This window comes from Triticum urartu, chromosome 2 (genome assembly GCF_003073215.2).
Source record: "Triticum urartu cultivar G1812 chromosome 2, Tu2.1, whole genome shotgun sequence".
Taxonomy (NCBI): domain Eukaryota; kingdom Viridiplantae; phylum Streptophyta; class Magnoliopsida; order Poales; family Poaceae; genus Triticum; species Triticum urartu.
Window position 1 is genome coordinate 24,892,616 of NC_053023.1, and position 72,089 is coordinate 24,964,704.

At 44.2% G+C, this 72,089-nt stretch overlaps 2 protein-coding genes across 2 annotated transcripts; one reads left to right on the top strand and one right to left on the bottom strand.

Moving 5' to 3' along the window:
* The first annotated feature begins 24,022 nt into the window (after window positions 1-24,022).
* On the top strand, window positions 24,023-25,173 carry LOC125540788. The gene is made up of 4 exons (XM_048704348.1): window positions 24,023-24,178; window positions 24,256-24,309; window positions 24,457-24,603; window positions 24,728-25,173. The coding sequence occupies exons 1-4, from the start codon at window positions 24,023-24,025 to the stop codon at window positions 25,100-25,102; spliced, it is 732 nt and encodes a 243-aa protein (XP_048560305.1). The 3' UTR covers window positions 25,103-25,173.
* A 9,561-nt stretch (window positions 25,174-34,734) lies between these two features.
* LOC125540789 (cation-chloride cotransporter 2) lies at window positions 34,735-41,384 on the bottom strand. The gene is made up of 12 exons (XM_048704349.1): window positions 41,262-41,384; window positions 40,990-41,068; window positions 40,686-40,777; window positions 39,771-39,885; window positions 39,165-39,265; window positions 38,566-38,627; window positions 38,053-38,289; window positions 37,871-37,985; window positions 37,553-37,747; window positions 36,499-36,899; window positions 36,029-36,190; window positions 34,735-35,940 (listed from the first exon to the last, which is right to left on the bottom strand). Exons 1-12 carry the CDS (start codon window positions 41,381-41,383, stop codon window positions 34,850-34,852), a joined length of 2,772 nt encoding a protein of 923 aa, XP_048560306.1. The 5' UTR covers window position 41,384; the 3' UTR covers window positions 34,735-34,849.
* Between the last annotated feature and the right edge of the window lie 30,705 nt (window positions 41,385-72,089).

Sequence of the window (72,089 nt, forward strand, 5' to 3'; positions counted from 1 at the left end):
GCTCACCATCGCTTCTTCATAGTTCGTAGGTTCATCATGATCTAGTAGCATGATTTCCAGAATAGGATTACCGTACCACTCTGGCGTGGATCTTACTCTGGTTGATCTATGAGGTTCAGTAGTATCTTGATCTGAAGTTTCATGACCATCATCATTAGCTTCCTCACTTATTGGTGTAGGTGTCGCAGAAACAGTTTTCTGTGATGTACTACTTTCCAATAAAGGAGCAGGTACAGTTACCTCGTCAAGTTCTACTTTCCTCCCACTCACTTCTTTCGAGAGAAACTCCTTCTCTAGAAAGGATCCATTCTTAGCAACGAATGTCTTGCCTTCGGATCTGTGATAGAAGGTGTACCCAACAGTCTCCTTTGGGTATCCTATGAAGACACATTTCTCCGATTTGGGTCCGGGCTTATCAGGTTGAAGCTTTTTCACATAAGCATCGCAGCCCCAAACTTTAAGAAACGACAACTTTGGTTTCTTGCCAAACCACAGTTCATAAGGCGTCGTCTCAACGGATTTTGATGGTGCCCTATTTAACGTGAATGCGACCGTCTCTAAAGCATAACCCCAAAACGATAGCGGTAAATCAGTAAGAGACATCATAGATCGCACCATATCTAGTAAAGTACGATTACGACGTTCGGACACACCATTACGCTGTGGTGTTCCGGGTGGCGTGAGTCGCGAAACTATTCCACAATTTTTCAAATGTACACCAAACTCGTAACTCAAATATTCTCCTCCACGATCAGATCGTAGAAACTTTATTTTCTTGTTACGATGATTTTCAACTTCACTCTGAAATTCTTTGAACTTTTCAAATGTTTCAGACTTATGTTTCATTAAGTAGATATACCCATATCTGCTTAAGTCATCTGTGAAGGTGAGAAAATAACGATATCCGCCACGAGCCTCAATATTCATCGGACCACATACATCGGTATGTATGATTTCCAACAAATCTGTTGCTCTCTCCATAGTACCGGAGAACGGCGTTTTAGTCATCTTGCCCATGAGGCACGGTTCGCAAGTACCAAGTGATTCATAATCAAGTGGTTCCAAAAGTCCATCAGTATGGAGTTTCTTCATGCGCTTTACACCGATATGACCTAAACGACAGTGCCACAAATAAGTTGCACTTTCATTATCAACTCTGCATCTTTTGGCTTCAACATTATGAATATGTGTATCACTACTATCGAGATTCATCAAAAATAGACCACTCTTCAAAGGTGCATGACCATAAAAGATATTACTCATATAAATAGAACAACCATTATTCTCTGATTTAAATGAATAACCGTCTCGCATCAAACAAGATCCAGATATAATGTTCATGCTCAACACTGGCACCAAATAACAATTATTTAGGTCTAATATTAATCCCGAAGGTAGATGTAGAGGTAGCGTGCCGACCGCGATCACATCGACTTTGGAACCGTTTCCCACGCGCATCGTCACCTCGTCCTTTGCCAGTGCCCTCTTATTCCGTAGTCCCTGTTTCGAGTTGCAAATATTATCCACAGAACCAGTATCAAATACCCAGGTGCTACTGCGAGCTCTAGTAAGGTACACATCAATAACATGTATATCACATATACCTTTGTTCACCTTGCCATCCTTCTTATCCGCCAAATACTTGGGGCAGTTCCGCTTCCAGTGACCAGTCTGCTTGCAGTAGAAGCACTCAGTTTCAGGCTTAGGTCCAGACTTGGGTTTCTTCTCCTGAGCAGCAACTTGCTTGTTGTTCTTCTTGAAGTTCCCTTTCTTCTTCCCTTTGCCCTTTTTCTTGAAACTAGTGGTCTTGTTAACCATCAACACTTGATGCTCCTTCTTGATTTCTACCTCCGCAGCTTTCAGCATTGCGAAGAGCTCGGGAATAGTCTTGTTCATCCCTTGCATATTATAGTTCATCACGAAGCTCTTGTAGCTTGGTGGCAGTGATTGGAGAATTCTGTCAATGACGCAATCATCCGGAAGATTAACTCCCAATTGAATCAAGTGATTATTATACCTAGACATTTTGAGTATATGCTCACTGACAGAACTGTTCTCCTCCATCTTGCAGCTATAGAACTTATTGGAGACTTCATATCTCTCAATCCGGGCATTTGCTTGAAATATTAACTTCAACTCCTGGAACATCTCATATGCTCCATGACGTTCAAAACGTCGTTGAAGTCCCGATTCTTAGCCGTAAAGCATGGCACACTGAACTATCGAGTAGTCATCAGCTTTGCTCTGCCAGACGTTCATAACATCTGGTGTTGCTCCAGCAGCAGGCCTGGCACCCAGCGGTGCTTCCAGGACGTAATTCTTCTGAGCAGCAATGAGGATAATCCTCAAGTTACGGACCCAGTCCGTATAATTGCTACCATCATCTTTCAACTTTGCTTTCTCAAGGAACGCATTAAAATTCAACGGAACAACAGCACGAGCCATCTATCTACAATCAACATAAACAAGCAAGATACTATCAGGTACTAAGTTCATGATAAGTTTAAGTCAATTAATCAAATTACTTAAGAACTCCCACTTAGATAGACATCCCTCTAATCTTCTAAGTGATTACGTGATCCAAATCAACTAAACCATAACCGATCATCACGTGAGATGGAGTAGTTTTCAATGGTGAACATCGTTATGTTGATCATATCTACTATATGATTCACGCTCGACCTTTCGGTCTCCGTGTTCCGAGGCCATATCTGCGTATGCTAGGCTCGTCAAGTTTAACCTGAGTATTCTGCGTGTGCAAAACTGGCTTGCACCAGTTGTAGATGGACGTAGAGCTTATCACACCCGATCATCACGTGGTGTCTGGGCACGACGAACTTTGGCAACGGTGCATACTCAGGGAGAACACTTCTTGATAATTTAGTGAGAGATCCTCTTATTATGCTACCGTCAACCAAAGCAAGATAAGATGCATAAAAGGATAAACATCTCATGCAATCAATATAAGTGATATGATATGGCCATCATCATCTTGTGCTTGTGATCTCCATCTCCGAAGCACCGTTATGATCACCATCGTCACCGGCGCGACACCTTGATCTCCATCGTAGCATCGTTGTCGTCTCGCCAATCTTATGCTTCCACGACTATCACTACCGTTTAGTAATAAAGTAAAGCATTACATCGCGATTGCATTGCATACAATAAAGCGACAACCATATGGCTCCTGCCAGTTGCCGATAACTCGGTTACAAAACATGATCTTCTCATACAATAAAATTCAGCATCATGCCTTGACCATATCACATCACAACATGCCCTGCAAAAACAAGTTAGACGTCCTCTACTTTGTTGTTGCAAGTTTTACGTGGCTGCTATGGGCTTAAGCAAGAACCAATATCACCTACGCATCAAAACCACAACGATAGTTTGTCAAATAGATTCCGTTTTAACCTTCGCAAGGACCGGGCGTAGCCACACTTGGTTCAACTAAAGTTGGAGAGACAGTCGCCCGCAAGCCACCTGTGTGCAAAGCACGTCGGGGGAACCGGTCTCGCGTAAGCGTACTAATGATGGTCCGGGTCGTCTCGTCCAACAATACCACCGAACCAAGTATGACATGCTGGTAGGCAGTATGACTTATATCGCCCACAACTCACTTGTGTTCTACTCGTGCAAATAACATCAAACCATAAAACCTAGGCTCGGATGCCACTGTTGGGGAACGTAGTAATTTCAAAAAATTTCCTACGCACACGCAAGATCATGGTGATGCAAAGCAACGAGAGGGGAGAGTGTTGTCTACGTACCAACGCAGACAGACTGCGGAAGCGATCACACAACGTAGAGGAAGTTGTCGTACGTTTTCCCGATCCGACCGATCCAAGCACCGTTACTCCGGCACCTCCGAGTTCTTAGCACACGTACAGCTCGATGACGATCCCCGGACTCCGATCCAGCAAAGCGTCGGGGAAGAGTTCCGTCAGCACGAAGGCGTGGTGACGATCTTGATGTTCTACTGTCGCAGGGCTTCGCCTAAGCACCGCTACAATATGATCGAGGTGGAATATGGTGGCAGGGGGCACCGCACACGGCTATGGAACGATCACGGGGATCAATTGTGTCTCTAGAGGTGCCCCCTGCCCCTGTATATAAAGGAGCAAGGGGGGAGAGGTGCGGTCAGCCTTGGGGCGCGCCAGGAGGAGTCCTACTCCCTCTGGGAGTAGGATTCCCCCCCCCCCAATCCTAGTTGGAATAGGAATCCTCAAGGGGGGAAAGAGAGAGAGGGGGGCCGGCCACCTCTCCTAGTCCTAATAGGACTAGGGGGGAGGCGCGCGGCCACCTAGGGCTGCCCCTTTCTCCTTTCCACTAAAGCCCACTAAGGCCCATTTAGCTCCCGGGGGGTTCCGGTAACCTCCCGGTACTCCGGTAAAATCCCGATTTCACCCGGAACACTTCCGATATCCAAACATAGGCTTCCAATATATCAATCTTTATGTCTCGACCCTTTCGAGACTCCTCGTCATGTCCGTGATCACATCCGGGACTCCGAACAACCTTCGGTACATCAAAATGCATAAACTCATAATAACTGTCATCGTAACGTTAAGCGTGCGGACCCTACGGTTCGAGAATAATGTAGACATGACTGAGACACTTCTCCGGTCAATAACCAATAGCGGGACCTAGATGCCCATATTGGCTCCTACATATTCTACGAAGATCTTTATCGGTCAGACCGCATAACAACATACGTTGTTCCCTTTGTCATCGGTATGCTACTTGCCCGAGATTCGATCGTCGGTATCCAATACCTAGTTCAATCTCGTTACCGGCAAGTCTCTTTACTCGTTCTGTAATACATCATCCCGCAACCAACTCATTAGTTGCAATGCTTGCAAGGCTTATGTGATGTGCATTACCGAGAGGGCCCCAGAGATATCTCTCCGACAATCGGAGTGACAAATCCTAATCTTGAAATACGCCAACCCAACATCTACCTTTGGAGACACCTGTAGAGCTCCTTTATAATCACCCTTTTACGTTGTGACATTTGGTAGCACACAAAGTGTTCCTCCGGTAAACGGGAGTTGCATAATCTCATAGTCATAGGAACATGTATAAGTCATGAAGAAAGCAATAGCAACATACTAAACGATCGGGTGCTAAGCTAATGGAATGGGTCATGTCAATCAGATCATTCAACTAATTATGTGACCTCGTTAATCAAATAACAACTATTTGTTCATGGTTAGGAAACATAACCATCTTTGATTAACGAGCTAGTCAAGTAGAGGCATACTAGTGACACTCTGTTTGTCTATGTATTCACACATGTATTATATTTCTGGTTAATACAATTCTAGCATGAATAATAAACATTTATCATGATATAAGGAAATAAATAATAACTTTATTATTGCCTCTAGGGCATATTTCCTTCACCATTAACATGAAAAGTGACATTGCCTTTGTTGCAGTCAATAACAGCCCCTGCAGTATTAAGAAAAGGTCTTCCAAAAATAATAGACATACTATCATCCTCATGAATATCAAGAATAACAAAGTCTGTTAAAATAGTAACGTTTGCAACCACAACAGGCACATCCTCACAAATACCGACAGGTATAGCAGTTGATTTATCAGCCATTTGCAAAGATATTTCAGTAGGTGTCAGCTTATTCAAGTCAAGTCTACGATATAAAGAGAGAGGCATAACACTAACACCGGCTCCAAGATCACATAAAGCAGTTTTAATATAATTTCTTTTAATGGAGCAAGGTATAGTAGGTACTCCGGGGTCTCCAAGTTTCTTTGGTATTCCACCCTTAAAAGTATAATTAGCAAGCATGGTGGAAATCTCAGCTTCCGGTATCTTTCTTTTATTAGTAGTGATATCCTTCATATATTTAGCATAAGGATTTGTTTTGAGCACATCAGTTAATCTCATACGCAAAAAGATAGGCCTAATCATTTCAGCAAAGCGCTCAAAATCCTCATCATCCTTTTTCTTGGATGGTTTCATAGGAAAAGGCATGGGTTTCTGAACCCAAGGTTCCCTTTCTTTACCATGTTTCCTAGCAACAAAGTCTCTTTTATCATAACGTTGATTCTTTGATTGTGGGTTATCAAGATCAACAGCAGGTTCAATTTCTACATCATTATCATTACTAGGTTGAGCATCATCATGAACATCATTATTAATATTTTCATTAGGTTCATGTTCATTAACAGATTGTGTTTTAGCATCAGACATAGAAATATCATTTGGATTATCAGGTGGTTCAGCAATAGGTTCACTAGAAATTTGCACAGTTCTATCATTTTTCTTCTTCTTCTTTTTAGAAGAACTAGGAACATCAATATTATTTCTTTGAGAATCTTGCTTGATTCTCTTAGGGTGGCCTTCGGGATACAAAGGTTCCTGAGTCATTCTACCAGTTCTAATAACAGCATAATCATTTTTCTTACTATTCATTTCATCAAGCACTTCTTTTTGAGCCTTAAGTACTTGGTTTACTTGAGTGGTAATCATAGAAGCATGTTTGCTAACAAGTTTAAGTTCACCTTTAATATTAGCCATATAATCACCCAAGCGTCTAATCATATAAGAATTTTCTTTTAATTGTCTACCAAAATAAGCATTGAAGTCGTCTTGCTTAAACATAAAGTTATCAAACTCATCCAAGCACTGACTAGCAATTTTAGTAGGAGGGACTTCAGCTTTATCATATCTATAGAGAGAATTTACCTTTACTACCTGTGTCGGGATATCAGGATCAGGAGGTTCTTCAATAAATAAAGAATTGAGATCATATGTTTCTTCAACAGGCGGTGAATTAAGACCATGTATTTCTTCAATAGGAGGTAAATTCTTAACATCTTCAGCTTTAATACATTTTTCTTTCATAGATTTCTTTGCCTCTTGCATATCTTCGGGACTGAGAAATAGAACACCTCTCTTTTTCGGAGTTGGTTTAGGAATAGGCTCTGTAATTGGAGCAGGAGCTGGCTCAGGAGGTGCCCAATTATTTTCATTTGTCAACATATTATTCAGTAGAATTTCAGCTTCATCCGGTGTTCTTTCCCTGAAAAGAGAACCAGCACAACTATCCAGGTAATCTCTGGAAGCATCGGTTAGTCCATTATAAAAGATATCAAGTATTTCAGGCTTCTTAAGAGGATGATCAGGCAAAGCATTAAGTAACTTGAGAAGCCTCCCCCAAACTTGTGGGAGACTCTGTTCTTTAATTTGCACGAAGTTGTATATTTCCCTCAAAGCAGCTTGTTTCTTATGAGCAGGGAAATATTTAGCAGAGAAGTAATAAATCATATCCTGGGGACTACGCACACAACCAGGATCAAGAGAATTAAACCATATCTTAGCATCACCCTTTAATGAGAACGGAAATATTTTGAGTATATAAAAGTAACGGGATCTCTCATCATTAGTAAACAGGGCAGCTATATCATTTAACTTAGTAAGATGTGCCACAACAGTTTCAGATTCATAGCCATAAAACGGATCAGATTCAACCAAAGTAATTATACCAGGATCAACAGAGAATTCCTAATCCTTATCAGGAACACATATAGGTGAAGTAGCAAAACCAGGGTCGGGTTTCATTTTATCTCTAAGTGATTCTTTGTTCCATTTAACTAATAACCTCTTAAGCTCATATCTATCTCTGCAAGCTAAAATAGCGGCAGAAGATTCCATATCAAAAAGATAGCCCTCAGGAATAACAGGCATATTTTCATCATCACTATCATCATCGTATTTAGATTCAATAATTTCTTTTTCTCTAGCCCTAGCAATTTGTTCATCAAGAAATTCACCAAGGGGCACAGTAGTATCAGGCATAGAAGCAGTTTCATCATAAGTATCATGCATAGCAGAAGTGGCATCATCAATAACATGCGACATATCAGAACGAATAGCAGAAGCAGGTGTAGGTGTCGCTAGCTTACTCATAACAGAAGGTGAATCAAGTGCAGAGCTAGATGGCAGTTCCTTACCTCCCCTCGTAGTTGAGGGATAGATCTTGGTTTTTGGATCTCTCAAGTTCTTCATAGTGTCCAGCAGATATAAATCCCAAGTGACTCAAAGAATAGAGCTATGCTCCCCGGCAACGGCGCCATAAATTTGTCTTGATAACCCACAAGTATAGGGGATCGCAACAGCTTTCGCGGGTAGAGTATTCAACCCAAATTTATTGATTCGACACAAGGGGAGCCAAAGAATATTCTCAAGTATTAGCAGCTGAGTTGTCAATTCAACCACACCTGGAAACTTAGTATCTGCAGCAAAGTGTTTAGTAGCAAAGTAATATGATAGTGGTGGTAGCGGCAACAAAAGTAAAGACAGCAAAAGTAATGTTTTTGGTATTTTGTAGTGATTGTAATAGTAGCAGCGGGGAAGTAAATAAGCGAGAACCAGTATATGAAAAACTCATAGGCACCGGATTAGTGATGGATAATTATGCCGGATGCGGTTCGTCATGTAACAGTCATAACATAGGGTGACACAGAACTAGCTCCAATTCATCAATGTAATGTAGGCATGTATTCCATATATAGTCATACGCGCTTATGTTAAAGAACTTGCATGACATCTTTTGTCCCACCCTCTCGTGGCAGCGGGGTCCTATTGGAAACTAAGGGATATTAAGGACTCCTTTTAATAGAGAACCGGAACAAAGCATTAGCACATAGTGAATACATGAACTCCTCAAACTATGGTCATCACCAGGAGTGGTCCCGATTATTGTCACTTCGGGGTTGCCAGATCATAACACATAGTAGGTAAATATAGACTTGCAAGATAGGATCAAGAACTCACATATATTCATGAAAACATAATAGGTTCAGATCTGAAATCATGGCACTCGGGCCCTAGTGACAAGCATTAAGCATAGCAAAGTCATAGCAACATCAATCTCAGAACATAGTGGATACTAGGGATCAAACCCTAACAAAACTAACTCGATTACATGATAAATCTCATCCAACCCATCACCGTCCAGCAAGCCTACGATGGAATTACTCACGCACGGCGGTGAGCATCATGAAATTGGTGATGGAGGATGGTTGATGATGACGACGGCGACGAATCCCCCTCTCTGGAGCCCCGAACGGACTCCAGATCAGCCCTCCCGAGAGGTTTTAGGGCTTGGCGGCGGCTCCGTATCGTAAAACGCGATGATTTCTTCTCTCTGATTTTTTCTCTCCGAAAGCAAATATATAGAGTTGGAGTTGGCGTCGGAGGGCATCCAGGGGGCCCACGAGGTAGGGGGGCGCGCCCTAGGGGGGCGCCCCCACCCACATGAGAAGGGTGTGGGCCCCCTGGTCTTCATCTTTGGCGAGGATTTTTTATTATTTTTTCTAAGATGTTCCGTGGAGTTTCAAGTCATTCCGAGAATATTTGTTTTCTGCACATAAAACAATACCATGGCAATTCTGATGAAAATAGCGTCAGTCCGGGTTAGTTCCATTCAAATCATACAAGTTAGAGTCCAAAACAAGGGCAAAAGTGTTTGGAAAAGTAGGTACGACGGAGACGTATCAATGTTTGAAGAGGCCCCAGTGCGATCGACAGCCCAAGAAATTTTCACACATTGACACAAAAGCAGCCAAATAGACTATAGTGTTTGGAGTGAACTGGTGGAGCTGAGCCCCAAAGAAGTTCAAAAATCCCCGAAAGAAAGGATGGGGAGGCAGAGAAAATCCGCGATCGACGTGAGTGGCGAGGAGAACGCGCTCACCCTCCCTTGGCTGCGGCTCGGTCTCATTCCCCGGGAGCCGCACCGATTTGTGAGGGATCAGTCCCCCCTCCACCAGGTCGTCGAGGTCGTCCTGGCTGATCGTCGAGCGGATCCAGTCGCCCTGGATCCAGCCCGGCGGCAGGCCGGATCTCGACGAGGATCCGCCCCGGCGGGTCCGCTTGCCCTTCACCTTCGCGGTAGCCTTCTTCGCGCGCTCCAGCGCCACCGTCTTCTCTTTTCCCATGGCGGCGGATCGAGTTCGAGCGAGGGTTCGGCGATGAGAGCAGAAGCGAGCGTGGCGGAGAGGTCGGAGGAAGAAGAAAAGAGAATGGGAGCGCACGGTGCGAAGACCTGGTCCGGTACCTTTTATAAGGTCATTCTCCGAGTGACTGACTGGTAGGCCCAAACGATCTAAACAAATCCGGCAACAGTCGCGCGTGCAATACGTGGCGAAAAAGGTGGCGCGGCGATCGAGGCGACCTACCTAATCCGTCCCGATTACCACGGCCTCGCCAGTCCGGCGTTCTTCCCGAAATTCGAATCCCGCGAAATCCGCGGGGAGCAGAGCAGCTTGTCAGACTAAAAACGTCCTCCGCATTATCATTCGGAATTCTACCGTGAAAATTCACTCGACAAAAACCAAGAATGGACCAAGGCGACTGAAAAAGAAGTTGATGTTGTCTCCTCAGTTCATGGCTCCACAACAAGTTATACTCACAACACGAAGAATGAGTCGGAAGTGTTCTCAACTCCTTCCCCACTCAAACCCTGATCCATTTGGAGGCTAATGACGAAGCTATGTACCTAGGGTAGGGTCATGGATCTGTCCAAGATACCCTCCACAAGGACATCTCTAAAAAAACCAGAAGCAGTTAAGGAGAAATCATCATCCACTCGACCATGAAGCTATGTTCCACTCGACAGTCTTGAAGACACTTGACTATGCAAACAACCACTCGACGATACAAGAAACCACTCAGAGTGTAGAAGGCCTAATGTCACTCAGGATGACAACGGTCGATCATTCACTCTATAACCTTAAAGATCATTTATATCTCTTTATTACTAGCGTTACCAGTAACGTCCTGCCTTAATGTACATTGAACCCTTTGTAACATGGGCTGGCTGGGGTCCTGGCGCACTCTATATAAGCCACACCCTCCTCCGGGACAAGGGTTCGCACCCCCTGTAACTCACACGCATATATCCAGTCGACCGCCTCCGGGCTCCGAGACGTAGGGCTGTTACTTCCTCCGAGAAGGGCCTAAACTCGTAAAATGCGCGTGTACAACTCCTCCATAGCTAGAATCTTGCCTCTACATTCCTACCCCCTATTCTACTGTCAGACTTAGAACCACGACAACCACCATAACGGAAGGACGTGGTGGCGATCCAGCCTCCATCGTGAATCCCGACCACGCTGTTGAGGACCTCGGGTGGGAGCGGAACGCATAAGGATACACCATCCACGGGGCAGAACACACGCATCACGCCGCCTCCGCACGATGAGAAGATGAGCCATAGGAAAGTCAGCGCCGGCCGTTGCCATGTCTTCACAACACGCCATGAGCGGCAGACTGCGATGAAGCGGACGTGGTCGATCGGAGAAACGATCCGGCCGTAGACCTCGCCGAGAAGATCAGCCGGGAGCTTTGACCATGTATCATCGGCCGCCGGCGCAGCAGACACGCTCATCTGGGCCTCCATCTTCTTCCTTCTAGATTTTCACCACAAGACGGCTTATGCATATATGCGGCTGGATTTTTTTTGAGACCGCCATCATGGCAATTTATTATTGAACAGGCGGTACAACCTCTGATTGCACAATAGCATTCAAGAAGTCAGGGATTACATCAAACGAGGAGCTAGAAGTCTCCATATTTCGTGCTTCTCTTGCACACACATGAGCTGCAAAATTAGCACTACGGTGAGAAAAAACTAAGGAAAATCCCTGGAAGTTTGGGAGATATGATCTCATCTCCCTGAAGATATGACCAGCACCAGACCGATCAGTTGCATCCCCCCATGCAGACGCCACCATCAGACAATCAGTCTCCAGCACAACTCTCTGAATTCCTTTCTCCATAGCCAGCTTCATACCATCTCTACAAGCTAACGCTTCCACGATGAATGGATCTGATACAGCATCATACTTTGTCATCATTGCAGCAGCAAACACTCCCAGGTGGTATCTCAAAATTGCACCCGTCCCAGCACAGTTTCTGACCGCCCCAACTGCACCGTCGGTATTAACTTTGATCCAGCCTTCCTCGGGAGGTTTCCACACTGGTTGAGGCTTCGGTTGTTGCGCCTCCGTCCCTGGGATATCCAGAGCTCTCATCAGCTCCTGTACCAACTGCATTGACCGCAACGGCTGGTAGACTGCTTCATTATGAGTATATCTATTTCTGTTGTTCCAAATCGCCCACATAACCGAAACGGCCACTGCTGCATCCTTCTTACTAATGAAGTTATGATCGAGCACATCCCTAGCCCATGTCACTGGATGTAATGCGGGCAGTCTAAGCTCAAAAAAATCCTTTGCCTCTTCCTAGAACAGCAGTGCATGCTCGCATGTCACTAGCGTATGAAATAACGATTCGTCGCTTCCTCCACACATGGGGTAGATAGCATCCGTTCTGATATGTCGCCTGCATAATTCCCCATGTGATGGTAACATATTCTTCAAAGCTCTCCACATAAATACTTTTATTTTTGGCTGCACTTGCAACTTCCAGAGAGCTTTCCAAGTACTCTGACCTCCATGAGACGAAGAAATCTGAGTTTGTAAGTTAAACTTGTTCTCAATGGCCATACGATAGGCAGACCTAACCGTGAATAATCCTGATTTCTCCCATGCCCAGCTCCAGAAGTCTGGGAGGCTCACTCTTGGACGCGGCATACTTAAGATAGCATCCGCATCTGGTGCTATGAACATAGTTCGTACCAATTGTACATTCCATTGTCCTATATCATCCAATAAATCAGCCACTAGCTGAACTGGTACCTCCGAGAGACGACATATGGGCTTCATGGACAATGTCCCAGCTATCCATTTGTCGTGCCAAATTTCTGTCGTCCTCCCATCTCCCACTCGCCTTATTAGGCCATCTTTTAGCATGTTTCTACCGGTGATAATTGGTCTCCATGTAGGTGATGCACTTATTGGGCAACCAGCACTCAAGAATTCACCATTAGGGTAATATCTTCCCTTCAAAACCCGTGCACATAAGCTATCTGGTCTCTCCAGTAGCCTCCATGCCTGCTTTGCCAACATTGCATCATTAAATATCTCCAAATCTCGGAATCCCATGCCACCCCTAATCTTTGAGATGGACATTTTCTCCCACGATTGCCAATGCATTCCTCTCTTATCCAGTGATCCCGCCCACCAGTACTTGGACATTACTGCCATAACTTTTTTGCACAACCCCTTTGTGAGCTTGAAATAGCTCATAGCGTAGGTTGGTAAGGCCTGAACCACTGTCTTGAGAAGAACTTCCCTCGCTGCACAAGACAACTTCTTTTCACACCATCCTTGCACTCTACACCTTGAACATTCAAGAATATGCTTAAAGTGCTTCTCCTTGAGCCTACCAGAAGGAGTTGGTAGCCCAAGATATTTCTCCGTAAGCGCTTCCCTATGAATATCCAGTGCATTCCGCACACCCACCCGAACAGATGCTCCCGAATTTGCACTGAAAAAAACTGAACTCTTTTGCTTATTAGCTCTCTATCCAGATCCATCACTGTAAATATGCAGTATCTCAGTCAGCCGAGTTGCACTCCTAACATCGGCTTTCATGAATACAAGACAATCATCCGCAAATAAGAGATGTGAGATCCACGGGGCTGTAACACCCATTCGAATACCTCTGTCAATCCATCCTGCATCATAATTTTTCACCAGGCACGACAATCCTTCTCCACACAACAGAAACAAATATGGGGAAATTGGGTCCCCTTGCCTCATCCCTCTTGAAGGCTTAAAAGATGGTAACAGCTCACCGTTTACCTTTATCTGGAAACTAACTGAAACAACACATCTCATTACAAGAGAGACCCATTCTTCTGCAAAACCTAGTTGTTGCATGATTCCCTGCAAATAGGGCCATTCAACACGGTCGTACGCCTTCATCATATCGATTTTGACTGCACACCATCCCTGCTTCCCTTTCTTTCGCTTCATGGAGTGAATACACTCATAAGCTGTCAGCACATTGTTTGTTATTAACCTCCCAGGTACAAATGCGCTCTGCTCTTCTGCTATGATCTCGTCAAGGATCTCACGGAGACGGTTAGCCAATACTTTAGAACATAATTTGTAAATTACATTGCACAAGGAGATCGGTCTATATTGGGTAATATTCCTTGGATTTTTCACTTTCGGGATTAGAACGATTACCGTTTTATTGACCGAGTCCGGCATGTGACCACCATGGAGGAAGCCCAAGACAGCACGGGTCACATCCTCCTTAATAAGATCCCAATGTCGCTGATAGAATCCGGCGTTGAAACCATCAACACCCGATGCCTTCGACGGCTTCATCGCAAACATGGCACTATTCACCTCCTCTGCCGTGAACGACCTAGTCAGTCGTGTATTCATCTGGTCTGTTACCATAGGTGGAACATGGTGCAGAACAGCTTCTACATCTAGCTCCTCTTGCGCTGTATAAAGGTCAGTATAGAACCCTTGGATTTCTGCCACGACTTCTTTCTTACTCTCGCAAAGAACACCTGCACCATCTTCAAGTGATACAATACGGTTTTGACTCTTTCGAGCAGATGCCTTCGCATGGAAAAAATCAGTGTTGCGGTCGCCCGCATGTAACCAGTCAACTCACGACTTTTGTCTGGCCATGATTTCTTCTTTATGTAATAGTTCATTCAGATTTCTGGCAAGCTCCCTCTCCCGCTGTGACGTGCCCCTGTAAAGGGAATTCGCACGCTCATGCTCGTACTCCCGACGAATCTTCTTAATCCTCTTCTTAATGTCACCAAACTTCCTGTGTTTCCAATCGGTAAGCTCATTTTGCATGTGCACTAGGGCATTATTCAACTCCTGAAGGTCATTCATTGCCCCGGCCGTACTCCAACCTGCCAAAACAGCAGCGTTGTATGATTCTTCTCTCTGCCACGCATCCTCGTACATAAATCCTCGTTGGCCTCTTCCCTGCCAAGCATCTGTCATCTTTCTGATTTTCACCTCGACCACACAGTGATCAAATCGGGGAGACCAAACATGTTTGACACTTGACGCATCATATAATTGCATGAACGTCGGGTCTGCCAACATTCTGTCCAAACGAACTTTGACGTTTGCGATACCATGCTGTTTATTATCCCATGTGAATGGGGTACCATGGTAGCCTAGGTCACGGAAATCGCAGAAATCAATCGTTTCCCTAAAGCTCTCCATCTGCCACTCAGCTCGCTCATGACAGCCAAAATACTCTGAATTATCCAGTATTTCATTAAAATCACCCCCACAAAGCCATGGGAGGTCACTTTGGGTTCTAAGCCACCTCAACAATTCCCAACTTTGTGACCGTTCAGAGCGTTTTGCCTTAGCATAAAGGCCAGTAAACCTCCACCTCTGACGTTCACCTCCTACATTTATTACATTTGCATCAATATGCTGATCAGAGACATTATTCACCTCAACATCTACCACCTTAGACCAAAATAAAGCCAAACCGCCACTTAAGCCGTTACTGCTTACGGGCATACAACCAGCGAACCCTAACCTTGAAGCTATGCCCGCTACTCTCCTTCGGTCGATCTTTGTTTCAGACACAAAGACCAAGGCGGGCGCTTCCAGCCTCACTAAGTTGTGAACCTCACGAACTGTCTCCGGGTTCCCAAGCCCGCGACAGTTCCAAGCGAAGCAACTCATTTGTCTTGGCGGGGCTGACTCGCATCCTCCGCCTCTGAGCTTGCACTATTGATCTCTTGAGCCTTCTTCTTCTTTGAGTCTCTGCTATCTCTAGAATCACTTGACACGTCCTCTCCGCCATGCCTCTTCTTGTTCAACGTATCCTGATCAACCAACATCAATGTCCCTCCAGAAGTACCCTTTGGATGTGCGTCTTTGCCATCCATGCTGACACGCCTATAAACTCCATGATTTGTCCGACCACGTCCACGGAGAGGAGGTGAACCTTCCACTCCGTTGCTTCCTCCACGTGCATTGAACTGATACACAAACCTGCTGACATTGCCTTTAGTATTTTTGTTTGGTGAGGTAACTTCCTCCCCAGCCTCCACTTCTTCTTCCACGTATTCTCCTTCTTCCTGGGTAGCCCCATAGGACTGTTTTGGGTATCTCGGTGGTGCACTCTCCCAGTTCCTCTTCGGAAACGAGAACCTCAGGGACTCCTTATATGGCAGCCGCCCCTCTACATCTCTCTCTGCGGGACAGGGACAGTATAATTCAGCATGTCCAAGTACACCACAAGAGAAACAGAAATAAGGCAGGTGCTCATACTGAATATCATAGAACATCACCTCCTTAGTTCTAGCTGATTCCAACTGCACCCAACGCATCAGGGGTTCCTTGACCCTGATCGAAATTCTAGCACGTAAGGCATCTCCCCATGCAAACCCCTTCGCATCAGTATCAACCTTGACCACATCCCTAAGCAAATCCGCAATCTTCCTCGGCCATGGGGGACAACGAAGGTTATATGGGAGCTTAGTGACCCTAGCCCAAATCTGCATCTGCTCGAACTTCCAATCATCCGGATTCGACCTGAAATCAAATATCTCAAGAACCACCGCATGCTTGCCAACAGTCCATGGACCGCCTTCCCAGATGCGATCTCGATCTCTCTTAGTCTCCAGATTGGCTACAAACATATTTTCCCCCACCGAACTGAAGTACAGCCCTTTAGGGTTCCCCCACGCAGGTCGCATCGCATCAGCAATGGTGTTGACATGTAGCACACGTCGATGCAACACCTTCCCGATGAGCGCAAAGCTTGGCACTTGCGTCTCCTCTTGGTCATCCACAGTCAGCCTCACACTTTCCTTCTCTGTAAGGTTCATCTTCTCCATCATCCTCTCCACTCCTTCACGATCCTTTCCCAGATTGTTGCTTGAACTTGCCATCCCCGCCGAAGCCGCCTAACCCTAGAAATCTACTCTCCTTGCGAGTTCCAAGGACGGGCAGGACCGCTAGGGTCCCCCTTGATGGTCCCGAGAAGCAACAACGAGGGAGGAGCAGAAACCAGGGAAGTTCGGGTGAATCGCAGGTGAATTTTCTTACGATCGAGCCTCAGGAGATGAGATCGCCTGAGCGCCGCCTCATGCCACTCGAAACCCTAAAAACGCTTCGGGGCCTATGCGGCTGGATTTGTATTTGTATTGATCAGCGTAGGACTAGTAGAAAGAGGCCTCACGTCCCTTACCAATGTATCTTTCGTCGCGGGCAATCAGGTCACGTCCCTACTCCACCAGCAATTTTTCTTTTTTTGCGGATGTCCAGGCAAGTTATTTTATAGAAGAAAAAAACAGAAAACTTATTTGATCGCCACACCAGGGTCAGCATGGAAGTTTTTGTAGTGTCCAAGATTTTTTCATCTTTATGTACTCATTTATTTATAGGTGGAAGAATTTACAAAGCTCCCAAGGGAGCAGTAAGCAACACATGGTTTTCACTTTCAATGAGATTTCAGTAATTTCAGTAGATAGTGAAATATTTACTTTTTGGCCAAAATATTTCTGCAACTTCAATAGTACACACAATTTCAAATCTTTTTAAAATCTTTTTGAAAAATTAGAATAGTTATCTGAATTCAAGTGAATATAAACAAACCGGAATCACTGAAATTCAGTGAATTTCGATGATTTAGGTTGGTGCTGAATATTTTCTGAAGCTGAAGCTGAAAACCATGAGCAACACTCAATTGTATGCATGCATTTGGCCTTTTAATAGCTAGTTCGAGTACAAAGTTTCGAGTACAATCTAGAAGACTAGAATAGAGAGCTTACACGCAAATGCTCATTATGGATAGAAATGGCAAGCTTGCGAAAATTCCAGCAGTATAAAACTATTAGTTGTCCCTGCCAAGGTTGTACTAAAGCAATGACAAGTAATATGGATCAGAGGGAGTACCAAATCTAATGGTGCAGCAAGCGAGCTAGCTCGAACCACAACACAACATGTACCCTTTTAGCTCAAATACAGAATGTTCGCCTTCTGGCTAGTTCTATAAATCCGCAATTCCTTCTTAGATATTTCTTACCTTAACTTGATCAGAAAAGCAAATATATTCCTTAAATAGGATTACATGAATGCTCAATGTTACATGAATTTATTTTGCTGGTAATATTCACAAAATATTACCCTTCAAGCCATCATATTTACAGTGAACCAACCTGTATTTGAATGGTTATAAGGACAGTGATATCCTCAGCCCACCAGGATTCCAGTCCTAGACTTGACATTGATGCTCGCATTATTCCTGAATGTATTCCAGCCTTCCGGTCGGCTAAGTCTCTCAAAGGTGCTCATAGAGATAGAGTGTGAATGCGTGCATTTATATGGGTGAGTCTATACTCGTGTATGTGAGCGATGTACTGTGTTCAAAAAAGTCATCACATTTACATTACTTATTCATGTTGTCTTTGACTGCATATTAATCAGAATTGGTCTGCCTACGATTGAACCATGTGCGATGTATCACACAGAACTGTTTTCTAGCGTGTGCGATAGGGTGGCTTAATAGCACCATTCTACACTAGTGGATTTTGTGTACAAAGATGTAACACAACTACACATGTCTTATATTTTGTTCCTCTCTACAACACGCACACTTGATATATGGTATTGTAACTGTAGTTGACAGAAACACCATTTATGTCACTATCCTAGTTCTTTTGCTAACTTTGTGGTTTAACAACATCACTCCTATAATTAATGTAGGAAAAAATGTGCATAGGTATTTTGGATCTTCCATAATTGTCGGCTTATTACCCGACAATGTGCTCCACTAAGAACTATTCTAAAAGTAAAATGATATTACTTCAATTTATCACAAGTGATCTATTATAAAACTAAATATTTCTGTGTGTAATGGCAGATTTTGAGACAACAAATGGTTAAATTTATACATGGTAAGTTGTTGCCGGAGCAATGCGCGGCCACTGTGCTATTTTGTTAAAAGCCAAATCATGCATTACCTTAGTGTTGACTACAGTCAATATATATGTTTGTTAGAACAGAATGTAACTCAAAAAATTGCTCTACGAGAGATCGACATGCTAAAATGTGGAAACACAAGGCTCATGACATGCTCCGCCCACTCAATCAAGTATATCACCTAAAATTTAGTTGGCTCTTTGCACACAGCCGAACGTTGGGGCCGCGACAAGGCATGCGATCGAGTTTCGCTAGCCCGAGTTCATGCAAGAGGCGCATCGCTGATCTTACCCCATTCTCCCGGAGCGCCTCACGTGCTCGTGTTGGTCTTTGGGTCGAGTTGGGCCTAAGGATGACCACACGAGCACGACTCATAGGATTACAGGACTAAGGACTTGGCGCATTTTTGGAATATTGATGTGTTCATTACCAAATTGCACACATATATATCGAAGACTCCTTAATCAAACACATAGCAACGGTTGCACACTTTCGTAAAGAAACATATAGTTGGACGGTGACAAATAATGTCTCCCTAAATCGAACTAAGAACTAGCACTCTCTTCTAAAAATGATGCTAACGGATCTTGACATACGGCATCTTCAGCTTCCGCACATGCATCTTGTTTCTGTAATGCTGCTATTACGTACGAGGACGATGGCTCTGCAAAGAGCAAATCAAGAGAAGTTAACGTACAATACGTAAATAAGTATACCTCACCCTAAAATAAAAAAGTATACCTAGTTGATTCAGCCATGCATGAATAAATGGGCACAAAAAATTGGTTCAATTTTATCAGGAAATAAACTGGTTACCTGACTTGCCCGATTATGGAGCAGCTTTAGGGGTAGGTGCGGCCCTCATCGGTGGCACGGGTCCTGCACTCAGATACATCAAAAAGATTCACACTAAAGACAATAAGAAATGCGCAAATGAAAAGTTTACATATGGTACCGGGAGAGGAGATCAACAAGTTACCTTCACAAGAACCAAATTCACCGGGGCTCGAGTCGCAGATGATCATCGTCCGAATGAATTTCTCTCTATCCACGGTCGCAGACATGAGCTTGTCGAGGTCGGTGCCCTCCAGTATGCGGCAGAGGCAGATGGGAGCGTCTTGGACGAGCGACCTGAGGCCGTCGCAGCACTTGCCCTGCTTCGGAGGCTCCGGCGCGGCGCTGTTGGTGAGGAAATCCTTGCATGGCATCAGCCCCATCAGCGGCGTCCGGCACTCCTTCGGCTGAGGCTTCGATGTGGGCGGGGGCGGCGGTGCCGGCGCCGGTGGTGGCGGCGTCGGTGGACAGAATATGGGTGGTATACACAATATCTGTGGTATAAACGAAAAGCAGGGGATGATGCACCATGACCATGATGATGGTTTCGCTACTAAGTCGCCGTTGGGGGAGGGAGCGGGGGCCCTGGCCGTGACGGCCGCTGAAAGCGAAGGCTCGGGCGCGGCGGCGGCGGTCAGGACGGCGACGGCGAGGAAGAAGCAGGCGAGATGGGACTTGGATGCCGCCATGGGTCGGTCTCTTTCTTGGTTTGTGCTTGCTGGCCAGATGTGAATGGTGCGACGAACGTCTTATGGTTGGTGATCAGTGAATGTATATATAGGGTGGATGCACGTGAAATGCTCCATGTGATGCGTTGGGATAAGGAGATAAGAGATGTTTTCTGTTGGGGCCGATCCATATCGTGTTTCCGTGATCTTCTCACGTACCTTTCGATGGTTTGTTAGGCGGGAGTGTTAGTGCGTGATTATGTTATTTTTTTTTGACAAGTGATTATGTTATTTTAGTTAGTGCGTGAGTACTTAGTTCGTTAGTATCTTATATAAACTTTCAACCGGTGATTATGTTAGTTTAGTTAGTGTGTGTAGTTCAGTTGAACCCATGTAACATCGGGTCGGACAGTCCATCGACGGCGCGGTCGGTGCCATGGACGGCTGGCCAAGTTCAACAGCGCAGAACCAGCATAGGCAAGACTCTTCAGGGCTTGGTCTCTTTCAGCATTCTAACGACAGTAAAAATAAAAGCAGCAAACTGCAAGCACTTCTATGCTCTAGCATAAAACTGCAAAGCTTGGAGAGATTAGAGAATGCAAAAGTTGAACCAATTACCCAAAGGTAACTTTGAACAATATGCGGCATAACACTGCAAGCACTTGAAATGGTTAAACAAGGAAACATCTGCGTTTGTACCACATTTCTAAGAAAAGGATGAAACAGTTGCACAAGGCACGGGGATCCCCTGAAGTGAGCGATGCTGCCTCCGAGTCACTGACATGTGGGTCCCACCAAGCATGGGGCCCACCTGTCAGAGACTGAAATGCAAGGATAGCTACGTCAAATGGTCCATATCCCAAGGCAAAAACCTAAGATGACGCAAGCATAAATTGAAATCCTCTAGACTGAAATTATGTCCGCTTATCATTCAAACTAGGTAATCTTTTGTCCACGGGCCACTAGTTGGGCTAGGACTAGAGTAGTGGCCCATGAAAGGGGGATTCCCTCCATCATATGAAGGTTTTTCTTCTTGGCTTGAGTTTCTTTGTTGCTTTGCCCCCGTCTTTGCCTTAATGTTTAATTTGCTCTTCTTTCTTTGACTTGTTGGCCATGAAGACTTTTGGATGATTGTTGACCAGGGTGACTTGCTTGGACCCATGGTAGCTTGCTTGGACTTTTGCTAACCTACATGACTTGTGTTGACTGCCTTTGAATTTTGTTGACCGTTGGTCCATGTGGATTGCCATGTAGAACTCAGAAGGAACCCTATAATTTTGGCTATTCTTAACACTACCCCCAAGGACATATGAATCACATATTTGGTAAGGCTTGAATTCGAACTTGCAACTTTTATTGATGATATGAGAAAAGATGAGAGATTTTGATGTCTACGTATATGAGTGAGCTGTCTGTTATGTTCACAAAAAGGCCTGGTCTTCATCATTTGGTCTACTTTCTTACCAAATTGGTACCAATGTTACCACTGGCAACAGGTAGTTTCAGCGATGAGTCCAGTAATAAATAAGTTGGATGACGATCTGATGAACCATTGCTCGGTTACAATTATTGAGCGACACGTATTGTTGAAAGTAAGTGAACATGGCATAGTTAAAGCTTTCATGGAAAAGATACTTAACCTAATGCCGTAGTATTCTACTTATGTGCATCTTGCATGTAAGACTATTTCTATTTCTGATTACAAATTTGGAATATATTTAATGAACTAAAATGGTGTGCGACATGATTGGGATATTTATGTGCTTTTGTTAAATATTGTATGACACTTGGATTAGGTAGATTATAATTGGAGTGTGCACACCCTCCATTTCCCCACCACTGCTTTGTAGTGTGTGAGAGAGTGTATGTTGGTACCTAGGTCAGTTGGTGGATCCCTATCTTTGGATATTGTAGGTTTCTCTATTTAGCTAGGTGGCACTCGTCCTAACCAATGGGTCGAAGTAAGCTGACAATGAGTTTGAAAAAAATCTATGAAATGAAATGGTTGGAATTTAAACCAATTCTATTATCAGTGAATATTGATGGAGCAACTGATACGTATCCATATAAAAACAGGCGGATCATCAGACAACCATTCATTGGATAAAATCTAGTCCATTATTAATGAAATTTCATGAATCAATCTGTATTTCCTTATCTGAAAAACCAAGAATGATTGTAAATCGAGTAACTATTAAAGAACATTGATGGAATAATTGATGTATATCCTTATCCAAAGAAAGATAAGATCATTCAATAAATGTTGAGCAAACATCTACAAGAAACGTTCTAAAGCTTTACATACAAGAACTTACCTCTACTCTATATGTATATATAGCACTGCCCAGATCAGAGAAAAGTGTAAGGAACCACACAATTTTAAGTTTTCTTGAAGGAAGACAGTTGCTTGTACCAATGGGTCGTGGTCAGGGTCATGTTATCATACCAATATTTCTCTTCTTTTCATTTGCACCTTACTACATCACTTTGGCCGAATCGATAGATCTGGGTGGCACTCTACAAACAAATGAGAAGGTATGCATTTAGCTTGTCAACACATATAACCCTTTCTAATATTTCTTATGTATCCACCACGTTCTTGTACCTACATGACCACTTGATCATGACAAGTACCAATATTTGTATTCTGGTTATTATTCATTGTTAGTTATGTGGCCCATTAGACATTAGAACAACATATGTGCAAGGAAATAACTATGTTTTATGGACTTGGTACAACAATCGTCCTAACTTTCCAGATAAAACTTTTTTCTAGGATGGTACTCTTTCAAGATCCAATCCTTTTCAGCTCAAAGGGAGAATGAAAACTGATGGAAAAGGCAACACTAAATCTCATGTATGACCCTCCCTCCCTCCCTCCCTCCGTGTTAGTTTTTCATAACAGGAGGAAATATTTGGTCAATTTAAATTACATAGATATGTTTCTCTTTAGCGCAATATACAAAATTAATGCACCACACCCAATGGATTCAGAAATAGATCTTTTTTCGCACAAAAAGTAAGAAACAGGTCTGGTTTGACAAAGGATGCAATATAGGAGTATAAAATCAATGCACCACACTCAATGGATTCAGAAACAGATCTGGTTTGACAAAGAACGCAATATACAAAATTAATGCACCACACCCAATGTATTTAGATACAGACCTAGAAAAATAATGCAATATATAAAAAATTAATACACCACACCCAATGGATTCAGAAACAGATGTAGTTCCATGCATGATCTATGTAATACTAATCCCGATGTTCAAACACTTAGCTTGGAGTGCACATCGCACTTCCTTACCAAGAAGATCCATGTATGCATGCACTATGTAATACTAATCCCGATGTGCCAACACCAAGCTAGGAGTTAACCGATGCACCAATTTCCCGTGCTACATTGGCATGACCCATACACCTTGTAGAGAAGGTAAGTTCGAGCCAAACCTACTTAGTTAAGGCATAGGAAAATCTTGATAGCATCTAAAGGATCACCTAAAAACACCACGTCATAAGTTCTAGGAAGAAGAGCGTCCTACCGCTGCCAAGAAGCTACCCAAAAATTGTAATATGCTTGTGCACAAGTACAATTTTTTTCTGACTATTCACTAATTTGAGCTACGTCTTTATATAAATAGTATGCAATGTGGCACACGGAGCCAGGAAAATTCTATGGTCTTCGAGCTGAAATGAGTATATGGGGTTCACCTAATCAAGAAAACTCTCAAGAATCCGGATCAGCCATACAGATCTACTGTCAAGAAGGGGAACACTACAGCTTAATTGAAGCTGGGTTTCATGTACATACATATCACCCATTCTAACAAACTCAAATGCTTTTCAAGAAGTGCTATTTAAATTATGGGTTGGCTTGCAGGTTTCCCCCTCTTTGTATCATAACCGAGACGTTCGATTCTTTACATACACGACGGTAAGTGTATACCATGCCATTCTGATAAAGTACATAATGTTGAGGTGTCACTAAACTTATCCTTTTTTTCCTCATTGGACTCATTTATACTAATTATAGCTATGTATACATTAACATTAATACATGTCGCCTTGTATCATTTCTCAGAGGGACACCAAATCTGCAGGCTGCTATAACTTGCAGTGCCCAGGATTTGTCCCTGCAAGAGGAGCTGCTCTAGTGCCTGGCCAAGCTATTTCTCCCCCGTCAATTTATGGCCAAGCCGATCACTACGCCAGGCTTAGCCTAAACAAGGTCCCCCCTGTTGTCCTAGTAGATATCCCTATAGGATTGCATTGGCATGTGTTCACAAGAGATTCCTTGCAAGCATGAAAAATATCATTTATGACCATCATCCCTTGTTTATTGTATACTGCAGGATCCGAACTCTGGGGATTGGGTGGTGTATCGACACGATTTAGACCGTCCATCATTCTTGGGGCATTTTCCAGGACAACTTTGCCCTGGAGAATCACGAATACAAGCCCTGACAGGATTTGTTAATTACCTAAATAATACACATGGCCCTCCAATGGGAAGTGGTCAATTCCCAGATGATGAAGATGATAAGAGATCTGCATACTTTAAGCATATTAAGATCTACGATGCCAACGGCCATGCTCGGGACCCAATTACAACTCACATGATCAAGTTAGTTGACAGGCCAGATTGCTACAAAGAAACTGACTTCACTGTTAAAATCAATAGGGGCTACATATTTTACTATGGTGGTCCAAATGGTTGTATTGGTTGAAGACACAAGTTTTTCATGCCTTTGATGATGTAACAAATCATAAACTATTATCTACAAATGGTTGTATTGGTTGAGGACACAAGTTTTTCTGGCCTTTGATAACTTAATAAATCATAAACTATTTTAAATATATTGAAGGACAAACAAGAAACCATGTTTTATAGAGAAAACCCAGTGAGCTAAATTCCATTTGGTATTATATGATGGATTACTGTAACTTCGTCCAGCCTATGAGATTAGCTCTTAGATTATTAGATATTTGGCTTCATACTTATTTTTTGATCAAGTTGTGTTCTGACAAAAGGTGGAAGGGCAACCATGGGATAACAAAAATTCTTGATATGTAATCTATAATAAGAGTAATAGAACAACCGTTAATTTTTCACCGGCAGCTTACAAAATAAGCACACTGCAACTCAGTTCAGAAAGTGCAAAGTAATTCTATATCTCTTGATAATTTAATTTTTGAAAGAAGATAATCAAAAAGAGAAGGCGAGAAAGCTTGTGAGTGATCCCTAACTAAAAATGTGAAGATGGATAAGAGTAGGCACCGCTTGGCCCCGGCTTCATGTCGACCACCGCCGCAAGTCCCTCTACAGGAGCTCCGGACGCCATGGGGCAGAAGGACACCCACGACGCCTGGGGGAGTAACCCGAGAAGGGGGAGACAGCCGATGACGAGTTTCTGATGCAGGCTCAGCTGCAACAGTCGATCGACGGGGCTGTTGGTACCATGGATGGCCGGTTCAACAGAGCAAAAAGGCAAAACTCTTCAGGGCTTGGTCTCTTTCAGCATTCTTGCGACAGTAAAAGCAGCAAACTGCAAGCACTTGAAATTCTCTAGCATAAAACCATAACGGCCTGAACAGATTATAAAATGCAAACGCTGAATCAGTTACACAAGGAAGCTCTGAACAACTATGTGGCATAACACTGGAAGCACTTGAAATAATGTAGCGCAAAACCGCAATTACTTTGAACTGATTACACAAGGAATGATTGAACTGATTGCACAAGGCAAACATTACACAAGCATAGCATTGAACTGATTCCCAGATTAAAAGTAGGCAAGTACCAAGTAGGCAACATAATTTAAAAGTAGGCAAGTAGGCCTTCAGCCTATCGAAACATGGACTTGACCCACTGACAACACGATCTGGTATATGCTTTCGTCTCGAATAATTCAGCAGATGCACTACTTGGTATGTTCATCTTCAGCGATCAGGCTTAAATAGGAGGCTGGCGCTCACGGTTCAGATCACAAATAGATGTGTACCAAATTAAGGTGTCAGCTCATTTCGCCCAAACATGCATCCTAGTAGCAAACACCTAAAACCCTTGTAAAGTTACCGTGCAGACCACCACCATTAGTGAGCGCAACAGTAGAAATCATATTTACCACAAGGTTTGTGAACGCAAGCTTATCTTAGCTATAAAGCCTCGAATTCTCCATTTCCCCCACCAACAACAACCAGGCACATATTTAGCACAAATTTTGTGATGTAACATCACAGAGTCAACTTGCTACATGAATGACATGGACTGTGGATACTAGCTGCTGCCGACTCGATCTGGTAAGGTTAAAGTACCAGTAGTCCTCTACAAGAGGAATAGCTACAAATTAACCTTACAGCAATTCATCGTAGTAGATATGGTCAAAAGGGTCAGCACACGTAGACTCAGATGCTAGTCGGATGTTATAAACTGGACCTCCACTTTTGGTGATTGTGCTCTTGTAGACTTGAAGCTCACAATCTCCGTTGGCCCATTTTGCGCAAGTCAGAGGCTTGAGTGTGGCTTTCACATCAACCCCCGAAGTTAAGAACTTATACGACACCATAATCACCATCTTCTCTAGCATTTCAGCTCTCTCGGCGATGAACTTGAGGAACACAACTTCATTTCTTGACCCTTGCAACTCATAGAAAACCACCTTCTTCATATTCTTCCGGATACATGTAATGGGACCACCCTCTAGCCAGAAGTTGGCACTCACCTTACCAGTGGGATCCTCATAAACCCTTGCAGACTGAAACAACAAAAAACACATGCGTAGTTCAGCTAGCAGTTAATCGAAACATGCACCTCCCTCCATCCCAAAAATAAGTGTCGCTGGTTCCCTCCGTCCCAAAATAAGTGTCGCTGGTTTAGTAGAAAGTTTACAACTTGCGACACTTATTTTGGGATGGAGGGAGTATAAATATAGATAGTGGTAATGAAAAATGGTCTTTGAAGCAAACCGGGATTAACTATTGTACCTGGATATATAGTGTCTCAACGTTGGGAAAACATCTAAGGAAATTAGGCACTTTCTTGAGCTCATTGCGGACACTCGGCACACTGGCACTGGTGCTCACCTTAGTCCCAGCGTGCAATACAAGTGTGCAAATGCAATGCCGCTAATTAAGATAAGGGAGCCATGCTTCGGTACCCCCCCCCCCCCCCTTCACAAACCGTATAAGGGTAGTATAGTCATTTGACCATAACGTATACACACCTCCATATGTGAGGCGTATGAGCTGTTTGTAGACGTACATAGCAGATCCGCCAGCCTATCAGACAACTGGAGCACGTCCCCCCTCCATCCTGGCCCTGGCCCATTTATTAATTTATTATTATTTTAAGCTTCAAAAACTAAGTGGGTGAGGCAGTATCGAACACCCAACCTCTTGGTTTATCACTACCTACAGTAACCAACTAGGACAGCGCACTGGATTCTTCTTTTATTCGTCCTTTTTTTAAGGGATTCTTTTATTCGTCTTGTTGGGTATCTTATCAGTCTGTTTTTCTTTTTTGCCTTTTTTTTCTTTGGTTTATTTTTATTTATTTATTCTTATTTTTCTATTTTCTTTTTTCATTTTCTTAAATTCATGAACATTTTTTAAATCCCTGAACTTATCCTTTAAATCTGTGATCTTTTTTCATATAAATGAATATTTTTCAATATCGCAAACTTTTATCAATTTCAAGATTTTTTTTCTAATTTGTTTTTAACTTTTTTACTAATTATTTAACCTTTTTTCAAGTCGATGAAATTTTTGGAATTTCACAAAATTTTATCAAATTCGTGAACTTTGTTTTGTCAAAATTGTGAACTTATTTTATTTTGCGATTTTTTTTCAAATTTGTAAACTTTTTTATCAAATTATTAACCTTTTTCAAACCGATGAACTTTTTTCAATTCCACAAACTTTTGTCACACCAGGAAGCTTGGATTGCACGTCTCAGCTGACACATGTAATCATATATAGGATAACCTTCCCTAAAAATAATAGTTTAACCCTTTTGAAAATTTGAAATTTCACACGAAGTGTATAGTACCTAATTCTTGGCATACATAATTTGAAATATCATTTATCGTAAATCAATATTCCTTTCACGTACATTTCACCCAAACAATTTGAATACCTTCTTTACTCAAGAAAACAATATGAATACTCTTTTTATCGCATCAGCCAAATTTAGAGTGCATGCTTTCTAATATGCTATCTATTTAGGAATAGACATAGTAGTTCATAACCAGGCTGATAGCAAGTCCATCACCCAATTCTCCTCTACTGAAGCAAGGTTACTTGCAAATTGCAATGCAACATGTACTGGTACGTGAACGGTTGGATGAACTCGCATGACCTGACTCAAGCAGAAACAGGGAAAAAAGAATCAGAGATTCATCTGAAAGTTCTAAGAAAACAATAGCACCCCAAAGACCATGTGCAACGAAGGGTGTTCAGGTAGGGTGAGAAAGATCCTTTTGAAAGTACGTTGATTTTCGACATCCGTAGAATGGCTCCAATTTTTTTCCACCAACTTCTATGATAAATTCAAGGCATCGTGCCAAATTGTTTGGATTTTTAACAAGTTTTGCATTTTCTAGAGTTTTCTCGGTGAAAAAAAGCTGATAAATGGGCGGACGTGTCACAACGTGCAAACGGTGTCGGAAGTTGTTCAAACCTGGCATTGATGTTTCATATATCCGTGTCAAGCTGTTGCAAGAAGTTGGGGTTATTCATCCATAGAAAAAAAACACCTATTGAGAGGAGTGGGCTAGACTAGGCCAAACGGGTGCATCGCTGAGCATGTAATTTCTAATTAAGAATGCCTCTGTTATTTCCAATTTTTGGCATTATCAATCAACATGAACATTCTCCTATATCCTAACAATCTATTGAAATTAGTGAACAATTATGGAATTTCAAATTGTGTATGAAAATTTTATAAACTTAAACACTTTTTCTAAAATTGTGGACAAATTCCCAACAATTGATATTATCCACAAATTGCAAACATTTCTTAAATTTGTGAACAAAAATGTAAACGTGAATAGTGTTTTTAATTTCAGAATATTTTTAAAAATTGAGAACAATTTTTGAAAATATGAACATTTTTGGCATTACAAAAATATTTCAAATTTTTAGATAGGTTTCAAAAAGGAGAAAAACAAATTAAGGAAAAAAGAAAAACTAAAAAGAGAAAAGAAAAAAAAGCTTATGTTTTAGCCCAACTAGGCAATGCATCTTTCCTGTCGCGTGCCTGTTGGGCCTGCCGAGGCATTCATGGATTTGAAAAAAATCATGAATTTTAAAAACAGATGCTCACGAATTTGAAAAAAATCCCGGGCATTGGAAAATGTTCATAAAGTTCAAAATAGTACTTGGATGTGTAAAAACGTTCACAGATTTGAAAACAAAGTTCACGATATTAAAATAATATTTCTGCATTTGAAAAGTTCATGGATTTAAGAGAAGGTTCGCGATTTAGAAACCGTTTGTGATTTTTTAAAGAGAATTAAGATCAAAATAAAATTGAAAAATAAAAAGGAAAATGGGACAAACAAAACCCCCCAAAAAAGAAACCACAATTTTTTTAAAAAAAATCATGTTTCGAAAGATGTTCAGAAATTGTTTGTGTTTCAAAATTTTGTTCATTTTCAAAGTAAAATTGCTCAAATTTCGTTCACAAATTCCAAAACTATTCGGCATTTTAAAATTGTTCACATTTTTTAATAATAAAAGTTTCAGATTTTTTCAGAAAATATTTCATATATATGTACGCTAGTGTGTTTTCTTTTATATTTCTCGCTAGAACGTAACACAAGCAGTGGTTGGTTGAAGTGGCTATCGGCATGTGTCGTTTAGTGGGAGGCCTTGGGTTCAAATCCTCATAATCTTAACCTTTTCCCTATAGTTTTAGGGTTGCGCTTATATTTGAACACCCTAGCTTAATGGGTCGGCCCAGCACCTGTGCAATTTGTATACGACAGACGTAGACGTACTTTAACAAAAGACCAGCTGCTTAAAAAAACGTTAAGAAAAGACCATCCTGCCCTTTGTTATGAAGGGGTATGAAATAATCTGAGCCCTTGATGACATTGGCATATGTATGTTATTGTTGACAAATGCATACATGTGAACTAGAGTCTAGTGTGCTGCACACCTTGATGACGGTGTTGCTAATCTCCAAGTCATGCTGTCCTGGCTGAAAGTATCCAAGAACACGCAGCTTGGGTGCATGGCCAATCTTGATCCTGGAACACTTGGTTGACTCATCCCATGTTGTCCACTCCAAGAGCTTCTCCAGGCGAGGGGCGTCCACCACCATGACCTCCTCCAAGATGCAAAAGCACAACTGAAGGCACCGCACGCTCTGGCTGACAAGGCGGAGGCGCACTCCGGTCTGTGACCCAATGATGGTGAGGATCTCCAGGGCGGGGCTTCGGTCGAGCAGGAAGGCAAGGTTGCGGTCCTCCATGACGACGACGCAGAGGGCGAGCTCCCAGAGGTTGGGGAAGGCGGCGGAGCGCGGGATGGCGGCCGTTTCCGGGAGCCTCCAGAAGCCAAGGAAGAGGCGGGTGAGGGTGGCGCAGTGGAAGAGCGTGGCGGGCAGGCGGAGGTCGAGCGGCCACGGGCGATTGATAAAGGCGAGCTCTTGGATGCCCTTGGCGGCGAGGATGTCGAGCCACCGGGAGATCATGCCCCGGTGCGCGTCCATGGCGCTGCAGGTGAGGTGGACACAGCGGAAGGGGCCCGGGTGCGCCGCGAGCACGCCTGTGACCATGTCCGCGACGCCGGGCGAGTCCTCGCCGAAGGCGGGCCGCCCTCTCGGGAGGAAGTGGGTGTTGTCGAGGACGAGGTGCACGGAGCGCCAGAAGGGGGCGCCAGCGCGAGGCGAGCACCGCGGTGCAAGCGGCGTCCGCGTCGGGGATGCGGGAGACGATGCCACGGAGGACCTGGTCGGGGAGGAGGCTGATGCGGTCGGCGCCGCCGGGAACCCAGGTCGTGCTAGCGAGCGAGAGGGGGGCGGCGGGGGAGACGGGCGGTTGGGGGAGGAGGGCGTCATAGACGACCGTTGCCATGATCTCCATGCTGAGCCGGAGCGTTCCGGGCTCCAGCCCGTCGCGCTCGTGGGCGGCCTCCGCCTGCTCCATGCTGAAGCCGATTAGCGGCCCCGGTCCGCGGCTGCCGCCGGCGAGCGGCGGCGAGGGTTTCGGTGTGCCATCGTCGGAGAATTGGGGGAGTGAAAACTAAGAGCATCTCCAGCCGCGCCCCCAGAACGGCCTCCCCAGGTGATTTTTTTGCACCGGCGCCGAAAAAACGGCCAGTCGTGTCCCAGGAGCCTGTTTTTCGCCGGCTTGGGCCAAAATCAGCGCCGGCGAACCCAGGCCGAACCTGACACGCCGGGGGGGGGGCCAGGGCGAGTGTTTTGGCGCGAAACAGCCGCGGGCCCACCGAGTCAGCAAGACAGCCGCTTTGTCGACCTCATCGCCTCAGTTCCCACGGGAATCAATGCGAAGGCTGCCGCGCTGCGGCCTCCATTGATGCCTCACGGGCGGTGCAGTGAAGACGTCGCCGACGCGCGCCCCGCCCGCATGCGCCACGCATCCGCCCTCATGCTGCCCCCGGCCACCCCGTTTCGGCTATAAAAGGCGCCCCTCCCCGCCGGTGAGCACAACAGCCTCCCCCTCTACCTCGAGTGAAAGCCTTTTCCCCGCTGGTGAGCTCTCCCACCACTCCCCTGCCCGCCGACGAGCGAAACCATGGCGGAGAGATACGCAGGCGACGGCGCAGCGGCGAATGGCTTCGGCCGCCGACACCTCCAAGAGTCGGAGGCGCGCCTTCTGTACAAGGCCGGGTACCCGGCGCCCCCCGACATGCGCGTGCCTGGTTCGTGCAGACTGAGCGCGCGCCGGCGGCGTCCCGGTGCCGCCGGTGCCCGAAGGGGCCGCACGGCGGGCGGAGATCACCTGCATCCGCTCCTCATTGACAGAGGAGCAGCGGAACGAGCCGAGGTACGCGCGCGACAGCGAGACGCTGTGGACGATGTACTTCCAGCGCCGCCGCGAGGAGCAGATCGCCTCCGTCAACGACATCATCCCCCGCGGCCGCCTCAACTCCGAAGGACGGCGCGAGTGGTGGGGCGTCCCCGGCCGCACACTCGACGCCGTCCTCGACCACATCGAGACCAGCAATGTGCCGTGGCTGGAGTGCCCGATGCGGCCCACCTTCTCTCGCCGCCGCGGCAGTTCCTGGATGCCACGGCGAATGGAGCCCGGGTCGTCCTCGTCGTCGGGCTCCGGCTCGCCGGCCCTCCGCCCCGTCAAGGCCGAGCCGGAGGAGACACCGCTCGGGCGTCGTGCTCGCAGCGGCGCCCTCGTCATCAACGAGCCCTCGCCTGTGATGGCACCGACGAGGCGCTCCCTCCGCCTGGTCCGGCCGAAGCCCGAGCCGGATATGCTCCCCGTGAAGTCGGAGCATGCCGGCATGGTAGGCCCCGACGATGAGTCCGCCCTCAAATGGGCGAGGGAGCACTATGTCCGCGAGCAGGTGTGCCGCCAGCGTTGGGCGTACCTGAAGACCCAGGCCCGTAGCCGCGCCGAGGAGGGCGGTGTTATCATCATCGACAGCGAGGGCGAGGGCGAGGTCGGGCCGTCAAGCGCTGTCGGCGACCCCGGCGAGGGATGCAGCAGGTACGCCGCACGCGAGGTGCGCGACGACGACGACGACGGCAGCGGCGACTACACTCGCTTCTATAGGCTTCTCGGCATGTAGACGGCGGCGGGGCGATGGTGGCGGCAATGGCTAGGCTTTTTAGTTTGTTTTTAAGTTAGTTCATGCATGTTTTTAAGTTTTTGTACAAATTTTGTCGAAAATTGGCCGAGTTCATGCAAAAGTCGCCGAGTTTGCAAAAAAATTGAAACGAACTTCGCCCAATCCGCGACGACCGTGGGCGCGTGACTGGGAGCGAACCGAACCCTAGAGGGCGATCTACCGCCGGCTCGCCCCCAGGCCGCTCTTTTTGGGCGCCCTGGGGGGCTGAACGGCTGGAGATGCTCTGAGGAGTGGTGGGGACTGGGAGTGTGCTCCTGTTTTATTTATTTTTTAGAATCAGTGGGCTCCTTCTTAGGGTTCGGCATGTGCTGTTGGGCTGGGCCAAATGAATGTTGGAAGCAGAAGCAGCTTGGAGCTTTGGACAACTATTTACAGCTCTGTAACATGTGGGCATCACATCCATCTCAAAAAGAACCCCTAAAATACCATCTCAAAAATAAAAAAAGGCCTAAAAAATCTCAAAAAGAAAAAGGAAAAAAGTCTCACTTCCATCTTCTGAAAATAATCTCCAAATGAAAACTTTTCTCAAAAGAAAAAAAAAGTATCACTTTCATCTTCCAAAAATAATATCCAACAAAAATAAAAAATTTCTAGCCACGGCCAACCAGCATGCGCCACATGGGCATGCTGGTTGGCCGCCTTCTCCCGCACGTTAACGTGTTTAATTTGAGTATAGACATGCTTATATGCTAATTTAAATAATGTAGTCATGCTTGTGGTAATTTTGTAACAGATTGGTTTAATCGATTTAGGCTAGTCTGAGTTTAGGTCTTGCTATGTTACTCGTGCATTAATTTGAATGCTGATTGTGCCTATGCCAACTTGAATGGGAGCATGCACTTATAGCCCTTTTGAATTATGGAACAGAGGGAGCAGTTCTGACCCAATTCATGTCAACTTTGTCGAACCCTTGAGGCTAAAAAATAACTTTGTCGACCCTTTTCGCATGCGTTTGCTTTAGAGATTTATTGCAGTTTATCGACACGTGATTTTGATGAGGCAATTCATACATATATATGCTGGTACCATTTCTTCGTTTTTACCACACTAGTGTTTTCAAAGCAAAGGCCAGTAGGCTCCGGTTCAAGAATGCCTTACTATAATGATTATTCTTCCCAATTTTACAAATCAATTCTCTCTACAGATCCATCATCGTACCTTTTACAGGATCATACATACATATTGGGAACAAAATATGTATGACAACAAAATACAAGAGGGTAGGGGATCAGAGCTATTGTATCTATGAACATATAATCATATTCATCCTCTCAAGAAAGTAAAAACAAAACAAAATGGTTATATTCTACAGAAGAAAAAAATGAGGGTTAGAAAACAACAGAAAGGGTTGTTGTTAGGCATGATCAGAAATGGGAAGGAAAAACGATCATTATTATTGGAGATTTAATCTATGGAGAGTAGATTCTCTACAGATTTTATATACACTGTGTATTTTTTCTATCGATGTGAATGGCTTCAATTCGATAAAAGAATGAAGCAACTATTATGCACGCTTTGTTCTGTGAAGACATCCCCACACTCCTGATTTCAAGTCGATGGCTTGGGACGTCATCACTGGAGAACATGCTCAACAATCATGCTACAATGCAGGCTATAACCACCAGTCAGATGGGGGCGTCTGATCATGTGAAAAGTGTGACAACATCTCTTCTGTATCCCCTAACCATCAACATCCGTGGCACGTTCTCAACGAGCAGATCCATGTATTCCATGTAGCAGTAGGCGGGCTGGTTCAGCGGTGGCGCCGGGAGGCTCACCATCACCACGACGGCCATCCTGGAGTGCCTGAGGATGGTAGCGTTCAGCTTCAGCATGGTGTTGAGGAACTTGTCCACCTTCTGCTCATTAACCACGACCTGCTTGCCGCCCTCCATCAGGGGCCGCCCTTCTCTCTCCGCAGTCTCCTTCATCTCTGAAAGATATACCCTGATTCTGTTCTGTGCGCTTCTGTAAGCTTCTTGAGTGTCATCAATCCTGGAACTGCCGTCCGCATGCGCTTCAAAGGATTTCATGGTGACGACAATAACCTCTGCTCGCATCCTGAGATCATACAGGAACTTCTTGACGTCAGCCTTTAGCTCCTCGGCCTCGGTGTCCTCTTCGGCGATGCAGAAGACCTGGATCTTACAGTCCTCGAAACTGTCCTTGGTTAGTAGGAGCTGAGACAGCAGAAGCATCAGCCCTCCATCTCGCACGATCCAGTATAGGTCGATGGTCCCGTACTGTCTCTGGTACTCGTTGGGCCACTCATCAAGCCCCTTCACTGTGACAACGGCCTTGTTAGCAGTAATGCAATCGTTTATAATGCCGACAAATGTCGATGGTATTTGTGTCAGGTTCTCGCTGCGCCAGATTTCAGGGTAGCGCATCACGACGATGTTTGGCTTCAAGTTTCCCAGGCCCATTGTCTGAACAATGCTGCGAAAACCATCGGACATAGAGGGTGCCACGATAATCTCCGCAACACCCTCACAGCGCTTGTCATCAATATAAGCACTTAGTTTCCTGCAGACTGCCTTTGCATCCTCAGCAGATTCATGATAGTCACCATCAATTATAGAGACGAATATCGACATGCCACGTCCCTTTTTCTTCATGAAATTAGCAAAATCTGCAAGCTTTGGGTGGCATGGGACATCTTCTGGAAGTCTGCCCCAAGGCCGGCAGAATATGAGAGGAATAGGGTACCAATTTTTTGGATGAACTTGATTTGCTGCAACAGACATATGGTCAAAATTAAAAGAATGTTGCTTAGTGTGTTGTGAGGTACGTTTAATTCCGATGTATGATAATAACAGTACCTCCCAGTGATCGAAGACTTCGCAGAGCTAGTTGAAAGTAGGCACTCTTAAATCCATCTCCCCAGTCTCCAGCCTTTCCTTTTAAGCTGACATAGTAGTAGATAAGGCTTGCAAGGGCAAGAGAGACCACAGTAAAAGCCCAAGAGATCATAAACATGATAACTGGAAATTAAGAGGGAGAAATCATCTGTTAACGGTCTGCACCTTTGTAATGTATTCAATATTACAATCTAAGGGTGCAATTTTTTCAGTTATAGAAAAAGAATAAAGTACACAAGAGCTGTAATGCATGTAATTTTAAAAGGTAGCTGGCATCCCTTGACCACAACAAGAAATCTTGGACAAACTAACATACAAGTGTTTAGTAAACATTTTCCATCAACTCATTGTTAGAAAATTATAGTGTCCGTTTCTGTATACGTGTTATAACATGCGATCTTAAATAGATATATTAAAATGGGGAAGCATACCAATGCAAAGCAATGCACCGATGAGAGAAAGGCTCCAATGGTGAAGCTTCCATCGAGGACGCCAACTTGGAGCATCGAGGAGGTCAAGCAGAAAGCAGGAAAGGTTCACACCAGCATAGCACAGAAGGAAAAACATAGTGATAGTGGGTGTAATTAGATCCAAGTTCCCAATCACAACACAACTAATACAGATGAAGCTTGTAAACAGAGTTGCCACGTGTGGCTCAGATCCTTCATAAGCATTAAAACAGTTTAGAACAGGAAGAATGTCATCATTCGCTATTGCCACAAGTAACCTTGGAGCCCCTGTTAGACTCTGCAGCGCTGCACCTAAAGTAGACAAGATAATGCCAATGTGAATTACTGCTGGGGCAGGCCAAGCAACTGTAGCTGTTAGGAGCCTGCATTAACAAAATCGGTGAGCTGAATATACGAGAAAAAGGTAGTGTTACTAACTTACAGCAATCCAAGATGTCAAATGTTACTAAATGCTGAATAGCAGCTTGACAGTGTCACACTAACACAAAAATAACTCTATGTGCTTGCTCACTATGTTGTGTAGAACACCCTATTTTTCATATTGGTTTCAAGCAGTCAGTCATCTTAGGCTTCGATGTTTGGCATGAGCTTAAGTACATTGGTTTTGATTCAATGCTTCCGCCAGGCCATATATTCAGTACATTTGCAGGTACTGTCAGGCGTGCATAAGCAATACTGCAGTAGTGATAGACTATCTTTCTCTCCTTGAGCACCATTACGAGTATGGGAAGTGTCACAATTCCCCACCTTTAGCCACACTCGCTGGGACGCGCAAGTCCTGAATGTTTTTCAATATATGCAGTAGCGCTTGTGTACTGGTTCATGCCATCTTTCAGCGTTAATGCACTTGCTTTTAATTTAGCAACGATCATATGAATCTTATGCTTATGGAGCTATCAAGCTCTCTCTTAAATCTCAAATCGGAGATGCTCTAAAAATGCCCCCATACTGTCACAGCATATCTAACACACTATCAACATCCAGAAATCAGAAGGTTGATGAAGAAAGCTCGGACCTGTCAGTTAGAAGCTCTTGTCTTGTAGCCAAGGCTCCGAACAGAAACACAGACAGTAGATACATCATAGTAGTTAAAAGGGTAGCATATAATGTTCCAATTGGTATTGAACTTTGTGTGTCTTTAAGTGAAGCAGAGCGGTTCGAACCAGCCATGATTCCTGTAACAGCTGGGAAAAAGAGACCTAACAATGTGCTGAAAGACAAATAGCAAACCGATTAGCAGGTGAACACTAAATAGCATATATATACAGAAAGCATGAGAATTAGCAAACTGGAAGGAACTTAAGTATGAGAATTAGCAGTAAGAAAGACGCACTTAAAATCCCAATATATAGACCCATTTGGATCAGGAACTCCAGCATCGTTTGTAGGTTGGTAATCTGCACTCCAGTTGTCAACTAGTGTAGTCGTACTTAATCCAGTGATTCCCTCTACGTAGGAAAAAAATGATTTACAATAAATAAAGAAATAAACACAATCATAAGCAAAGCTACTTACTTGGAGAGTTGGGCCCTGGAGCACTCAAGACACCAATGTAAATGCAGAGTATTGAGAAGAGGACTGGCATTAAGAAAGCAGGGGCAACCTTGTTGATAATTTTGACACCACCAAACACAATAAAACACAACAGTATGGTCACAATGACACCATAGATCTGGAGGTCATGCAAGCTGGGTGTTGATATAGTTATTCCACCGCCTCCATTTGCTGTACCATTGACCACTGTAACCTTCTCTGCATTTGAAAATTGCTAAGAGTTAAATTAAATAAGAAATGATGAAAGATAAAAATTTAGAATAAAAATTGCATACCACTACAGAAGAAAGCATTTGCAAAAGCAATGCTATCATTTCAGAAAATTGTGAGAGGGTTTTCTCGATTAAATAAGCATTTGGTAAGTTTTGTTAGAATTTGGTATAAACTACTTTTACAAGTTTTGTTCTGCATATAGGACCTGTAAAAACAAACCAACATCGACTGCATTGTTTTGAGCTAATAGTAATACAACACCTTGAAAAAATCCAGCAGAAGGAACAGCATCCAAAAAGGTTTCTACAGCTCCCAGCACATACCTGCAACTAGCAATCGTGTGTTAACAACACAACAGCTCATAAACTGATAATGCGTCAGAGAGAGGGAGAAAGCCACGCCAAGAAAGAAATAAAGCATTGAAAGCTGCAATAGTAACACTTGCAATCTCAATAAGCAGAACTGCACAAGCAACAAATGGCAATTCTATCATTTCCTCTTTTGGTCCTACATAGAACGATGAGCTCTCCTAATTAACATACAGGTTTTTTTCTTAAGATTGCATACTAGCATAAAGGTTCAAATCCCACACTGCAATACTGCATAATATCCAAATATAATTGTATAATACTGATATTTTACTGGCTATTCTACCAATATTTGACTCGTTGTACTATACAAATGTATATAACTGCAGAAACAAGAAGAGAGCTATATTCCTGCCCAAGTAGACATAGTAGCAAGTCTAGAATATGATATATAAAACTATTTGGCCAAAAGGAAGTTCCAAGAAAAACAAATTTTACGAAGGACACTGTCAAGTAATCAATCGGCATGCTCTAAGTCTAACGCAGACTTACATAGCTCCAGCAACTGCATTTCCAAGGAAGAAACATAATCCAATACTAACTCCAACTTCTGGACCTAGTGCACGGCCAATTAGATAGTATGGTCCACCACCCTGAAACAAAAAGAAACTTATCTGAATACATCGACGATCTAGCATGTAGCGCAGAAAAATGAGACGTAAACAACAAACTCTCTTGCGATGATTGGCTGAGAAGTCTAACTTGCTGATCTGAACGTAATTGACTGAGAAATACAGAGATTCTAAGTCTGATATTCAAGTAGTAGATGGGCCTCAAGTAGGGATGTAAATGGCCAATAAACGGCACCAGCTAGTCCTGTTTAGTCAGCTTTAGTTAGCTCGATAGTTCATTTTTCCTAGAAAAAACCTTTATTGAACTGTTAGACCCAACTGGACCCGGTTTACATCCCTCGCCCTCAAAGGATATCAAAATATGAATTTGTTTTCCTCAATTTTGAAATTACTGGACTATATTTTACTGTCTACTGGATGGTGATGAGTTTGCCTCTCTATCGTGTTCGACAAACAACAAGAAAAAAATAAAGAAGTTATTTACATAAGAGACATATAGAGCCTTACTCAAGAATCTATCACTTACCTTCATTGCCCCATTTGTTGCAATCGCGCTTAATGATATTGCAGTTAAAAATGTGCATGCACCACATAATGCAACTAAAACAAGGGACTGCCATATGCCTCCCATACCGACGATCCTACAAGGAGAAATGAAAGGTTGTCCTGTTTAATATTCGAATATATGGTTTATCCTAAATCTTTTCTAAAGCTAAGTAAGAAACACAATCAGAGGACGTGTCACGTCTTTATCACCTACTGTTAGATGAGAACCCAATGAACAAGAACGTCTCTCAAACTGGACAAGTCATTTTAAAGAAGTAACCATTGATGGGTGAACTCAAAGCCCCCTTACACATACACAATAGTAAACTCAAAGCCCCCTTACACATACACAATAGTAAACTCAAAGCCCCCTTACACATACACAATAGTATGAATATCAATCAGCAGAATTTACATGTTAAATTCTTATTTAGTTCCAAGAGTACAGGGAGTGGCATTAACGAACTTCAAAATGCCAGTTCTTCAGTACAGTAATATGGAACAATATGAAGTATATCAAGGTCCTCAGATAGGGCAATTCTCTGAGCCAACGGTTCCTAAAGTGGTAATCAATGTTTTGCAATTTTAGAGTAATGTTTCTTAACTTAGTTAAACTATGGAAACAGTGCATTCAATAGTAAATAAATACTCCCTCGGTAGAGTAATATAAGACCTTTTAGATCACTAAACTAGTGATCTAAAAGGTCTTATATTTCTTTACAGAGGGAGTATATGATAAAGTTACATGAAGGCTGTTTACCACAATGGCTATAAAGTATACTAGGGAAAGACAGAAATATGACTTCCACCATAGCATCTTTATGCTGCAGAAACTAACTAGAAAGTAGTGGATAATGGCATAACGCACTGATAAAGAACAGATGCAAAATTTTACCATGTGAAACGTATATAATAGATTATTCCCAATATATTCTGCAAGCACGGCACAAAGACACCCATCAGGGTACCGAGTTTAGGGTCGGTTTCCTGCATAGCAAAAAAAATGAGTGCAACGAACAGTGACGCTTTACCAAAAATAAACTAAAGTAAAATTAAGCAAAGGGACCAAGAGCAATAAAAAAATAGAATAAGTTCGTTTACAAATAAAAATAAACAAAATCAATTACAATTAAATTTGGAAATTGGCCTTGACCTAACAAGCTTGGAAATGGCATTAGATAATTGGACGGGGAACAAACCTGAGCGCGTCCAATGGTAATACCCATATCCTCACTATCTGTAGGACTAGCAGGTGTCTGAGCTGGTTCTTCTGCCATACTGTACAGAATCAGTCAGACGTATGACATGGCCCCAGCTATGTTCAGAGCAAAATTAAACATATATATAGGCTTCTAGTGATTTCCTCAAATATTATATTTTAACGCGCAATAAACACGTGCAGGAAAAAACATTGAAGCTCTAATAAAAAAAATGAAGCAAATCCATGCAGTTAGTGATGGGCTGATGATACCTCTTAAGTCCCAAAATATTAACCAACGAGTCGAAACCAAAGAGTTCAAGCTTTGAATCACTTTGACGTGCACTAGATGTACGGTGCGCATTGGAAGAAGCCACACGCATTCTTGGATCCATACTTCTGTTCCTACCAGGATTAATGGGCCTATAATATGAATAATTAAATGTGTTATTGCTAGCATTTCCGATCAAGAAACTAAAAAATTACTTTCAGAAACAGATAATTCTTCGGGTAGCAGGGAACCAGTAGCTATGGCAGTTGCAACGCTGGGGAAGTGGCACTACTTAAATAGAAGCAACAATAGCAATTCATCCGTTTTGAAATAAATCTACCAGCAACTTCAAGTGGCAACAAACTAAGATATGTTTAAATCTGAACTAACAACACATTAATTATCTGAAGATTCATGGCATCATCAAGTCTTACAATATATACGTGAGTACACGAACCAAAATAAACACTCTACAAGTAATTTTTTTGTCCAAATTTGAACCACCATCTTCCAATCAAAGGAACCCAGAGTTTTCGATCCTGACTACTGCAACGAAGATATTGTCAGCAATGCGATGATCCGCGCAATAAGCCCCTCCCCGGATGCACTGCACAAGACGAACGGCACCCAGAAGACAGAACAGGAACAGAACAGACGCGAAATGCGCGTCGTCCAACCGAATCACCTGGGCGCCGCGGAGGCGTCGGCGGAGGCGCCGGGGTCGAGGGGCGCCATCTGGACGACGGCGGGGTCGTGCGGCTCCACGGGGCGGTAACTCTGCTGCGACGCCTGCGGCACCGGGTCCTCCTCCTCGTCGCCGTCGTCGTCGGCGGCGGCGCCCCGTGGGGCTCCCCTGCTCCCCATCGCCTTGGGATCGATTTCGGATCGTGGCACGCTCGGCTCGACTAGCTGGGCGAGGGCGCGAGTCTAGCTGGGACAGGGCACCTGGTTCCAAATGCAGCAACCCTTTTTTTTTTGCCCCTAGGCAAGAGGATTTTGCAACTGAAATTTGATTCGATCTAGCAAAATCTATGTCCAATATAACTCTCTTTTTTTAACGAGGGAAAATTTGTGTTCATTGTAATTTTTTTTCAAAAAATCCTCCCACCTAATATGATAAGTTGAGTCACTTATTTTGGGACGGGCGGAGTATTAGATGTAATAGTGGTACACATATCCACAGAAATAATAGAAATTTACAACCAGATACATCGACGACTACATGCATCGGTGCGGGTCGAATGTGCACTGCCATCATCGTCCCTCCCTCGTCAGAGCCGAGCAAATCATGTTATGGTTGACATTCGGGAAATCATTATGCTAAACCTTGGAGGACAAGTGTCGCAGAGCACTAGTTGTCGCTGGCGAAGACAAAACGTCGATCTGGAGGACCGTACCTGCAAGCACACCAACGGCCACAAGCGCTAGCCAGATCCAAGCACATCTGCCTGAGATCAATGACGATTGGATTCAAGCACATCCGTCAGAGACCAAAGCCTACATGACCCAATCAAGTCCACAAGAGACACCTCCACGTGCACTTTATCGGCGCTAGACGCAAAACCGAAATGAGGATAGGGCGGTGAGGACACTATTTTAGCTCTAGGATGCCGCCGCCGCCTTGCCGCCTGACTAAAACACCGAGCACTACCGTCACCACAACCATGGCTGGAATGTCGGATGACTCAGCAACCCTAACCACAAGAAGAACCCAAATACTAGCACAACTACCATACTAGCATAACCACAAGACTAAGAACAAAGGAAAAACACACGAGAAGAACATGGATAGCTAGTGATGCGAAGGCAACACACCTATAAAATGTAGATTCACACTACACGTTTGAATGGTTTCTCACAAATTTCATAGGAGGCACAAGAACAAATGTGGAGGTTCTTCCTCAAGCCCGAAATCAAGGAGTTATGTGCTTTGTGGGAGCCTTCACCCTTATGTGGTCTCCTACTCAATAGGAATCTTCACTTTAAATTGTCCCTGTACTCCAATGAAATCTTCTCCTGTGGGAGGCTTTGCAATCCTTCAATAAGTAAGACTATAGAACCTAACAAGGAGCAGAAGAAATTATTGTGTGGAAATTAGCTAGGAATCATAGTGATTGTAAAAAGAAGTACGTATACGAGTATTATTTGTTTGGTTGATTAAATGATTGCAAAATTAAAGGCTTAATTTGTTAGAGTATAACAGCCCTCTCCCAAAAACTCAAGCTGATGAAAAAAGGTGTACTATGCATTTATACATCAACACTACCCCTCACGCGTGGCTACCTCAGGCCTAAACATGGACCGAAGGATTGCAGCTTTTGGGTCAATTGGCTAACGCATGCAGTTCTACATAATTAAAGTAAAACAGTGTGGCAAATAGGCCAATCCTTACAAGTGCTAGCGGACCAAATCCGAACACATAAATATTTCTACACGTGTTTCTTTTGTCGTGTTTTTTTGGATTTCCTTCATATCAGAATATCTTAATCACCTCCTATGAAAAGTAGAAGACACGGTTGCATATCTATATCTATACCTAATAATTAAGAGGCTATTGTTTCTTGTGGTATGTCACGAAAATTTCCCTCAAAATTGCAAAATATTACCTATCAATGCAACCCATAAATGATTAACAAAACATTTCGCACAGGGAATCACCGACGGGGCCGGCCCATGCAGTAGGGACATCGTATACTGTGCTTTGCGCGCTAGGAGAAGATGGAGCGCACCAGTTTGGGCCAGCCCATGCTTGGCCGGCCTGTTTTCTAAATTTCGTTTATTATTTTTTCTTTTTTGTTTCATTTTTTATACTTTAAATAATTTAGGACTTCAAAATAATGTCTGAAAATAAAAAAAATAGAATTTATAAATAATTATTTGTAGTAAATCATAAAATGTTTATGGATTCAAAAAATGTTCACAATTTTATAAAACAATGTTTGCTTATTCAAAAAAGTTCGAAATTTTGTAAACAAATGTTCGAGAAATCAGAAAATGTTTATGTTTTCTAAAAATTCCTTGTATTGAATTGTTTTAATAAAATTGAACGAAATTTCAGATCCAAAAGATATTTATGAATGGAAATAATATCCTAAAATTCAAAAACTGGTTGTGACTTACAAAATATTTATTCTTCATCAATTATTAGGTGATTCAAAAAATGATCGTTAAATCAAAAAATTGTTCTTGAATTTTGAAGATCGTTCCACCAATTTTCAGAACAATGTTCGTCCATTCTAGAAATGTTCGCCGATTCAAGAAAATTGTTAAAAAAATGGTTGCAAACATTATAAAACTGAAAAAAATCTTGATTGTCAGAAATGTTTCAAAAATTGTGAAAGTCGTCATGAATATGAAAAATGTTCACGATTTCAAATATGTTCACAAGTCTAAAAATATATTCATGATTTTCACGAAATTGATGCAGAGGACCGGCCCTTTTTCTAATGTTTGATAAAAGAGCAATTTATCTTACGAAATAGTGATGGAAAATGCACGTATTCAGTGACGGTGATGCAACAAAATGTGATCATGGCCATTAGAGATTATGATTTTTTTTCTCCCATTGCAACGCACGGGCCCTTTTGCTAGTATATGATAAAAGAGCAATTTATCTTACGAAATAGTGATGGAAATGCACGTATTCAGTGACGGCCGAGTCAAAAATTTAGGAGTAAACTGACAAAACTTTTGCTTAATAGGGGTAATTCAAATAAAAATTCATGAAATGAGAGGTAATAAGAATAAATAATGCCAATGTATAGGAGATAGAAAATGAAAGAAAAAAGGTATATTTTACTACCCTGAAGAAACTTGGTGGTTCACATAACCCCCTGACCCCCCCCCCCCCACCTCAACTATCCCATACCAATCAAAAAACGCTCCTAGCTGGTTTATCCTGATCTGATGCGCACGTGGACATGGTCAAAGGCGGTATTTGACCTGCAGGTGGGTCCCTCTCGGCTAGACAGTCTCACTGATTGTTGGGCCTAGTCAACGATGACTGTGCCAAGTCAAATGTCATGGGGCCCACATCTTGGTTGCGCAGAGACTAACATGGGATTAATTTAGTTCTAACATCGTCATTAACTGAGGGGCCCCACATGTCAGTGTCTCGGAATAACCTTAATCAACCTAAACTAATGACGCCACGTCGGCACGACTAGCGTAACCACCGGCAACCTCAAATCACGGTGGTGTCCCTCCGGAGGCCACGACAGACACGCTACAGGTTACCAGGGTATAGTCCATGCTCGCGCGCGTCCATGGGTGGTCGCGAGAGGCTGTGGGTGGCTGGAAGCGGGCAAGCGTCAGATCTGGGCGGCGGCAGAGCCATGACTCCGACGACATTGGCGTTACGACACGACTTTGAGCAAACTAGGTTGATGTGTGGAATATACCAACCAAGGGGAGCAGGGCAAGCAGCAGAACGACATAAGGGGAGCTCAGCAATGAGGAGCACATCGACCATGGCAGACGGCGGCACTCAGCTCGAGTGGACGACGACTACAACATGCGTTTGAGCTCTAGATGAGAGGGGAAACTAGGATAGGCTCGCCGCGAGTCTAACGGAGGTGAAGGCTAGGCCGGGGCTCGTTTGTGCTCGGCAAATCATTCATCAGCGCCCGGCAGCCGCAGTTGGAGAAGACATCTCGATTTGGTTGGCTCCAGGCTTCGTGATGTAGGGTGGAACCCTAATCGGCCGATCTTTCATGAAAGGAGCGGATCCCGCGATGAACACGAAGAACACGAGGAGGGAAACGAGGGGAAAATCAGAAGGGGAACACAAGAGAACACTCAAACCAACAAGAATGATTACACAAGTGCTAGATCCTTGGAACACGGTAGGAGATACAAGATCCAAAGTCAACAACGAATGGTACACGATAGCCGGTTCTTCTCCAAAGGAGGTCTTGAGTTCTTCCCTAAAAGGGGTCTTGAATCCGCTTGGGGGATCTTCTCCGGTGGAGGCTCGAATCTCCGAGGAGAAGGTAAGCAAGTGGATGAGCAAAGCTCTCACACAAAATATGAGCTAATCCTTTGCTAACCCTAGCTAGAAGGAATAGGAGGTCTATATATAGTCTTAGTGCAAAAGTGTTGGGTTTCGTAGTAATTTCAAAAAATTTCCTACGCACACGCAAGATCATGTGATGTATAGCAACGAGAGGGGAGAGTGTTGTCTACGTACCCAACGCAGACCGACTACGGAAGCGCTGACACCACGTAGAGGAAGTAGTCATACGTCTTCACGATCCAACCGATCAAGCACCGAAACTACGACACCTCCGAGTTCGAGCACACGTTCAGCTCGATGACGATCCCCGGACTCCAATCCAGCAAAGTGTCGGGGAAGAGTTCCGTCAGCACGACGGCGTGGTGACGATCTTGATGAACTACAGCAGCAGGGCTTCGCCTAAACTCCGCTACAGTATTATCGAGGAATATGGTGGCAGGGGGCACCGCACACGGCTAAGGAATAGATCACGTGGATCAACTTGTGTGTTTCTGGGGTGCCTCTGCCTCAGTATATAAAGGAGCCAAGGGGAAGGGGGGCGCCGGCCAGGGAGGAGGGCGCAGGAGGAGTCCTACTCCTTCCGGGAGTAGGACTCCCCCCCCAATCCTATTCCAAGTAGGATTCCCAAGGGGGGAAAGAGAGAGAGGGGGGCCGGCCACCTTCTCCTAGTCCTAATAGGACTAGGGGAAGGGGGGAGGTGCGCAGCCACCTTGGGCTGCCCCTTTCTCCTTTCCACTAAGGCCCATGAAGGCCCATATGGCTCCCGGGGGGTTCCGGTAACCTCCCGGTAACCCGGTAAAATCCCGATTTCACCCGGAACACTTCCGATGTCCAAACATAGGCTTCCAATATATCGATATTTATGTCTCGACCATTTCGAGACTCCTCGTCAAGTCCGTGATCACATCCAGGACTCCGAACAACCTTCAGTACATCAAAATATATAAACTCATAATGATACTGTCATTTTAACGTTAAGCGTGCGGACCCTACGGGTTCGAGAACAATGTAGACATGACCGAGACACGTCTCCGGTCAATAACCAATAGCGGAACCTAGATGCTCATATTGGCTCCTACATATTCTACAAAGATCTTTATCGGTCAGACCGCATAACAACATACGTTGTTCCCTTTGTCATCGGTATGTTACTTGCCCGAGATTCGATCGTCGGTATCTCAATACCTAGTTCAATCTCATTACCGACAAGTCTCTTTACTCATTCCATAATACATCATCTTGCAACTAACTTATTAGTTGCATTGCTTGCAAGGCTTAAGTGATGTGCATTACCGAGAGGGCCCAGAGATACCTCTTCGACAATCGGAGCGACAAATCCTAATCTCAAAATACACCAACCCAACATCTACCTTTGGAGACACCTGTAATGCTCCTTTATAATCACCCAGTTACGTTGTGACGTTTGGTAGCACCCAAAGTGTTCCTCCGGCAAACGGGAGTTGCATAATCTCATAGTCATAGGAACATGTATAAGTCATGAAGAAAGCAATAGCAACATACTAAACGATCGGGTGCTAAGCTAATGGAATGGGTCATGTCAATCAGATCATTCAACTAATGATGTGACCTCGTTAATCAAATAACAACTCATTGTTCATGTAGGAAACATAACCATCTTGATTAACGAGCTAGTCAAGTAGAGGCATACTAGTGACACTTTGTTTGTCTATGTATTCACACATGTATTATGTTTCCGGTTAATACAATTCTAGCATGAATAATAAACATTTATCATGATTATAAGGAAATAAATAATAACTTTATTATTGCCTCTAGGGCATATTTCCTTCAGTCTCCCACTTGCACTAGAGTCAATAATCTAGATTACACAGTAATGATTCTAACACCCATGGAGCCTTGGTGCTGATCATGTTTTGCTCATGGAAGAGGCTTAGTCAATGGGTCTGCTACATTCAGATCCATATGTATCTTGCAAATCTCTATGTTTCCCAGCCGGACTAGATCCCGGATGGAATTGAAGCGTCTCTTGATGTGCTTCGTTCTCTTGTGAAATCTGGATTCCTTTGCCAAGGCAATTGCACCAGTATTGTCACAAAAGATTTTCATTGGACCCGATGCACTAGGTATGACACCTAGATCGGATATGAACTCCTTCATCCAGACTCCTTCGTTTGCTGCTTCCGAAGCAACTATGTACTCCGGTTCACATGTAGATCCCGCCACGACGCTTTTTTTAGAACCGCACCAACTGACAGCTCCACCGTTTAATGTAAATACGTATCCGGTTTGCGATTTAGAATCGTCTGGATCAGTGTCAAAGCTTCCATCAACGTAACCATTTACAATTAGCTCTTTGTCACCTCCATATACGAAAACATATCCTTAGTCCTTTTCAGGCATTTCATGATGTTCTTGACCGCTGTCCTGTGATCCACTCCTGGATTACTTTGGTACCTCCCTGCTAAACTTATAGCAAGGCACACATCAGGTCTGGTACACAGCATTGCATACATGATAGATCCTATGGCTGATGCATAGGGAACATCTTTCATATTCTCTCTATCTTCTGCAGTGGTCGGGCATTGAGTCTTACTCAACTTCACACCTTGTAACACAGGCAAGAACCCTTTCTTTGCTTGATCCATTTTGAACTTCTTCAAAATTTGTCAAGGTATGTGCTTTGTGAAAGTCCAATTAACGTCTTGATCTATCTCTATAGATCTTAATGCCTAATATGTAAGCAGCTTCACCGAGGTCTTTCATTGAAAAACTCTTATTCAAGTATCCCTTTATGCTATCCAGAAATTCTATATCATTTCCAATCAGTAATATGTCATCCACATATAATATCAGAAATGCTACAGAGCTCCCACTCACTTTCTTGTAAATACAGGCTTCTCCAAAAGTCTGTATAAAACCAAATGCTTTGATCACACTATCAAAGCGTTTATTCCAACTCCGAGAGGCTTGCAAGTCCATAAATGGATCGCTGGAGCTTGCACACTTTGTTAGCTCCCTTTGGATCGACAAAACCTTCCGGTTGCATCATATACAACTCTTCTTCCAGAAATCCATTCAGGAATGCAGTTTTGACATCCATCTGCCAAATTTCATAATCATAAAATGCGGCAATTGCTAACATGATTCGGACAGACTTAAGCATCGCTACGGGTGAGAAGGTCTCATCGTAGTCAATCCCTTGAACTTGCCGAAAACCTTTTGCGACAAGTCGAGCTTTGTAGACAGTAACATTACCATCAGCGTCAGTCTTCTTCTTGAAGATCCATTTATTCTCAATTGCTTGCCGATCATCGGGCAAGTCAACCAAAGTCCATACTTTGTTCTCATACATGGATCCCATCTCAGATTTCATGGCTTCAAGCCACTTTGCGGAATCTGGGCTCACCATCGCTTCTTCATAGTTCGTAGGTTCATCATGATCTAGTAGCATGACTTCCAGAACAGGATTACCGTACCACTCTGGTGCGGATCTTACTCTGGTTGATCTACGAGGTTCAGTAGTATCTTGATCTGAAGTTTCATGATCATTATCATTAGCTTCCTCACTAACTGGTGTAGGTGTCACTGAAACAGTTTTCTGTGATGAACTACTTTCCAGTAAGGGAGCAGGTACAGTTACCTCGTCAAGTTCTACTTTCCTCCCACTCACTTCTTTCGAGAGAAACTCCTTCTCTAGAAAGGATCCATTCTTAGCAACGAATGTCTTGCCTTCGGATCTGTGATAGAAGGTGTACCCAACAGTCTCCTTTGGGTATCCTATGAAGACACATTTCTCCGATTTGGGTTCGAGCTTATCAGGTTGAAGCTTTTTCACATAAGCATCGCAGCCCCAAACTTTAAGAAACGACAACTTTGGTTTCTTGCCAAACCATAGTTCATAAGGCGTCGTCTCAACGGATTTTGATGGTGCCCTATTTAACGTGAATGCAGCCGTCTCTAGAGCATAACCCCAAAACGATAGCGGTAAATCAGTAAGAGACATCATAGATCGCACCATATCTAGTAAAGTACGATTACGACGTTCGAAACACCATTACGCTGTGGTGTTCCGGGTGGCGTGAGTTGCGAAACTATTCCACAGTTTTTCAAATGTACACCAAACTCGTAACTCAAATATTCTCCTCCACGATCAGATCGTAGAAACTTTATTTTCTTGTTACGATGATTTTCAACTTCACTCTGAAATTCTTTGAACTTTTCAAATGTTTCAGACTTATGTTTCATTAAGTAGATATACCCATATCTGCTTAAATCATCTGTGAAGGTGAGAAAATAACGATATCCGCCACGAGCCTCAATATTCATCGGACCACATACATCGGTATGTATGATTTCCAACAAATCTGTTGCTCTCTCCATAGTACCGGAGAACGGTGTTTTAGTCATCTTGCCCATGAGGCACGGTTCGCAAGTACCAAGTGATTCATAATCAAGTGGTTCCAAAAGTCCATCAGTATGGAGTTTCTTCATGCGCTTTACACCGATATGACCTAAACGACAGTGCCACAAATAAGTTGCACTTTCATTATCAACTCTGCATCTTTTGGCTTCAACATTATGAATATGTGTATTACTACTATCGAGATTCAATAAAAATAGACCACTCTTCAAGGGTGCATGACCATAAAAGATATTACTCATATAAATAGAACAACCATTATTCTCTGATTTAAATGAATAACCGTCTCGCATTAAACAAGATCCAGATATAATGTTCATGCTCAACGCTGGCACCAAATAACAATTATTTAGGTCTAATATTAATCCCGAAGGTAGATGTAGAGGTAGCGTGCCGACCGCGATCACATCGACTTTGGAACCGTTTCCCACGCGCATCGTCACCTCGTCCTTTGCCAGTGCCCGCTTATTCCGTAGTCCCTGTTTCGAGTTGCAAATATTAGCAACAGAACCAGTATCAAATACCCAGGTGCTACTGCGAGCTCTAGTAAGGTACACATCAATAACATGTATATCACATATACCTTTGTTCACCTTGCCATCCTTCTTATCCGCCAAATACTTGGGGCAGTTCCGCTTCCAGTGACCAGTCTGCTTGCAGTAGAAGCACTCAGTTTCAGGCTTAGGTCCAGACTTGGGTTTCTTCTCCTGAGCAGCAACTTGCTTGCCGTTCTTCTTGAAGTTCCCCTTCTTCTTCCCTTTGCCCTTTTTCTTGAAACTAGTGGTCTTGTTAACCATCAACACTTGATGCTCCTTCTTGATTTCTACCTCCGCAGCTTTCAGCATTGCGAAGAGCTCGGGAATAGTTTATTCATCCCTTGCATATTATAGTTCATCACGAAGCTCTTGTAGCTTGGTGGCAGTGATTGGAGAATTCTGTCAATGACGCAATCATCCGGAAGATTAACTCCCAATTGAATCAAGTGATTATTATACCCAGACATTTTGAGTATATGTTCACTGACAGAACTATTCTCCTCCATCTTGCAGCTGTAGAACTTATTAGAGACTTCATATCTCTCAATCCGGGCATTTGCTTGAAATATTAACTTCAACTCCTGGAACATCTCATATGCTCCATGACGTTCAAAACGTCGTTGAAGTCCCGGTTCTAAGCCGTAAAGCATGGCACACTGAACTATCGAGTAGTCATCAGCTTTGCTTTGCCAGGCGTTCTTAACGTCTGCAGTTGCATCAGCAGCAGGCCTGGCACTCAGCGGTGCTTCCAGGACGTAAATTCTTCTGTGCAGCAATGAGGATAATCCTCAAGTTACGGACCCAGTCCGTGTAATTGCTACCATCATCTTTCAACTTTGCTTTCTCAAGGAACGCATTAAAATTCAACGGAACAACAGCACGGCCATCTATCTACAATCAACATAGACAAGCAAGATACTATCAGGTACTAAGTTCATGATAAATTTAAGTTCAATTAATCATATTATTTAAGAACTCCCACTTAGATAGACATCCCTCTAATCTCTAAGTGATCACGTGATCCATATCAACTAAACCATGTCCGATCATCACGTGAGATGGAGTAGTTTCAATGGTGAACATCACATATGTTGATCATATCTACTATATGATTCACGGCTCGACCTTTCGGTCTCCGTGTTCGAGGCCTACAAAGGCCGTTTGCCTAGTATGCCACTAACGAACTAGGTAATATGAAACTCTGGCAGAGTTTAACCTGAAGCTAGAATCTGTCTTGATCTCACACAAACTGGGAGAGTCACCCTTCGAGTTGTTATGGCGCACACGCACGAGGCTTATCTACACGCGATCACCTTGAAAGGCGTGGGACTCTTGAACGAGCACAGTCGATTACGTTAGAGGCATCGAGTGCAGAAGCTCTCATCCTGGAGAAGACATCTTTACATTGATAGTTAGTAATAGTTATGAGATTTCTCAATTATAGACAGCAACCTGCCCCGCAAGTATCAAAGGCAAGGATAGAAAGCATTAAAGAAAGTAAACCATCACACTGATAACAAGTAATCTAAGTGATATGATATGGCCGATCAATGCATCTTGTGCCTTGTGATCTCCCATCTCGCGAGGAGAGAACACAGTATTCTGGTTCACGTCTGAGCATATATTAGCTCAAAACCATGTCCGTCACTTGGTAGTGGGAGCAAGCCGACAACCATTGATTCGAGCGTATTCACGAGCTATGCGAGTTTGTCAGTCTCGCCACATCTATGCTCCACGAGAACTTATCACGACCACACCACCCGATTTACTCAAATGAACATGAGCAGCTAAAGCAAGAGCATATCAAGCGAATGTGCATTGCATACGATGAGATGAACGCTAGATAAACAACCATGCCATGGCGGGACCACATTATTGCCACTATGCTCGATTCACGCAGAGGTTCTAGAAAACAGAATCCATCTTGCGATACCGAAATAAGGTAATGAACAGCATCAAGCACAATCTGAGCCATATGTCGATCATGCACTAGATCCAATTCAAAGCAAAAACCCAATCTATGAGATCGTCCTTCCAATAAGAAAAAAGGGTCAAGAGTGGTAAGGTTAGAGACACGCACGCGAGGAGTCTTTTCAAAGAGAGTCGGAAGCTAAGGCCTATCGGGCGTACAGTAGGCCCTAAAGCTCGACGACTAAACGGACACACAAAGAGCCTCAAGACACCTATAGTCTTTGCACCACACACACTAGTACATTCACCGTTGTGTACACCATGCTCAGACACTAGGTCGGGCGGTGAGGCAATAACTTGGGGTAATACAACGAAGTTGCCAAAGGAGAGACAGTGCGCCGCTAAAGCCATTCTAGTGCAAACACTGTGCGAGGGAACGCGGTGCATTCGCGAGTAAGGCGTAACGCAGTGAAGTGTTGGTCAGAGGGTGCGTATTCGTATGACAGAGCAGACGTATACGCCGTGGTAGACAAAAGTATGTAACCAATGTTTGGTAGAGTTGCAGATATGAATCTGGATCCGTTCACACAAAGTCGCAGTAGCACCTGGGTATTTCGACTATCTGTGTTCGGAGCTCGTGTGGCATTAATAATAACATCATCGATCAAACTCGAAACAGGAATAACTACTCAGGCATCAGGATAGCCACTATAGTGGGTGGTCTAGTAATTTACTAAAAGATCTATCACATACGCAGCAAGATCAGGATTGTGGAAGTAACTGAATGCACATGACGAGAGGGGAAGAGCTGTTGTCAAAAGTCCGTGACATGTCCAACGAACAATGACCGGAGTCTGCAGAACGAAACGGCGAACGTCATCTGTATCAGTAGGAAGCTTGTCGTAGGCGATTCACTATACTATAGACTCTCACCATCGATTCTAGTAAGCACACCGGGAGAGCTAGCGAGGACCATTAATTCAGAGTTCGTTATGCATCACTGGATCTTCGAATTTAATGGAGCGTCGGATGTATACGATCATCCACAACTGAAAAGCAAATACATAGTTTCTATTTATATGATAATATTCTTTTGATGGTCACTGCAAGCCAAATGTGGTCGGGAAGGAGTGTCTGAAGTTTTCGATTGAATCTACGCAGACTAGGTAGTCGAAGGTGTGCACAGCACTATATTGACTATGAAAACGTTATCTAGGCACAAGGCACAGGCAATAGATGCAGTAGCGCATAATGAAAGTGCAACTTATATAATTATGCGCGATTTGAGTCTTTACAGGTCATACTCTGGTGTAAAAGAGGTACGCAGAAAATCTTCCATTAAGCAGATGGACTTATTGGCTGCACGCGGGACCTGATTAGTCACACGGAACTAAGTAATAAACGATCACTGTTGGACTCAACTTTGCGTAACCGTGTGTTTCGCTGGGTGCTCACCTGGCTGGCAAGATGACTAAAACTACACGTGATTATTCCGGTATACTAATGGAGAGAGAGCACAACAAGATTGTTGAATCATAGCCAGTGGACGAGGCGGGCGCCGGCGAGGAGAGTAGGGCTGATAAGGAGGTAGTCGCTGACTTCCGCCTATGAATCTGGAAAGTAGGTGACGGTCCGGTGCCGGAATCACTCTGATATATTTCTCACCTTCACAGCATGTACTCATTAAGCCAAGAGAAGATGCGATACTCAAGCTTAGGGGTGAAAAGAGTAACGAATGAGAGGGTCGGAGCATTTGAAAGTTCAGGAACCGCACATTTCCATCAGAGTCGAAGGTTAAACTCATCATAGTGAACAAGAACTAGGGTAGGAGGAAGATTATCGTATCGCGATCAGTGATCGTGGAGGCACACCCGAAATATTTGAGTTCTTGTAGGGTTGTGGCCGGTACCATTTGTGTCTAATTAACAACTATAGTGCCTGAAAGGACGCTCATTCATGGCCAACTCCGGGGGCGCACTTCCGGGAAACACACCTACACCGTAGATGTGAGTGATCGTCTCAACGGGTAAGATAATCAGATCTCACTTAGAGATATTTCACCGCGGAAGCTACCGATTCTCACAAATGTCCAAACATGAGCTTCCAATACTCTATCATGATCTTTACGTCTCGACCATCTTCGGAGGATCTCCTCGCTGCGATTGTTACCGGATGCATCATCCGGGACTCCAACAACCTTCGGTACATCAAATGACCATGAAAGTCTGCATAATGTACGATTGTCGATCGATACCTTAAGCGTGCGGACCGCCTACGGGTTCGAGAACAATGCTAGACAGTGACAATCGAGACAGGTCTCCGGTCAATAACCAATAGCGGGACCTGGATGCCCATATTGGCTCCTACATATTCTACGAAGATCTTTATCGGTCAGACCGCATAACAACATACGTTGTTCCCTTTGTCATCGGTATGTTACTTGCCCGAGATTCGATCGTCGGTATCCAATACCTAGTTCAATCTCGTTACCGGCAAGTCTGTTTACTCGTTCCGTAATACAACATCTCACAACTAACATATTAGTTGTAATGCTTGCAAGGCTTATGTGATGTGTATTAACGAGAGGGCCCAGAGATACCTCTCCGACAATCGGAGTGACAAATCCTAATCTCGAAATACGCCAACCCAACATCTACCTTTGGAGACACCTGTAATGCTCCTTTATAATCACCCAGTTACGTTGTGACGTTTGGTAGCACCCAAAGTGTTCCTCCGGCAAACGGGAGTTGCATAATCTCATAGTCATAGGAACATGTATAAGTCATGAAGAAAGCAATAGCAACATACTAAACGATCGGGTGCTAAGCTAATGAAATGGGTCATGTCAATCAGATCATTCAACTAATGATGTGACCTCGTTAATCAAATAACAACTCATTGTTCATGGTCAGGAAACATAACCATCTTTGATTAACGAGCTAGTCAAGTAGAGGCATACTAGTGACACTTTGTTTGTCTATGTATTCACACATGTATTATGTTTCCGGTTAATACAATTCTAGCATGAATAATAAACATTTATCATGATTATAAGGAAATAAATAATAACTTTATTATTGCCTCTAGGGCATATTTCCTTCAAAAAGAGGGGGGCGAAGGGGTACATGGGCTACGACCCAACACTAAACAACACACAGGTGTCAGAAGTCCAGGAGTCACCGGTCGTCCGGAGGCTCGCGAGGGCCCGGACGTCTGGTGCCTGTCGGACGTCCGTAGATTCGACTCGGCTAGTCTTCGGTCGGACGTCCGGTCGGGGTCGGGCGTCCGGGCATCGGTCGTCCATAGTTTTGGATCGGGTGTGGAAGCGTCGGACGTCCGGTCTGGGTCGGACGTCCGGAGCCTGGAGATCGTTGGACGTCCAGTCTGGGTCGGATGTCCGGAGCCTGGAGATCGTCAGACGTCTGGTCCTAGCCGGTCGTCCGGAGCCTGTAGCTTCTTCTTCTTCTTCTTCTTCTTCTTCTTCTTCTTCTTCTTCTTCTTCTTCTTCTTCTTCTTCTTCTTCTTCTTCTTCTTCTTCTCCATCTTCACGTCCATCTTCCTCTTCTTCTTCTCCTTGCTCCTTAGCTTCTCCATGATACCTGAGTATGCACAATGTGTCCATATGAGGTAGTAGGCATGTCTCATGTGCATCAAAGTGAAAATGTCAGAGGAGAGATGTCACCTTGGTTTCAAGAGCTCTTGCACATGCTCGTGTCATGGGTCCGCTAGGCACTTGGTGAGACGATGGTAGATCCATGGGGATGACCTTGGGATGCTCCGCATCATCTCCCCTTCCTTGCGGAAGATCCGTCCTCGGATCAAATTCTTCATCACCATGGTAGGGAGAGAGATCTTTGACATTGAAGATGTCGCTCACGGAGTACTTGTCGCATGGAATGTCGATCTTGTAGGCGTTGTCATTGTAGCGTGCAAGCACCTTGAAGGGTCCATCCGCTCGTGGTCGAAGCTTGGACTTGCGTTCTTATGGAAAGCGGTCCTTGCGAAGTTGTAGCCACATGAGATCACCAATGTTGAAGACCATGGGGTGCTTGTTGATGTTGAGTTTGGTCGCAAGTTGTTGTACTTGGCGCTCGATAGTATGTCTTGTATCTTCATGCACCTTCTTGAGATGAGTCACAATGCACTTGCGTCCAAATTGATGCGCTCTTGGAGTGGTAGAGGGAGAATGTCCAATGGGGACAAAGGGTTGAATCCGTAGACGACCTCGAAGGGTGACTTGCCGGTTGTTGAGTGTCTTGCTCGGTTGTAGGCGAATTCGGCGATAGGTAGGCACTCCTCCCACTCCTTGATGTTCTTCTTGATGAGTACTTGAAGTAGAACGGAGAGTGTGCGGTTGGTAACTTCTGTTTGGCCGTCGGTTTGTGGATGATACACCATGGAGAAGAGTACCTTGATTCCGAGCTTGGCGCATAGGGTCTTCCAAAAGTAGCTAAGGAACTTGACGTCGCGGTCCGAGACGATCGTCTTTGGCACTCCGTGTAGACTCAATATTTCCCTACAAAAGAGAGTAGCAACATGTGAAGCATCGTCTATCTTGTTGCAACGAATGAAATGTGCCATTTTTGAGAAACGGTCCACAACGACAAATACCGAATCCTTCCCATTTCGAGTCCTAGGCAAACCAAGTACAAAGTCCATGCTAATGTCTTCCCATGGTTGATATGGAATTGGTAGAGGCATATAAAGGCTATGGGATTGAGCTTTAGACTTAGCTTTGCGACATGTAGGGCATCGGTTGGTGAATCGGTTGACGTCACGAAACATCTTGGGCCAATAGTAGTTCTTTGAGAGCGTAGCGAACGTCTTGTCGCATCCAAAGTGTCCCATTAAGCCTCCTCCATGAGATTCCTGCAAAAGCAACAAACGAAGAGAAGACTCGGGGATGCAAAGTTTGTTAGCTCTCATAAGATATCCACGTTTAATGTAATAGCGTTCCCAAGAGGTGTGCATCAAACACTTGGCATAAGGAGTAGCAAAAGTAGGGTCATGCTCATACAAGTCCTTTATATGCTCAAAACCAATGACATCCAATTCAAGTTGAGTAACAAGCATGCATATGCGGGAAAGAGCATCCGCCACAATGTTTTCCTTACCCTTAATGTACTTGATGACATAAGGGAAAGACTCAATAAATTCACTCCATTTAGCGTGACGCTTGTTCAACTTGGTTTGGCCCTTAAGGTACTTGAGCGTTTCATGATCGGTATGAATGATAAATTCATGAGGGCGAATATAGTGTTCCCATTCATGCAAAATGCGGACTAAAGTATAGAGCTCTTTGTCATAGATGGGGTAATTGAGTTGCGCGCCGGAGAGTTTCTCACTAAAGTAAGCTATGGGGCGCTTCTCTTGCGTTAACACACCTCCTATTCCATTACCACTAGCATCGCAATGAATCTCAAAGGGTTTGTCAAAGTTGGGTAATGCAAGCACGGGAGCATGAGTAAGAAAATTCTTAAGCCCATTGAAAGAGGTATCTTGGGATGGTCCCCAAACAAAAGGCACATTCTTCGTGCTCAAAGCATGCAAAGGCGAAGCAATGGTGCTAAAATCTTTCACAAAGCGACGATAGAAACCCGCAAGGCCAAGAAAACTACGGACTTGAAGCAAGTTGGTTGGTTTTGGCCAAGTCTTGATAGCATTGATCTTGGACTCATCAACATGAACACCCTTAGAGGAAACAACAAAACCCAAGAAAACGAGCTTGTCAACGCCAAAAAGGCATTTCTCCATATTAGCATAGAGATGCTCTTTTCGAAGAGTTTGCAAAATGGTTCGGACATGGGTGACATGCTCTTTGAGAGACTGGCTAAAAACAAGGATATCATCGAAGTAGACCACAATAAACACACCAATGTAAGGGCGAAAGACATGATTCATAAGACGCATAAAAGTACCCGGTTCTTCCGATAGACCCATAGGCATGACTAACCACTCATACAACCCAAACTTGGTTTTGAAAGCGGTTTTCCATTCATCACCCTCTTGTATGCGGATTTGATAGTAACCACTATTAAGATCAATTTTTGAAAAGATAGTGGCACCACTGAGTTCATCAAGCATATCGTCAAGGCGTGGAATGGGATACCTATAGCGAACGGTGATAGCATTGATAGGCCTACAATCGGAGCACATGCGAAAACTACCGTCTCGTTTTGGCACAAGAATGACCGGGACGGCACAAGGGCTCAAACTTTCACGCACATGTCCATGGTCTATGAGATGCTTTACTTGCCTTTGTATTTGTTTGGTTTCTTCGGGGTTGACGCGGTAGGGAGCTTTATTCGGAAGCGGTGCTCCGGGGATGAGGTCGATGCGGTGCTCGATGCCGCGTAGTGGAGGTAGTCCCGGAGGTAGCTCGTCGGGGAAAACATCGTGAAATTCCTGCAAAAGAGAAGACAACACTAGAGGAAGAGTATGAGAGGTGTTAGCTTGTGGTGCATTGTCCTTGTACAAAAGGACGTAGTGTAGTACACTAGATGAGTTCTCACACACTCCTCTCATCTCACTTTTGGTGGCAAATAAGACTAAGTTCTTCTTTTCGCTCATCGTGGAGGTGCTCGATTTGGGCTTGTGGCGCTCACTCTCTTTTTGGTGGCTCGCTCTCTCACTATTATCTCCACGATGGGTGGCTTGCTTGTCGGCGATCACTTGGCTTGGCGACATTGGACGAAGTACGTACTCCTTCCCTTTCATATTGAAGATGTAGTGGTTTGTTCGGCCGTTGTGGATGACTCTTCTATCAAATTGCCATGGGTGTCCAAGGAGGAGGTGGCAAACGGTCATAGGAATGACGTCGCACTCCAAAGTGTCTTCATAGGCGCCAATTTTGAAGGAGATCGACTTGTACTCGATTCTCGACTTGGAGAGTGCCGGAGTCGCTAAGCCATTGCACTTTGTATGGATGTGGGTGATTTCTACTACACAACCTTCTTCTTGTAGACGTTGTTGGGCCTCCAAGTGCAAAGGTTTGTAGCACAGTAGCAAATTTCCCTCAAGTGGATGACCTAAGGTTTATCAATCTATGAGAGGCATAGGATGAAGATGGTCTCTCTCTAACAACCCTGCAACCAAATAACAAAGAGTCTCTTGTGTCCCCAACACACCCAATACAATGGTAAATTGTATAGGTGCACTAGTTCGGCGAAGAGATGGTGATACAAGTGCAATATGGATGAAAGATAAAGGTTTTTGTAAGTTGAAAATATAAAAACAGCAAGGTAACTAATGATAGAAGTGAGCACAAACGGTATTGCAATGTGTTGAAACAAGGCCTAGGGTGCATACTTTCACTAATGCAAGTTCTCTCAACAATAATAACACAATTGGATCATATAACTATCCCTCAACATGCAACAAAGAGTCACTCCAAAGTCACTAATAGCGGAGAACAAACAAAGGGATTATGGTAGGGTACGAAACCACCTCAAAGTTATCCTTTTTGATCGATCTATTCAAGAGTCCGTAGTAAAATAACACGAAGCTATTCTTTCTGTTCAATCTATCATAGAGTTCGTACTAGAATAACACCTTAAGACACAAATCAACCAAAACCCTAATGTCACCTAGATACTCCAATTTCACTTCAAGTATCTGTGGGTATGATTATACGATATGCATCACACAATCTCAGGTTCATCTATTCAACCAATACAAAGAACTTCAAAGAGTGCCCCAAAGTTTCTACCGGAGAGTCAAGACAAAAATGTGTGCCAACCCCTATGCGTAAGTTCACGGAACTCGCAAGTTGATCACCAAAACATGCATCAAGTGGATCACGTGATATACCATTGTCACCACAGATAAGCACATGCAAGACATACATCAAGTGTTCTCAAATCCTTAAAGACTCAATCCAATAAGATAACTTCAAAGGGAAAACTCAATCCATTACAAGAGAGTAGAGGGGGAGAAACACCATAAGATCCAAATATAATAGCAAAGCTCGTGATACATCAAGATCGTACCACCTTAAGAACACGAGAGAGAGAGAGATCAAACACATAGCTACTGGTACATACCCTCAGCCCCGAGGGTGAACTACTCCCTCCTCGTCATGGAGAGCGCCGGGATGATGAAGATGGCCACTGGAGAGGGATTCCCCCCTCCGGCAGGGTGCTGGAACGGGTCTAGATTGGTTTTCGGTGGCTACGGAGGCTTCTGGCGGCGGAACTCCCGATCTATTCTGGTCTCCGATGTTTTTAGGGTATATGGACATATATAGGCGAAAAAAGTACGTCGGTGGAGCAACGAGGGGCCCACGAGTGTCGAGGGCGCGCCCAGGGGGGTGGGCGCGCCCCCCTGCCTCGTGGCCGCCTCGTTGATTGCCTGACGTATACTCCAAGTCTCTTGGATTGCTTCCGTTCCAAAAATAACTCTCCCGAAGGTTTCATTCCGTTTGGACTCCGTTTGATATTCCTTTTCTTCGATACACTGAAATAGGCAAGAAAACAACAATTTGGGCTGGGCCTCCGGTTAATAGGTTAGTCCCAAAAATAATATAAAAGTGTATAATAAAGCCCATAAACATCAAAAACTGGTAATATAATAGCATGGAACAATCAAAAATTATAGATACGTTGGAGACGTATCAGCATCCCCAAGATTAATTCCTGCTCGTCCTCGAGTAGGTAAATGATAAAAACAGAATTTTTGATGTGGAATGCTACCTAACATATTTATCATGTAATTCTCTTTATTGTGGAAAGAATATTCAGATCCATAAGATTAAATACAAAAATTTAATATTGACATAAAAACAATAATACTTCAAGCATACTAACAAAGCAATCATGTCTTCTCAAAATAACATGGCCAAAGAAAGCTATCCCTACAAAATCATATAGTATGGCTATGCTCCATCTTCACCACACAAAGTATTTAAATCATGCACTACCCTGATGACAAGCCAAGAAGTTGTTTCATACTTTTGATGTTCTCAAACTTTTTCAATCTTCACGCAATATATGAGCGTGAGCCATGGATATAACACTATATGTGGAATAGAAGGGTGGTTGTGGAGAAGACAAAAAAGGAGAAGATGGTTTCACATCAACTAGGCGTATCAACGGGCTATGGAGATGCCCATCAATAGATATCAATGTGAGTGAGTAGGGATTGCCATGCAACTGATGCACTAGAGCTATAAGTGCACTAGTAGAAAAAGGGTCAAACGTGAAGCACATTAGTGCCGGTTTGAATTTGAGCCGGCACTAATGTGTACATTAGTGCCGGTTCCAATGGCTAGTCGGGCCGCTGTCCTTAGTACCGGTTTGTGGCGAACCTTTAGCACCGGTTCGTGCCACGAACCGGTACTAAAGTGAGTGGTGGCAGGATGTTGTTAGTCCGGGGCCCCTCCAGCACCTTTAGTACCGGGTCGTATCACAAACCGGTACTAAAGGTCGTCCTACATAGACCCTTCGTCCACCCGAGCTCGCTCTGTTCTTCCCCTTTCCCCTCTCCTCTCTTTGTTCTTTTCCCTCTTCCTCTCAAGCTCATCACACATTTTGCCCAAGATTTGAAGGCCCCCATCCATTCAAATGATCACAAAGGTTAGCAACTCTTTCCTTTCATCTCTCATTGCTAGATTAGCTCGTGCAATGCTTTATATAGTGATTGATTTTTGAGTTTAGTAATTTGGGAGGAATTATATATATGTGCTAGTATTTTATTTATATGCAATTTGAGGTCAAAAATAACACTTAGTTTTGCATATGTAGGTGTGGTTTACTTAGTACCTTCTAAATCTCCGTCGTAACCACCGTCGATCGCTCGCAACGTCCCGTCGTCGGCACCACCCTGTGGTGAGCCTCTTGTTCATGAAGTTTTATATAAAAAAAATGATGTTTGTGTGATTTGGATATATAGTTATTCGTATAATTATCTTACCCATACGTTGTTTGTTATGCATAGTGCCATGGTTTTGATATCCGTCCCCGTCGGCCCTCGTCCGGGTTATGATTCGGATGTGGTATATTCTCTTTTAAAACTATTCATTGCATTTCGTGTTTATGACAAATTATGCCCATCAAGTTGACATAGATATTTGTATGTAGGAGGTAGTTGAACCCGAAATTCCAACCGACCCTATTGTCGAGAGGTTAAATTTAGTTGAAAGAGAAAACGAGGATTTGAAGGAAAAGTTGAAAAGAATTGAGGGGGAGAAGATGGAATTGGAGTTGCATGTTGCCGGTGTCGTCGATGATCACAAGATTAAGATGGAGAAAATGCGCTTGAAGATTAGAAAGATTAGAAAATATGCCATTCATAGTGAGGCTTGCTTTCATTATGCTGTTGGATCAATTGTTACCTTAGTTGCGATCTTGATAGCATTTGTTGTTGCATTTAAATTCTTTAGCTAGAGAGTTATTTGTTTGTTGCATTGAAGTGTTGTATGCTCTTTATGTATGAACTTTATGTATTGTATTAATTTGATGTTTTCGGTGCTGTGTATTGAAGATGAGCCGGCAATGGATGTACGATGAACGATGCTCTCCCGAGTTCATTAATGGCATGCGTACTTTTCTGCTTGCGGCTGAGGCAAACAAGCGAGCGGATGGTTTTATGCACTGTCCATGTGCTGGCTATAAGAATGGTCGCAATTACTCTACGTCAAGAACCATTCACGTCCACCTGTTTGAGTCTGGTTTCATGCCCCACTATAATGTTTGGACCAAGCATGGAGAAAGAGGGGTTATGATGGAAGACAATGAAGAAGAAGAGGACGACGACAGCTATCCTGGCCATGGGTTCCCTGAATACAATGATACAACAATGAGGGAAGAAGCTGAGCCGGTAATGCGGGAAGAAGCTGAGCCGGCAATGCGGGAAGAAGCTGAAGAAGAGGCATCGGATGAACCCGTTGATGATCTAGGTCGGGCCATTGCCGATGCAAAGAGAAACTGCGCAAGTGATTTGGAGAAGAAGAAGTTGCAGCGCATATTAGAGGATCACAAAAAATTGGTGTACCCGAATTGCGAAGGTGACAAGAAAAAGCTGGGCACCACACTAGAATTGCTGCAATGGAAGGCAGAGAATGGTGTATCTGACAAGGGATTTGGAAAGTTGCTGGTAATGATAAAGGATATGCTTCCAAAGGACAACGAATTGCCCGAGAGTACGTACCAAGCAAAGAAGGTTGTCTGCCCTCTAGGGTTAGAGGTGCAGAAGATACATGCATGCCCTAATGATTGCATCCTCTACCGCGGTGAGTACGAGGATTTGAACGCTTGCCCGGTATGCGGTGCATTGCGCTATAAGATCAGCCGCGATGACCCTGGTGATGTCGAGGGCGAGCGCCCCAGGAAGAAGATTCCTACCAAGGTGATGTGGTATGCTCCTATAATACCACGGTTGAAACGTTTGTTCCAAAACAAAGAGCATGCCAAGTTGATGCGATGGCACAGAGAAGACCGTAAGAAAGACGGAAAGTTGAGAGTACCCGCTGACGGGTCGCAGTGGAGAAAAATCGAAATAAAGTACGGGAAAGAGTTTGCAGATGACGCAAGGAACGTATGGTTTGGTCTAAGCGCAGATGGCATTAATCCTTTTGGGGAGCAGAGCAGCAACCATAGCACCTGGCCTGTGACTCTATGTTTGTATAACCTTCCTCCTTGGTTGTGCATGAAGCGGAAGTTCATTATGATGTCAGTGCTCATCCAAGGCCCTAAGCAACCCGGCAACGACATTAATGTGTACCTAAGGCCATTAATTGAAGAACTCTTACAACTGTGGAATGGAACAGGTGTACGTGCGTGGGATGAGCACATGGGGGAAGAATTTGACCTAAAGGCGTTGCTGTTCGTGACCATCAATGATTGGCCTGCTCTCAGTAACCTTTCAGGACAGACAAACAAGGGATACCGCGCATGCACGCACTGTTTGGACGATACCAACAGTATATATTTGGCTAATTGTAAGAAGAATGTGTACCTCGGACATCGTCGATTTTTTCCGAGCAGGCATCCCGTAAGAAAGAAAGGCAAGCATTTCAAAGGTGAGGCGGATCATCGGACGAAGCCTCGCCACCGTACTGGTGCTGATGTATATGATATGGTCAAGGATTTGAAGGTGGTCTTTGGAAAGGGTCCTGGTGGACAACCTATTCCGAATGACGCTGACGGACGTGCACCCATGTGGAAGAAGAAATCTATATTTTGGGACCTGCCCTATTGGAAATACCTAGAGGTCCGCTCTGCAATCGACGTGATGCACGTGACGAAGAATCTTTGTGTGACCCTGCTTGGCTTCTTGGGCGTGTATGGGAAGACAAAAGATACACCTGAGGCACGGGAGGACCAGCAACGTATGCACGGAAAAGACGGCATACATCAGGGTCATGCAAGCTACGCTCTTACCAAAGAAGAGAAGGAAATCTTCTTTGAATGCCTGCTTAGTATTAAGGTACCGTCTGGCTTCTCGTCGAATATAAAGGGAATAATAAACATGGCAGAGAAAAAGTTCGAGAACCTAAAGTCTCATGACTGCCACGTGATTATGACGCAACTGCTTCCAGTTGCATTGAGGGGGCTTCTACCGGAAAACGTTCGATTAGCCATTGTGAAGCTATGTGCATTTCTCAATGCAATCTCTCAGAAGGTAATCGATCCAGAAATCATACCAAGGTTAGAGAATGATTTGGTGCAATGTCTTGTCAGTTTCGAGTTGGTGTTCCCACCATCCTTCTTCAACATCATGACGCACGTCCTAGTTCATCTATGCGAAGAGATTAACGTTTTGGGTCCTATATTTCTACACAATATGTTCCCCTTTGAGAGGTTCATGGGAGTCCTAAAGAAATATGTTCATAACCGTGCTAGGCCAGATGGAAGCATCTCCAAGGGCCATGAAAATGAGGAGGTCATTGAGTTTTGTATTGACTTTATTCCTGACCTTAAGCCGATTGATGTTCCTGAATCGCGGCATAAGGGCAGACTGGATGGAAAAGGCACGCTAGGAGGGGAACAAATAATATGTATGGACGGACATTCTCTCACTGAAGCACACTACACAGTTCTACAGAATTCCGCCTTGGTGGCTCCGTATATGGATGAACACAAGAATTTGCTACGCTCCAAACACCCGGAGCGGTCTGATGACTGGATTACACGTGAACAAACCAGGAGTTTCGCTAGCTGGTTGCAGACACGTACCATGCATGGCACCTCTATTGAAGATGACGTGTACTTGCTGTCCCAGTTACCATCTTCGAATATAATGACTTTCAAAGGGTACGAGATAAATGGTAATACATTTTACACGATCGCCCAAGATAAGAAGAGCACCAACCAAAACAGTGGTGTCCGCTTTGATGCAGAAACCAAGACAGGAAAGGAAACATATTATGGTTATATACAGGACATATGGGAACTTGACTATCGACGTGGTTTGAAGGTCCCTTTGTTTCGGTGCAAATGGGTCAATATGACACGAGGCGGGGTAACGGAAGACCCGCAGTACGGAATGACAACAGTGGATCTCAACAATCTTGCGTATGCAGACGAACCATTCGTCCTAGCCAATGATGTGGCACAGGTTTTCTATGTGAAGGACATGTCTACCAAGCCAAGAAAAAGAAAAGATAAGGAAGCGAATGCATCGTACGATGAGCCAAAGCGGCACATAGTTCTTTCTAGGAAGAGAAACATCGTGGGAGTGGATGACAAGACAGACATGTCAGAAGATTATGAAAAGTTTGATGAAATTGCTCCATTCACAGTGAATATTGACCCGAGCATCCCGTTAAATGATGAAGATTTTCCATGGTTACGGCGCAAAGGGACACACGCGAAGAAAAAGTTTCACACCCAAAGATCTAGGATGTGATCAGCTTCACTATCATCACTTTCTTCTGTGTTTCACACCCAGGAGGGAATCTCTGTAATAGTTAGGGTAGTTATGTGTTTTGGCATTTGAAACGCGAAGAAATTTTATGTGCAAACAAATTCTTTCATGCCTTTACTGATTTTTTTAAGCTAAATGACCCTGAAATTGAAAAGCATTTCAAATGAACTCAGAAAAGGTTGAAAGTTGGCATGGTATCATAATTTCACCCACATAGCATGTGCAAAAAAGTAGAGAGGGTTACCGCAAAAACTGGATGCACTTCGTGTACTAAATGGACAATCTCTTTCGAAGTATCAGGGTTTCGGACGAAAACTCATCCGTTACAAAAGGCATTTCATTTTTTTAAATAAGCTAAGCATTACCAAATTGAATATAATGATAAAACACACTAATATTAAACATAAAAAAAGAATCACTGAAAAATCTATTCTCAAAGTTAAGTTATTCACAAACTAGTGATTCACACAAATTTCAAATAAATCAAAATAAACTATTCAAATTTGTAAACTACCGGTACTAACTGAAAGTTTGTAATTTTTTGTACCTAAAGAAAAAATATTCACAAAGAAACTCTAAATACAGCAAAAAAAACTCAAACAAAAATAAATAAATCAAAAAAAAGCCCACCTACTGCGCCACAGCGGCCTGCATACGACTAGAAACCCAACCTGTTGTTGGGCCAGGATGCAGGCCCACAAAGGCCCAGTAGGCCCACAGGGCAGCACAGAACATTTAGGCCCAGTAGGCCTGCTTTGGAGAGGAGCTCGAGGGAGCTACCGCACTGGGGCTTATAAACCAGTGCGGACGCCCCTCGGCTAGCGAGGTGGGACTAAACATTTCGCACCGCACCTGCGCCAGCGCACCCCCTTTAGTGCCGGGTGGTAGCACCAACCGGTACTAAAGGGGGGCCTTTAGTACCGGTTGGAGCCACCACCCGGCACTAAAGGGGGTGCGGTTCCCGCCGCTTGGCCTGGCCAAAACAGGCTTTTAGTTCCGGTTGGTGGCTCCAACCGGTACTAAAGGTCCATCCTATATAACTAAACACTTCAAAAATTTCAGTTTCTCCTCTGCTTCTTCTCCTCTGCCCCGTCGCCCGCCGCCCCCGTCTCCATAACCCTCGTCGCCGCCCCCGTCCCCGTCGTCGCCGCCCCGTCGTCCCCGTCCCCGTCGTCACCGCCGCGCCGTCCCGGCCCGTCCCACGTCGTCCCCGTCCCCGTCATCGCCGCCCCGTCCCCGTCGTCGCCGCCCCGGACCGTCCCCGTCGTCGCCGCCCCGTCCCTGTCCCCGTCGTCGCCGCGCCCGTCGCCGTCGCCATCGCCGCCCCCCGTCGCCTCTCGCCTCGCCGGTGAGCACACACACACACATATAGCATTGTTAGAAATTTTTCTTTTTTTAGTTATAGAAATAGTTAGTTATATAGCATTGTTAGAAATGTTAGAATTGTTAGAAATTTTTCTGTTTTTTAGTTATAGAAATAGTTATAAAATAGTTAGAATCGTTAGAAATTTTTCTGTTTTTTAGTTATAGAAATAGTTATAAAGAAGTTAGAATTTTTTCTTTTTTTAGTTATAGAAATATTAGAAATGTTATACAAATGTTAGTTATATATATAGAAATGTTATAATTTTTTTTCTGTTTTTTAGTTATAGAAATATTAGAAATGTTATAGAAATGTTAGTTATATAGCATTGTTAGAAATGTTATAGGAATGTTAGTTATATAGAAATGTTAGAAATTTTAGTTATCAAAATCCAATCATTAAAAAAATGTTACTTTTTGCGGGCATATAGCTAGTATTTGTTCTCGACGATGCCCAGCCCGCATCCTCGCCGTCGACCTGTCCGCGACGACGTCCGGCTGACCCATGTCCGGGACTGGGCTCCGCCGGGCTGGCACTGGGAGGTGCTGCCTGGAGGGGCGCGCCACTTGATGAGGAACCCGGCCCCGGGTCCCGTCGTCGACCCTGATCTCGTTTGGTGGCGTTCGCGTGGGCTAGTGTCGGTGCGGAGGGAGCCGGCCCCGCCGGAGGTGGTACGTCGCCGTGTTAGGGAGGAGGACGAGCACGTCCATCGCTACATGGTTGCGTTAGAGGGCGGCAGGTTCTCCAATACCTGGCAGTTTCTTCAGGGATCTCACTCAGCTATGATCCTGTGAGGGTTCCTTCTCTTTGGGTGTCCACCGCCCGCGCCGTAGGAACCGTGAGTGTCCTAGATTCTTCTGCAGTATTCGATCTTTATTAGCTACCTAGCCAGTGATGTACTCGATATATAATATTCGAGACGATGTATTCGAGATTATATATTATTCAAGACGATGTATTCGAGATTATATCTATTATTCGAGACGATGTATTCGAGATTATATCTATTATTCGAGACGATGTATTCGAGATTATATCTATTGTTCGAGACGACGTATTTGAGATTATATTCGATGATGCTTATTATGTACTATGATTGATTCAGTTTTTCCTTATTAATTGATTGCATCCATGCATTGTAATTTGAATATATTCCTTTTGGATTAGTTAAACAAAACCTATGGCGGACAATACCGGCAGAGAGGGAGAAGAGGCCCTGTTCAATATCATACGCAATCCTCACGGGCCAGATGATGATCAGAATGAAGAAGATTATGACGGCTCCGAATATCTAAACAACATCGGGGAGGGTGATATGATATTCGATCGCGACGACCGAATTGATGAAGTCGTGAACTATGAACATGACGAAGAAAATGTTGATCTTGAAACAACAAAGACCGGCGAGGTATATATATTTATATAAGCAGGCATCTGGTGATCATCACATGTTTTAAATGACTTGAAGATATATTAACGAATCGGTCTTTCTTCTTTCAGCCATCCGGATCGAGTAAATCTTCAGGCAACAGGACGAAACGAGGCCCGAACAAAAAGTTGAAGGAGGGCGTAAAGTACAATATCGAGGCAATCAGACCTAATGGCGAACCATTCGTGCCTAAGAAGATTGCAGACAAGTTCGTTCGTCAGTGCGGAGTTCTTGTGAAGGACCAACTCCCGATCTCTCTTCAAGAATGGAGACAGCCATCAAAGCCACGTCCAGGAGTTACTTTTGTCGACGACAGACAAAAACAGTTGCTTTGGGAAACGCTCATGGAACATTTCACCCTACCAGATCATTTCACAAATGCAGATGTGGAGAAAGTCAAGGACGCTGCTCTTAGGAAGATGGCGGTTGCATTCAAGAACCACAAGATTCGTGAATGGTCCAAGTACGTCAACGGAGGAAGGAAGACTCCAGTATTCGAGGGAACACTAGAGAACCAAAGTGCTCATTGGGACGATTTCGTGAAATTCAAGGATTCGGAATTATGTAAGGAACGGTCGAGAATAAACAAGGCCAATGCCGCAAAAAAGGATAAGTTCCATAAGCTGGGGCCAGGTGGCTATGTAGTGGGATTGCCTAAGTGGGATAAGTCTGAGAAAGAGATGCTGGATGCAGGTGTCACTCCAGAAACATTGAGCTGGCCCCCCAGGTGCAGGACTTGGTTTTATGCGCATGGGGAGGAGTTGGACCCGAAGACAGGCAAAGTTTCCAAGAAGGCATGTCTGGACGGAGCCGAAGATAAGCTACTTGTTGCAATAGAAGAGGCTCGATCCGGGTTGTTCGAGCCCAACAGAGAGAATGACGAGCTTACGCGTGCCCTGGGAAATCCTGAACACCCGGGAAGAACACGAGGCATGGGCGCTATTCCGTGGTATGAGGGGTTTTTGGACTGGAACGCCGACTACAGAACCCGTGCGAGAAAGAAGATTGCAGAGGAGAAGAAGAGGAATATGGAGGAGGTGCAGAGGAAGCTAGACTATGAACGCCTTCAAGGCCTAGAATCAGCGCACGCGGACTTGGCAATCAAATTCCAGCGGCAGCAGGAGCAGATCGACTCACTTAGCCAGCAAAGGGGGTCTCAGCAGCTAGCGGATGATCCACCAATGGACAGCACCGTCCCATCCATGCCGAGAAGCAGCGTGGGTTCCGCCCCGGGCGAAGCATTGCTGGATAGCTACCCAGTGGATGACATCATGGAGAACACTAACTGCGAGCTACACTTCAAAATGAAGAACATATCCATGAAGGTGGCGGACGCCCTTGCTTTTACAAATCCCCCCGGGGCAACCTTCTATTGCAACCCGATTCCAGCGGGCTATGCTCGTGTCTTGGTTGATGAGGTGGTGGACCAATATTCGGGGTTAGAGCTTGACATTCCTGGAGGTGACGATGAGCACACACTAGGAGAGGCCAACCATCGTATCATCCTATGGAGAAAGGATTGCATCATTTTTCGAAGGCCACCGACACCGCGTCATCCGACTCCTCGTCGCAGTCCGCCACCGAGTCAGCAGACTCCCGCTCCTCCAAGTCCACCAACGCGTCAGGCCACTCCTCCTCCAAGTCTGGCACAACTTCAGGCCACTCCTCCTCCAAGTCCGGCAAAGCGTCAGGCCAGTCCTCCTCCAAGTCCGGCACAGCTTCAGGCCACTCCTCCTCCTCCAACTCAGCCACGTCAGCCGTCTTCGCCGCCTCAGCAATCACGGAAGAGAGCCGCCTCAGCTATGGTGCGTAGCGGTACAAGTCGAGGTAGTACTGCAGGTACAGGCGGAGGCAAGCGATTTCAATATGGTCCAAGCCTCGCGCCTCTTCCGCAGAGGCCTTACGACAAGTCCGAGGAGGAAAACATAGCCATATCGAAGGTCGAGGTGGAAGCCCATTTTGCACCGAAACCGCCACCGCCGCCAAGGGAGAAAGTGCCTGTGGAAAAGATTGACCACTTCATTCGTATGGCTAGAGCACCAGCTCCCAAGCCTGTTGACACAGACTATGAGCGCCACCTTAGGAAGTTAAATTGAGCACGTCTACAGAAAGAGGCGAGCTCGAGCTCGAGCAAATAAGCTGGCAAAAGGAGCGGTAAAACCGTTCCCCAGCTGGGAGAACAGGCTGCGCAATCAATCCCCCCGCTTGTTGTGCCAACAACACATGAGAGTAGGCGCACCCAATATTATTGTGGGCAAACCGTTAACGTTCCCGGGGCACGTCTACACATGAGAGTCGCAAGTCGGCGGTGA

Excerpts from the sequence above, each read along its gene's own strand:
- LOC125540788 (XM_048704348.1), top strand. The coding sequence starts at position 24,023 with ATGTGGCACACGGAGCCAGGAAAATTCTATGGTCTTCGAGCTGAAATG. Across the intron at positions 24,179-24,255 it reads TAATTGAAGCTGGGTTTCAT|GTTTCCCCCTCTTTGTATCA; the intron begins GTACATACATAT and ends GTTGGCTTGCAG. Across the intron at positions 24,310-24,456 it reads GATTCTTTACATACACGACG|AGGGACACCAAATCTGCAGG; the intron begins GTAAGTGTATAC and ends ATCATTTCTCAG.
- LOC125540789 (XM_048704349.1), bottom strand. The coding sequence starts at position 41,383 with ATGGATCCAAGAATGCGTGTGGCTTCTTCCAATGCGCACCGTACATCT. Across the intron at positions 38,628-39,164 it reads AATGCAGTTGCTGGAGCTAT|GTATGTGCTGGGAGCTGTAG; the intron begins GTAAGTCTGCGT and ends TGCTAGTTGCAG. Across the intron at positions 38,290-38,565 it reads TTCTGCTGGATTTTTTCAAG|AGAAGGTTACAGTGGTCAAT; the intron begins GTGTTGTATTAC and ends TTTCAAATGCAG.